Source organism: Saccoglossus kowalevskii, chromosome 17 (genome assembly GCF_978046115.1).
Source record: "Saccoglossus kowalevskii chromosome 17, keSacKowa6.1, whole genome shotgun sequence".
Taxonomy (NCBI): Eukaryota; Metazoa; Hemichordata; class Enteropneusta; family Harrimaniidae; genus Saccoglossus; species Saccoglossus kowalevskii.
Genome location: NC_140657.1, coordinates 3,253,912 through 3,326,000, shown reverse-complemented (window position 1 = coordinate 3,326,000; position 72,089 = coordinate 3,253,912). Strand labels below are relative to the sequence as shown.

General features: G+C 34.9%; 3 protein-coding genes and 1 long non-coding RNA gene across 6 annotated transcripts in view; all 4 read left to right on the top strand.

Moving 5' to 3' along the window:
• Window positions 1-10,795, top strand: part of LOC144353296 (uncharacterized) — a 17,992-nt gene extending 7,197 nt beyond the window's left edge. Inside the window, exons 1-3 of one of the 3 annotated variants that reach the window (XR_013420774.1) lie at window positions 9,954-10,042; window positions 10,420-10,455; window positions 10,595-10,795. This is a non-coding gene — a long non-coding RNA (uncharacterized LOC144353296). Of the gene's footprint in view, window positions 1-9,953; window positions 10,043-10,419; window positions 10,493-10,594 lie in introns of those variants that run through there. The other 2 variants (XR_013420773.2, XR_014926836.1) reach the window with 2 other exon arrangements.
• Window positions 10,796-18,024: 7,229 nt separating this feature from the next.
• On the top strand, window positions 18,025-21,144 carry LOC100372576 (uncharacterized). Its single transcript, XM_002735399.3, has 6 exons — window positions 18,025-18,095; window positions 18,678-18,749; window positions 19,492-19,605; window positions 20,256-20,353; window positions 20,493-20,564; window positions 20,916-21,144. Exons 2-6 carry the CDS (start codon window positions 18,686-18,688, stop codon window positions 21,027-21,029), a joined length of 462 nt encoding a protein of 153 aa, XP_002735445.1. The 5' UTR covers window positions 18,025-18,095; window positions 18,678-18,685; the 3' UTR covers window positions 21,030-21,144.
• Window positions 21,145-27,274: 6,130 nt separating this feature from the next.
• On the top strand, window positions 27,275-32,225 carry LOC102806229 (uncharacterized). Its single transcript, XM_085492371.1, has 3 exons — window positions 27,275-27,279; window positions 27,648-31,474; window positions 31,573-32,225. The coding sequence occupies exons 1-3, from the start codon at window positions 27,275-27,277 to the stop codon at window positions 32,223-32,225; spliced, it is 4,485 nt and encodes a 1,494-aa protein (XP_085348497.1).
• Window positions 32,226-48,641: 16,416 nt separating this feature from the next.
• LOC102802271 (uncharacterized) lies at window positions 48,642-52,316 on the top strand. The gene is made up of 6 exons (XM_006817323.2): window positions 48,642-48,729; window positions 50,391-50,467; window positions 50,903-51,013; window positions 51,331-51,428; window positions 51,625-51,696; window positions 52,097-52,316. The coding sequence occupies exons 2-6, from the start codon at window positions 50,404-50,406 to the stop codon at window positions 52,211-52,213; spliced, it is 462 nt and encodes a 153-aa protein (XP_006817386.1). The 5' UTR covers window positions 48,642-48,729; window positions 50,391-50,403; the 3' UTR covers window positions 52,214-52,316.
• The last annotated feature ends 19,773 nt before the right edge of the window (window positions 52,317-72,089 follow it).

Genomic DNA, 72,089 nt, shown 5'->3' with positions numbered 1-72,089 from the left:
ACCAGTTAAATGACGAAAATAAATGTGAACCAAGTTCTAAAAAGCGTAACGATGAAAATGCAATCGAAATTGTTGAACAAAATTGTCCGATTGATGAAGAGAGGGTACGAACCCCTCCTTCCCCTTCCATTGCACCACCATCGCCTCCCCCCACCCTTCCACCCTACAAACCCTTTCCCCACGTATATGCCAATGTAACAGTGTGCACTCCAAAGCCACAGCCCGAGCTTACGGAGTCGGCCCCATTTCCATCATCTCCCTCACTTGAGTTCACAGTTGAATCCCCGCGCGATTCGCCGCTATCCGAACTCCCCATTGATTTAAGTGGTTTAACTGATCAATCACAAGACCTTTTCAGCACACCTATGTCACAAAATAAAACCGCTGATGATATAGAGGAAACTGCCAGCGAATGTAGTGAGAATGAGGGGTCTATCATTTCAAATGTTTCAACATATACTGATAACAGCGAATCAACAATATCAAACGCTAATATCAAAACCTTTTTAGTGTCTACACGTCACTCACGTAGATTTATAGACAAGTGTTTTGAATGTTGCCCCAATCTTAAAATATTGGTTCGACATCTGATAAACTACCGCAATACCACGCAGTTGAACACATCTGATAAATCTCGCATGCACAGACTCATTAAAAAAATTAAACAGCAAATCAAAACGGGTAACTTTATCGCTGATTTTTAATTTCCCTTGTTATGATGGCAAACACAATTACATGCGCAACTTACAATGTCAATGGTTGCCGGGACGCCCTCAAACGGTACAGTGTTTTCAATTATCTCAAGCGTGACCATCCCTGTAATATTTATATGCTACAAGAAACACACTCTCTTGTCTCCGATGAAAATATTTGGAAACTTGTGTGGCGTGGCCTTGGTATTTTTTCTCATAGCACTGTGGCAAACACTTCGAAATAATTATGTAAATATACAGACATGGTGGAATATTGGCAAAAATAAAATAAAGTTACTCACACAACAGTATTGCACACTCAAACAAAATAAATACAAAACCGAAAAACAAGCATTGGAAATGGAAATTAAAACCATCGAACGTTGTACTGCACACGATGCACCGCTCTTAAACAGTTACACTGAAAAGAAAAAACTTCTCGCACGCCTTGTTCAACGTGAACACAAAGGCAGTGCTACGCGTGCGCGACATCAGTTTTTAAATGAAAGTGATGTTTGCAATTCCTTCTTTTTCCAGTTAGAGAAAAAGAAGGGAACCAAAAAGGCGATCTTTCAGTTGAGGCACCAGGATAACACTCTTACTGAAAATCAAACTGAAATACGGAAAATCATACACACCTTTTACAATAACCTGTATACACCTGATAACATTGACATTGAAGCTCAAAATAGCCTCCTTGAAAGGCTACCTCAACTAAATGAAACAGATCGTGATGACCTTGACAAACCAATCACGTTTGACGAACTGAGTGCCACGTCAAACTACTTCCCCATGGGCGTACTCCCGGTATCGACGGAATACCAAACGAATTTTACCAAACTTTTTGGCATATCATTGGAAGTGATCTGTGCGATGTATTTACTGCTGCCACAAACGAAAATGTGCTCCCCCTATCCTGCACAAGGGCCGTGGTCACTCGTCTCCCTAAAAAAGGTGACGTTACCAACGTAAAACACTGGCGACCCGTGAGTCTGTTATGTAGCGATTACAAAATGTTCACTAAATCGCTTGCATTGCGTTTGCGCGGTGTTTTAGGCAGCATTATTCATCCAGACCAAACTTGCAGCATACCAAACAGGCATATTCACGACAATATAAATCTACTTCGTGACAGTATTGACTATGCCAACTTAACTAACTCGCCCCTGGCTATTGTTGCCACTGACCAGGAAAAGACATTTGATAGGATACATCACGGATACCTCTTTAATACGCTTCGTGCCTTTGGTTTTGGTGACCGTTTCCTTTCTTACATTCGCCTCATGTATACCAATGTCCAGTCCTTGGTCCGCGTTAACTGCGCCCTTACTACACCCATCACAGTGGCCCGTGGCATTAGGCAATAGTGTTTAATGTCCACTGCCCTCTACGTCATTGCCATTGAACCACTACTTCATAAAATTAGGAATGATGAAAACATTGAAGGGTTGGTTATACCTCACAGCAAAAACCAACGTTCTAAACTCACCGCTTACGCTGACGACGTGGAATTTTTTATAACTCGCAAGCAGGATTTCAACTTACTAAGTCGCTGGTTACATGTCTACGAGCTTGCGTCAAACTCTAAAATCAATCTCCAAAAATCAGAAGGGTTATGGGTAGGTAGCTGGCGCAACATCACCTACTCCCCTCTCAATATAAAATGGAACAGCGAGGGGTTGAAACTGTTGGGTGTTTATCTTGGGAATAATCTAACTTATACGAATCAGAACTGGGCTGAACTTGTTGCAAAAGTAAATAATAAGATCAACTTCTGGAATCATTTTGTTTACAGCATGTCTTACAGAACGCGCGCTCTTATCATTAATAATCTGATTTCATCGCAGTTAATGTATCGCTTTAATAGCCTTGTGCCGCCATCGGACGTAGTTCTGAAGGTACAGAAAATACTGCTCGACTTCTTTTGGCAAGGGGTATCTGCCGCAACACTGTACCTCCCCTTGGAAAGAGGTGGACAAAATGTTACACATCTTCCAACACGCATAAGTACTATGCGACTTTCCTATATTCAAAGATATCTATATAATAATCATGACCACCCCTGTTTTAAGTTCACAGACTACTTTTTTATGCAAGCGAGCAATATGTCATATGCAAGTCAACTTCTATGCACCACTATCAAAGCACCTTTACAAAGATTGCCATTATTTTATTGTGAGCTCCTCCAGTGTTGGAAATATGTAGAGAAAGTGCGTAAGTTCAATGATAATAACGTAACTGATATTCTTAATGAGCCACTGTTTAACAACCCACTCATCATACATCCCATACGAAATGAGCCTTTTGCGCTCAGACATTTTGTTGACGCGGGAATAACCAAAGTATGTGATTTGGTATCAGAAACGAATAAAACTTGGTTGGAGGCCGCTGATATGTCGGATAAAATTAAAATCCATTCCGAGCGTATTCTCCATCTCAGTATCAAGGTCATTCACGATTCTATTCCTACCAAATGGAAAGATACTATCAACACCTACTTCAAAGGGAACGGGAAGTGTAATCAACCTCTTTCACATTATAGCTTTGAACTGCACTTTTCTGATGAACTAAATTTGCTACTATATGAGTTTGAAAAAGGCGCAATCTATAAATATCTAATACGTGTCCAGTCAATAACACAACACTTACAAAAACTTGACACTGTTTGGCGGGACATCCTTAATCTGCCTGAAAGTGCTAAACCCAACTTCAAGGATTGCTATGAAACACCAGTCATTAACTGTTACAAATATGGGGATCTGCAGTGGCGTATTGTCCATGGTGCCTTTCCAACGGGGAGATTTCTGTTCAAAGCTCGTTTGAACAATTCAGATAAATGTCCCTTTTGTGATGAAGTTGACACACTTCAACACATTTTTTATGATTGTCCATCAAATAGCGCCTTACTCCATTATTTTAATAACATCGCGTCGCGACTGCTTCAACCAGATTTTCGCATTCCGATTTGGTGGTTCACTATTTTACCACCCCATCGCTCAAAACACTTTATGTCGAGCAAGGCACAAGGTATATTTTGTTTCTTAGCGTGCATGGCTAAGGTTTCGATTCATGTCAGCCGTCGTAATAAAAGGCAAAACAAAGGATCGAGTGAGCCTCTGGACATTTTTATTCAAAGTATTAAGTCGAGGCTTGTAGCAGAATATGAATGTTCCCGGATCATGAACCAACTGCCTGAATTTGAGATTATGTGGACGGTAGAGGATGCACTATGTAAAATCGAGGATAACACACTTCGCATTCTACTGTAAATATGGCAGGTACGATCTATTTAAAGCAGGAAGTTGCTTTGTCTTGTTGTTAAACATCGATACAAACGAACATCATTGTATTTACAAACTTAGCACACGCACAGGAGCAGAGGGTTTTGTCCTCTTGGTGGGCTATCATTGCACACACTTACAGCAGCGCATATATGTTTTATGTTACTTGTTCTGTGGCAGGGGGGTTGGTACCCCCTTAAGTGCGAACCGGTGTCACCGGCCTGCCTACGGGGTTCCAAGGTGTTTTTGTACTGTTACGTGATCGTCTTTTATTTTATTTTACCCGTGAACCAAAAAGCATAATATAATATAATATAATATAATATAGTATGAGGTTACTACGAGGATACCTGAAAGTAATAACCTTATTATTATACATCTTTCCCTTCCCTGGATACACCATGGGAATGCCGAATCATCGCTATTTATTTATTTATTAATTATTTATTTTTTGTTGTTGCTTGCATTTTTATTTGTCTTCATAATGTCAAACCATTGCAAAGGAATTGCACTTTTTATTTCACTGTATTGTGTAATCCATTCCTTTTTATTTGCAAGTTTATTTAATAGAGAATCCACTTGTATAAAATGAAATACTTCATTAATACAAATGAGTCCAGATCTTTTCCACTTTTCATAAAATGACGATTTCCACTACTTTTAATGTATTTATTACCCCCCAGTATTTATTTGCTAATCGTTTCAAAGCTTTGCTCTAAATGTTAATTTAATTCATACCAACTATTCAATATTTCCCGATAAAATTCTGGTAGATTGTAATTCAAATCCACGTTGTTGTATTTGAAAATTAGATTACAGCCCTCAAAATAATGGAAGTAGCAATCAGCTATAGTAGCCCACGTTTCGTTTCTACTTTTACTAAACCTATATATCCAGGTGCAATGCACTGCCTCGACTCCCACCATTCGTAGTCCCCCGTTTTCAAAATTGTTGATTAATATTTGCTTTTTTACTTTTCCTCTTTTTCCAACCCACAACAATTTATAACATAAATGTTGAACTTCATTTAAAATGTGACCGGGCGTAACTATCACTGATGCAGTATATGTAAGTAATGGCATTATGATACTTTTTAGCACTGTAATTTTACCAAAGACTGACAAAAAAACGTTTTTTTCTAACAGCTCATTTTTTCTCTACTTTTTCTAAATCTTATTCCCAATTCAGTTTTTCTGTTTCTATGTCTTGTTCAAAATTAAAGCTTTAATAGCATTTGTTTGGTCATGAAATGAATCCCAAGAATTCTAAAATAGCACTTTTCACCAAAAATGAAAAAAATAATTATCAAAATTAGAGAATAGAAGATATCATTATGAAATCTGAATCAGGTCTACGTGTGTAGTACCTATATGTATAATATCAAAGCAATAGGATTATCCGTTTTTAACAAGAAGTCGAAAATATCACTTTTTACTAAAAATAACAAAGATATTCATCAATAGAGAATTGATGATATCATCACGAAAAAATGAACAAATTTGAGAGAGAACTGCCCTCAATAGTCTATGTCGCAAATACAAAAGCAAGAAGAAGAATACAAAAATGTAAAAAGTTGACTACAGACTACATACTACAGACGATGACGGACAATCACTCATATGATAAGCTACGCTCGACAAAGTCGAGAGCGGAGCTAAAAAGAGGACGTTTTTTATTATTTGTGAAAGGCCCTCAACAGCAAATAAAAATAATAATGCTGAAAGTGGACAGCCTTGCCAAATTCCTCTTTTTATATCAAAATGTGTTGAGACCAAATAAATAATAAATAATATACTGCTCTTAGTTAGTATAAATTGACCTTATCAAACTTACAAAGGACTCTCTCAACCAAAATTCTTCTTCTTATTATTTTTCTAATGTAAATTGCATCCCGGTGTGTAATTTATATAACCTTTGTTAATGGTCTCTGATTATTTTCTTATTAGTTATAAAATTTGTATCATTTGTTTGTCATACTCTGGTGGTGTGCCTTTGTTTGACATTCAGTATTGCGTACTGAAGTGCGGAGATATTGACGTACATGTTTTTAAAAAAATCATGTGATATATAAGTGGTTTTTACCAGTTATTTGTACACTTCCCCATACGAATGACCTTATCGTAATATTAATATCATTATATCTACTATGCAGACTTTAAAAACATCATGTGATATATAAAATTTAAGACACTCAATGTAAAATTCGAATCTGAAATAAAATCATGGATCAGTTGAACATTGTGTGAGATGCCGTAGTGTTAGTTATAAATAGTATTTAGAAGCTTACACTTGCATTGTTACGACATAAGCACAAATATATTTGTAATTATGTTTATATTCTACTACGCTGAATTTCATTGTGACGTGATTTGTCCTGAGGCTAGACCTATCTGCATTTGCAGGAGAAGATGATTTAAGGCTAACCTATAGCAAATCCACAATATGCATATTGCTTTAACAATAGTATACGTACAGTAAATCCTATACTAAATATGACCAACATTTGACCAATGAAATCAATCAAATATATCAAATATGACCAATACTTGGGCAACTGGACAAATACAATTATCAATTATAATATAATGTTGTTGACGGCTGAAGTTCATAGCCAAATTTACATTGGGATATTACAACCATAGTGCTCATTTATATGATTTATTCGGTTAGTTTATCTTATGATACAATATTTACGCAGATTAAATACACAAATAATTAAAGTTAAATGTTATGTAATTATCTTATAGAGCAGTTTCCACAGAATGCATTGGCCAGGTACGAAACATTACATGTCTAACTCGGCTGAAAAAAAATCTTAAGAAACAAATGTCCGACAGTTTATGAAACGTAGCGTTTGACAATGTTATTGATCTATGTGTTTCGATTCCTCTCTCTTTCTGTTGGTGGTGACGATGTTTTCAGTTCGAGGTATTCGCCATGACACAGATTCTAACCGATATTTAACCCTCTTGATTGCACGCATCATTTCGCGAGATTTAACTGACTTGTGTTCTTTGTATATAAAGAAGGTGTGAATTTACAATGTTTGTATTTTGTACTAATACTTGTATTTTCACATTAGATAGGAGATTCAATCTATATTTAAAACCTAAATGCAGCCTCGCATTGCTAGCATGACTAGTATAATAACATATGACGTCACACATTTCCGATCAGGATGCAGCGTTTCAGAAAGTATGCGCCCTCAATAGGTCAAAGCAAAACATAACGCTGTTTGCCCTTTTTTTTATTCATACACGTGTAAACCATGTTATTCAAAACTGTAAATCATTCAGTGATGCAAACATTTTGTTGTTGACACCGTTAGGCTCGTATCATTTTCGTAGGTGAGCTGTAGATTTGTTTTTAAATAATTTTATTTTTGTTTTGTTTAAAAAGTATAACATTTGTTTTCCATCTAGTACCTCACCTTTCGTCATGTAAGCATATACAATATTACAAATATTTCTCGTAAAACGTTTATTCTGACGCTTAGTTTATTGTTTTCTGTTATTAGATACCATCAAAAAATATAACGTACACACGAATAAATATTTAAGGAAAGGTTTTTAATAATGGGATATGTAAAAAACGCCATTTGCTACAATCTATTAGAAATTGTATTTAATTATACCAAACAGTAACATGTGTGCAATGCCTCTAATTAATTTGGTGATGAAAATAGTCTTATAGAATAATGTGTGATTAATAGGGAGGGATATAACCTGGCGAGATTTAACTGACTTGCGTTTTTTGTATAAAAAGATGTCGTGAATTGACATTGTTTATTGTATTTTATACTGATATATTTTAACAATAGATAGAAGATTAAATCTATAGCTATAACATAGATTCAGCTTCGCATAGGTAGCATGACTAGTATAATAATATATGACGTCACCCATTTCATATTTGGATGCAGCGTTTCAGAAAGTATGCGCCCTCAATAGTACAAAGCAACAAATTAACGCTCTTTGGTCTTTTTTATTCATTGATATGCAAACAACATTATACAAAACTGTAATTTTTTCAATGACGCAGTCACTTCCTTGTTGACACCATTAGGCTAGTGATAATTAATGCGAATAATAAAGAGGCATGAAACATGAACCTTGTCACACTGTACATGTATTTGAAGTAATAAAATAACGCATAATTGACATAATATTCTTCTTTTTGTGTTTTAGTTATTTGCTGAAATGAATTCAAAATTATGTGTGGTTTTACTCATCACAATTAGTGTGTTGCGATGTGGCGCATTTTGTAAGTCAAAAGCATTATAAATATTACATGTATTAGTATATTATGCAAGACATGCATAATACGACTGATAACATTACACCTTTTGAATATAACTCTGATATAATGTATGATTGAAAACAATTTCCGTATTGCAATTAAAATATAACGTTATTCATAAATGAAATGAAAATATAACAATTAATGTAATATATTATTTAAGAACGTGGTACAGCACAATATATGAAATGATGACAACGTGGCAGACGAGAATGATATTCGCAATCGCAATACATTACTTCTGTTGTGAATCACACGGAAATTAATTTCTAGAACAAATCCATGAAATTAATATTTCAACATATCAGCGGTACTTAATACGTCTGTTTTGTTTAATCACTTCATTTTCCAAATCGATGATGTTCCTAAATAATTAATTATCGCAATCGCAATACATTACTTCTGTTGTGAATCACACGGAAATTAATTTCTAGAACAAATCCATTAAATTAATATTTCAACATATCAGCGGTACTTAATACGTCTGTTTTGTTTAATCACTTCATTTTCCAAATCGATGATGTTCCTAAATAATTAATTAACATGATGCAATTATTATATATATTATTATTCGACTTACAGTACCATGCCACATGATTAAGCATGCATATGAATGTGGTGATGGTACGTGCATTTTTGATGACTGGCGATGTGTTGGCACACAAGACTGCAACGACAATTCGGACGAAGACGATTGTGGCAAGTTTAAGTTGTTGACGTACAATTTGATTTCTGCTGGTACGATATGTGGGAGTTTAGTTTCACATTGATGATTGATGTTAATTATACATATCTTAAAAAGAAATAGAAAGGAATGTATACATGTAAATTTAAATATTTAAAATTACTTGGTCTATTTTAATAACTTTTTTTTTCTCCAGAAAACCAACAACTAATATTTACCATCTGCAGTGGTTTACCTGTGTTTTCGAAAGATTTAATAAATTCAAACGCAATCGAGCGTTCAGCGCTAATCTGCATCCGTGTTTTTTAATGTTGAATCGTCGGTGACCCTAACACAAACACATCTCTCAACACCGAAGTACGGGTACAAATTCGCGCCACTTCTGTACGATTCAAGACCTGTTTTCTTAACCACAACTGCAAATAGACCATTTTACATGCCTTGTCACATTTTAACGTGTATGAAATAACCTCTGAAATGAAGTTTGTGTAATATATTAACCTTTTGCTCTTGTGTGAATGTCAGGAAATTGGTCAAAATCGCGTCGTATACTCGTCTCTGGGACTGACTCTTTGTAACAAAGTACGGTTATATACTTATTATCATTTGATACTTGTTTTATTGTTCCACAGGTCAAACCTGTCATGAATTTACCTATATGTGTGACAATAAACACCTGGAGAGTATGCGCCTCAATAGTTCGAAGCAAAATATGAACGCTCTTTGGCGATCAAAACAAGCATCAACACTATTGCTTCAAAGTCGTAGGAATAGTAAACCTTAGTATGTGTGCATGTCATGAAACTATTCAAAATTACATGGTTTACTCGTCTCTGGGACTGACTATTTATCAAATAATTTACGGTTATATACCATGTAGTTGTGTATAATATACGAAGCTCCAAACGTCTCTGGCTTCAAACAATGCTTTATTTTATAACGTTTCAGGGAGATGGAAACCAACAAAAAACTAAAATGAATAAAGAACAAATAAATGTCAGGGTTGCTGTTCTATAAATGACACAATGCATAAATACGGTGCAGTAAAAGCAAATAGATCAAAAAAGTGATAAGGATGAAGCGAGGTAAAGTAATAAAAACTAAGAAAATTATCTGCTACTGGTGTGTACAAAGTATGTCACTAAAGTATATATTATATATTATATACTAAAGGTTATATACTTAATTATCAACGGATATTATTATTAATATTCAACAGATCAAATCTGCTACGATTGGTCCGATATGTATAAACTTGATTACCATAACTACTTTGTTTGTACGCATAACAAATACCCAAACCAATGCTTCAAAGATGTAATACCAAACGTTTGTTTTACCATTAACTAAGTAGTTCGAAAATGAGTGTCATTTAATATATCGTGTCAAAATGAGTTTTGTTTTGCACGTACAATTTAAGAAAATGATAAAACATTAACGTTGCGTTTGTGTTCATTTACAGGAAATATGTTCTATTGAGTACAATAAGACAGAAAAGGTAATTATTGTTTTTTCATGGATGCATTAATAAACTGGTAAGTTGGATTTTCTTTTATTTATTCAGAACACCAGTGTAGTTAACCCAAGCTATTGTGAATAATAACTCATTAACTCAATCCTTCAATCTTTTCTATTAGGAATGCTCTGCAAAAATCTCGGAGAATGGTCATAGTTGTGATCAAGATGACGCTGGTGCAACAGAAACCATCTGTACATTTTGCTGCGATGCCGAGGAATGCAATATGGGCTGTATATGAAACTATACCATTTACTTACAATTAAATAATGCAATTTTTAATGAATTGTACAAAACTGTCACATTGTGAATCCCGCTAATTAATGTAAATAAATTCTTGTGATATACATTTATTCTTGTGATAAGTAGAGATAACACCGTTACACATGAGCGATATCGCATTATACATGTGTTTGAAGAAGTATAATTACGCATAATTGACAGAATATTCTTGTGTCAAAATTATATATGGCTTTACTCGTGTCATTGAGCATATTGCGGAATGACGCATCTGGTGAGTCAAAAATATTATGAGTATTACACGAATTAGTTTACTATGTAAGACACGTGTCATACGCTTCACAACATTACATTATGTGCGATAGAAAACAATTCTCACGTTGCAAATAACGTTTTTCAAGGTAACACTACTGACAGTTTCATTAGTTGTCGGATAAGAATATGAAGTTGAAATACCGTTTACGTCATCAATATTGACCAGTACTAAATGTGTATATTCAGCTTGGAAATACACGAGACTATGACTTTTGTTTGAATTCACGCATAACAGGGGATAGCGCACTGTTGTAAAACCCATGGAAGTTTATTGGCTGAACAAAGTAATTGAATATTTTTTTCAACATCCCAACAATACTTAAAACATATGTTTTGTTTAATATTTTTTGTCCGTATCGATGGATTTCATGACTAATAATTCACATAACGGAATGCTTAGATTCATTATTGGAGACAAACGCTTGATTCGTCCGTCTTTGTCATTCAAAACATAATAAAATAATTTAGTACACTCGTAAAATATTTTGTAGCATATACCATGGATCTCCTATTCAGTCATTAATTGTATTCGGCTTACAGCACAATGCAATCCAAGGTACCAATATGAATGTGATGATGGCCCTTGCATTATCCGTTGTTGGCGATGTGATGGCGTTCACGACTGCAACGATAATTCGGACGACATTAATTGTGGTACGTTTCTGTTGTTGCATATTTTACGTATGATTTATTTTCTGCTCGTCCGATATTTAAGTGTCTAGTTTCACAATGGTGATTAATGTTAATTATACATATTATGAAAATGAAAGGTGTGCATACAAGTAAATAAATATTATAGTGCGTGATTAAACGGACACATATCATTCTCTAATAATAATTCTCCAGTAATATAATGTTGGTTGACGGCTGATATTCATAGCCACATTCACATTGGGATGGCCAAACACATTTTCCAACCACACTGTTCATTCATATGATTTAGTTTATCTTATGATACAATATTTACGCAGACAAAATACAAAAATTAAACTACAATTAAAGTTTTGTAAATAACACGTAGAGTAGTTTCCACAGAATGCATTCGCCAGATACAAATCATTACATATGAATGGTCACGTGTTTACTCTACGTCAGACTGGTGGGATGTTTTGTTTAATCAGAAAATACTTATTCTTCGACATGTCGAACTTGGCTGGAAAAAAATCTTTAGAAACAAATGTCTTACAATTGTTTGTCTAACGAAACTCAACAAGAGATGTAGGAGTGGAGTTTGAAAATGTATTTGAACTATGTATTTCGAGTTCTTTTTTCTTTTTCTGATGGTGGTAATTATTACTGCTGGTCGAGGTATTCGCCAAGACACAGATTCGACCGATTCTAAACCCGTTTGATTACGTGCATCATCTCGCAAGATTTGACTGACTTGCGTTCTTTTTATAAAAAAGATGTCGTGAATTTACATTGTTTGTTGTATTTTATACTAACATATTTTCACATTAGATAGAAGATTGAGACTGTATAGCTGAAAACTAGATTCAGCCTCGCATTGCTAGCATGACTAGTATAATAATACATGACGTCACACATTTCCGAATAGCGTTTCAGAAAGCATGCGCCCTTAATAGGTCAAAGCAAAACATGAACGCTCTTTGGCTTTTTTATTTATTAACATGCAAAACTGTAAATCATTCAGTGACGCTGTCACTTTGTTGCTGGCACCATTAAGCGAATACCAATTTTAGAGGTGAGCAGATGATTTTTTTTCAATAATTTTATTTCTGTTTTGTTCAGTTTTATGTAAGGTTTTTAAAAATCACTAACTATACTGCTATAAACACACCAACCCGCGTTATTCTGTTGTGTATTTAATTAAAGTATAAAATCTACTTTGCAATTAGTACATCACCTCTCGTCACGTAAGCATATACAATATTACAACTATTTCTCTTAAAAACGTTTATTCTGACGCATAGTTTATTGTTTTCTGTTATTATATGCCATCAAAAAATAGATCGTATGCACGAATATATATTTAAGGAAAGGTTTTTATTGATCGGATAACTATAAAACTCCATTTCTCACAATGTGTCAGGAGTTACATGTGTGTAATTCATTTAATTAACATGGTGTTGGCAATAGTCTTATGGAATACTGTGCGATTAATAAGGAGGGATTTCAGTTATATGTTAAACATATCGGTTTCACGGTGTACATGTATTTGAAGAAATATAATAACGCATAATTGACATGGTATTCTTTTTGTGTTTTAGCAATTTGCTGAAATTAATTCAAAATTATTTGTGGTTTTACATGTATTAGTATACTATGAAAGACGTGCATAGTACGACTGATAACATTACACCTTTTAATATAACTCTGATATAATGTACGATAGAAAACATTTTCCATATTGCAATTAAAGTGTTTCAGCAAGACAACTGATACTGTTTCACGTACTGTTATTCCACGCCTTAACGAGTTACACCTACATAAGTGTTAATTTTGAACACCAAAATAACGTTATTCATAAATCGTATAATAGTTAATACAGTGTTGGTACGATGAATTACTAAAAATATAACAATAAATGTAATATGTTAGTAAAGAACGTGGTACAGCAAAATAGATGAAATAATGACAATGTGGCAGACGATAGAGATATTCGCAATCCCACTTACATTACTTCTGTTGTGAATTACACAAAAAATTATTATTAGGACAGGACCATTGAATAAATATTTCAATATCTCAGCGGTACTTAATACGTCTGTTTCGTTTAATCACTTGATTGTCCGAATCGACTACCTTCTTGAATAATTATTTAACATGACGCAAATATTAGATACATTATTTGAAAACAAACGCTTGATTCATCCTCCTCTCTCGATCAAATCACAACAAAATAAGTTTTTACACTCGTTAAAATTATCTATTGCATATACCGTAACTATCCTAATTATATCTTATTGACAGTCGTGTTTCTTATTCAACTTACAGTACCATGATGTAACATTGTAATGCATGCATATGAATGAATGTAGTGATGGTAAGTGCCTTTTTTATGACTGGCGATGTGATGGCGTCCAAGACTGCGACGACAATTCGGACGAAGACGATTGTGGTAAGTTTAAGTTGTTGACGTACAATTTGATTTCCGGTGGTACGATATTTGGGAGTCTAGTTAGAAAGAAAAATAAAACATCTTCAGTGAGAGGGCATTGAAAATAGGGTTTCTCAGAGGGGAATTCCAGTAGGAGAAGGTTTTTATTCAGAGGGCAGGCAAGTTCTATTTTTAGATTGAGCGGGTAAGGGCAAAATGCAGAATTTTCCGTGGGCATCAAGAACCAAATTGCCAAAGGGGAGGGATATTTAGACTGGCCAAAAGAGAGTAGAACAATGGCGCAAACTGCATTGTCCATTTGTGGCACTCAGCACGTGATCAATTTGATTGAACGCCACCACCGATGGCAATCTTCGCAAACAATGCCTGTATTTTGCAGTCCAGTGCACGTTAGTTTTTTGCAAAAGGGCAATCTGATTAAATTAATCCTTCCTGGGTTATACCCTTTTTAGCAAGTTGTTAGCACTGTTACTGGCGTCACGGTTCGTATATGAAAAACAAGCAGCGCCTATTGTGGGAGGGGTTTTACGCACTTCTGTTGTAACAATTAATTAAAATAATCGCGACTTTAACTTCTTCTCTTGGAAATGATAGAGAGAAGGTAACAGAAACTGTTGAGAGGGGAAAATTAGGACAATATGAACTGGGTGGGAGAGAGTTGATAACAACTGCGCGTCCAGAGGGGAGGCAAAATAAATGAGCGGGGAGAGAGCAGTGGATAGCAAAATTGAGTGGGGAGAAGGCTGCAAGGGACAACAACTGAGTGGGCAGAGGGCAGTGGGAGCAAAACCGAGTGGGGAAATGGCAGTGCGGAACACAAACGCTGTGGGGAGAAGGCAGTGGGAGCAAAAAATAGTGGGAGGGCAATTTAATTTGGTTGAGAGGGAGGAGGGTTGCGAAGAGATTAACCTCTCCCCTCCAAATTAAATTAAGCCTTAATAATGTTCATAAATTAGATTACTGTTGATCATTTTTGCAAATTTACTCGTTGACTGCACTTGAAAAATGAGTGTTGTAGAAAATAATATTAATCTCCAATATATTTAAAATCACAATTTCATGCAGCACATTGATGTGGATAATGCTGATTTGAATGGCTCATTTTAATTACATGTATGTGTAATTATATATCCTCTATCATTTTTCAGTGCATTATTTCGCACGTTGACCCAGGGGTGCCATGTTCCCGAATATTGGTGGTAGAGCAACAAGTATGACTAATTATGTAATGAAAGCCAATGATGTCATTATTTACTGTGGTTCTAATCTGTATACTGTATATAACGTCAACGCGTTCATGCAACGATTCCCGATCACATACACAAGCACAATACAGTGTGCATCGGTCAATTCAAGGTAACACGTATACATTCAACAAATATACAAACTTGGAACTCCCTATTCTACATGATGTTAATTTTGCTATGATCGGGAGGACCAGGGATGTGTCGATGGATTGAAGCTCGTAAACCAGACAGCGACGGCTTGCTGTGTTGCACCCCATCTTAAAGGTTTTAAAATTTGGTGGCGCATGCCCCTTGTATTCAATCCAATCTAGAAAGAAAACACGTACTCCCCATTTAACTGGGATTCGTCGACAACGATAAAACGGACCATCGTGTTTGCTTTTGGTGAGCTACGTTTATTTACGCGTTGGACGTCGGTACCGGGCGTTTCTCGCGAAGTTGGAATTGGCCAGACGACGATTTGTGTTTGTCGTTATGGCGGGAATGACATTTTTCATGTAAACTTAGAACAAATAATTATTTTTCATATAGCTCAGATTTATTCATTTTCAGTTATGATTTTAATCGTTTTCATCCCATAACTTCCCTTATTATGAAATGCCCGTCTCTTTATTTGTTTTCCGAACTCAACATTCTAGTCCTACGCATGGCACTGGGCCTTGATGCTCAATAATGCAATACATTATCGCGAATAATCTGTTGCAAGACGTCATAAAATTCGCTGGTATTGACAATGTTATAATAATTATTTACCACTATGACCGTAATATGAATGAAACAATCTACAACCGCCCTCTCTGCAAGAAATAATTTCAATTATTAAAACATTCATATATAACGCCCTCGACGTTGGTGATGAATTGATCGTTTGTTTTATACGTGACATTTGGTCTATTTAGTAGTTTTATAGTTGCTTATAAAGAAGCATAATAACATTTTCAAACTGTTTTAAAATATGTACACAAACATTTTTATAAGTTTACCTATGAATGTAGAAAGCCTAGGATCCCTGCATGTGCATGACGTTGATAATAACTAGCCTTGGAGATCGGACGAGGGAATATACATATAACAAAGGAACACTCACATAACAATACGTAACATGGGATTGAATATTTGGTTCAGAGTTCAGTGTAAAGTATTTAATAATGTTCTTTATTGAAATATTAAGTATTATATAAGTCAGATTTATTTGCCTGCTCAGTTGGGCATTGTTATGTTTTTAATAGACTCAGTAGATTAAAGAATGCACTGCTACCATGCATAATAACTATTTATACTAAAGTTAATAACCTTTACTTTCTGTACTTTTAATTATGCAATTAGCATTCATGTCACCTGCATTGTGTACTTGTGAGCTAGTATTGTGTATGTCAGTTGTCGTTTTTCATTGGTTATGTCTCGTTGGTGCTTGTTCGTTGCACTTTCATGAACAATGGACTTTAACACCCAATACTTGGCAAATTTGAATGCTTAGACTTGAACATTTGAACATTTGCTGAACTAAATTGTGCACTACATTGAAGTATTTTGTCATTTCGTGCAATGGTAATGGCCACAAGGGAACAGGTTTACACTGGTAGTATTATGTGATACTGTTATCGGCTGCACTCAAAATACCGTGTCGTCTGAGACTGCAGTTCTTGATTGGAAAGAGACTTCTATATATGTTTATGAACGCCGCTGTTTTAACCAATGAACTCAGGTGTAAATGGACTTATACTCAAACTAATGCTATATGTTTTTACCATTTATTTGATTACTTTACCCAAAAGACTGACCTTATCCTTATATTGATATCAATATGTATATTTACTATTCAGACTTTAAAGACAGCATATGGTTTATAAAATTAAAGACACTCAATGTAGAAATCATGGATCAGTTAAACATTTTGTGAGATGTCGTGTTGGCTATACAAATTGTTGCTTGTATTCTAACTATTGACACTCGCTTTGAGACGACAGCAGCGCAAATACGTACTAGAATAGTACACAGCAAATAGTATAAGTAGCGGTAAATTTGAATTCTGATTTGATTTGTACAATATTCACATTGGGAAAGATGTACTCAGATGTACTACATCTGTGATCGGCTGGAGAAGATGACCTAATGCTAACCTATAGTGATTCCACACGACGCATATTGCTTTTAAAAAGGTTAAATTATACATACAGTAAATTCTAGATTAGATGTTTCCAATATTTGACCAACGAAATCAATCATTTATCAAATACGACCAATACTGGGGCAAGTGTGGCCAATAATAGATTCACTGTTACCAATCATAAACCATATATTGTTAATTGAATTATAAGTGTGTAAACGAAACAATTCTTTCTTTGGTTAACTTTTTCGTTAAGTTTAGGATAATGGGCAAATATAATTCCCCAATATATGATACTGCATAAATGCTGGCGTTGATAGCCATATTTACATTGGTTTCTATGAGGGCAAGGGCAAATTGATGTTACAACCGTGATTACGGGTGCCATCTCACAAGTCTTGACTGATTAGCGGTTGTGAATTTACAATTTGTTTTTACTTGTACTAATACTTACGAGTAGGATGCAGTGTATAAAAAGTATGCGCCCTCAATAGTTCACAGCAAAAATAAACGCCCTTTGACATTGTATAATATATATTTATTGCACATGCATACCATATTATACAAAACTGTTAGTCAGGAACGCAGCCACTTTGCTGTTGACACCATTAGGCTAGTACCATATTCAGAGGTGAGCTGATGATATTTTCTGTTACAACTAAATGTATTTTTGTTTTGTTTACCTTGATGTAGAGTTTTTAAAGTCATCAACTATCCTACAATTCTTAAACACCCACTATCCGCGTAATTCTGTTGTGCATTTCATTCAAGTATAAACTCTACTTTCCAACATATGTACTTTTTAGTACATTTCATTTCGTCACGTAGGCATATGCAATACAAAACTATTTCTCATATTTCCTTTTTATTTAAACCCATAGTTTGTTTTCTGTTATTATATGCCCTCTAGAAATAGAACATGTTACTTACTTTTTAATGCAGGTTGAATATATAAATATATGGGATATGTATAAAACACCATTTGCTACAATTTATTAGAAATTGTATTATTTAATTGTACAAAAATGTGTACACATGTGTGAATTCCCTTAATTAATTTAGTGTTGATAACATTCTTAATGAATACTGAGCGACTGATTGATAAGTAGAGATATCAGTGTTAAATTCAACATGCGCGGTGTCAGAGTACAGGTGTATTTGAAGAAATATAATTATGCATAGTTAACATAATATTCTTGTTTTTGTGTTTTAGTTACTGAAATGAATTCAAAATTATGTGTTGTTTTACTCGTCTTAATGAGTGTGTTGCGAAGTGGTGCATCTGGTAAGTCAAACACATTATGAATATTACACGAATTAGTTTACTATGTAAGACACGTATAGTACGTTTCATAACATTACACGTTTTGGAGGTTGACCTGATATAATGCGCGATAGAAAACAATTCTTACGCTGCAAATGACGTTTTTGAAGGTAACACTACTGATAGTTTAATTAGTTGTTTCTTGCGGCAACACATTAACGAATCACACCCTGCAAAAGCGTTAACTTTAAACACCAAAATAGCGTTGCTCATAAATCTTGTAGCTGATACAGTGTTAGCACGATTAACGAGACCTTACTAAAAATATAACATATTTAAAGAACGTGGTACCTTACATTAGATAGATGAAATGATGACGTGGATCGAAAGTCAATAAATCAATAAATGTTTATATTCAGCTCTCCATTAGATTTTTAACATGGGATCTCGCAAAGAAAATGGTTTATTGCATTAGTTTTGTTGTGAATCCTGTGGAATTTTGTATTAGCTGAACAAAACCACTGAATAAATATTTCCACATCACAACATCATGTAATACGTTTACTTTACTCATTTTGTGTCCGAATTGATGTTTTCATGAATAATTATTCACATAACGGAGTGCTTAGATACATTATTCGAAACAAACGCTTGATTCATCCACCTTACTCAATCAAAACACAAGAAAATAAGTCAGTACACTCTAGCATACATAACCTATTCACAGCTTATTCACAGTCATTTTTTTGTATTCGGCTTACAGCACAATGCAATCCAAGGTACGAATATGAATGTGGTGATGGCACTTGCATTATCCGTTATTGGCGATGTGATGGCGTTCACGACTGCAAAGATAATTCTGATGAAACTAATTGTGGTACGTTTCTGTTGTTGTATATTTCGCGTACAATTTGATTTCAGGTCATCCGATATGTAGGTGTCTAGTTTCGCATTGGTGATTAATGTTAATTGTAAATATCATAAGAATGTATATGTATACCAGTAAATAAAGCTTATTTAGTGTATTTTTATATCATTTTCGTAAAATACATAGCGCGCAATTAATGAAAATGCGTCTGTTGGTTAGTTTGAAATTTACTTGCTCTTGTTTCCGGAAGGTTTCCGGAAGGTTTTGTATATTTAAACGGAATAGAGCGTACGGCGCTAATCAGCATCTGTTTTTTCCCCTTTTTTGAAATGTTGATTCCATCGGTGACACTAACACAAGTACACTGCGTAACACCGAGATACGGGCAAATGTTTGCGCCACACCTGTATGATATAATACATATTTTCATAACAATGACTGCTAATTCCAGATACTGGATTTGAACTTGCCTCAAATAACGTTTAAAATGAGGTTTATATAATATAATATAATAGGAATATTCAACCTAACTTATACTCATGTGTGTATGTCGTGAAACTGGAAAAATCGCGTGGTTTAATCGTCTCTGGGAGTGACTATTTATCGAATAATTTACGGTTATACACCTAATATCAATGGATATTTCTATTATTCAACAGGTCAAGTCTGTTACGATTGTTCCTATAAGTATGACCCTGATTACCCAGACTACTTTGGATGTATGCCTGACAAATATCCAAACTATTGCTTTAAAGATGTAAGTACCAAACATTTGTTTTATCATTAACTAAACGGTTCTATGATGCCTTTAATATATCATGTTGAATCAAAATGATTTGTGTTTTGCACGTACAAGGCAATGATTAAACTGTTGTCTACGTTGTGTTTATATGCAGGAAATCTGTTCTACTGAGTACACCAAGACAGAAAATGGTATTATTATTTCTCTCGGATGCATGAATCAACTTGTAAGTAGTATCGTCACTATCAACAAAAACTTGGCTATGGGTGTGAATTCACTCAAATCCAATCAAATAATTAAGATATCGATTATAGTTGAAATATAAAAACAGATCTTCATTGTTTTGTCATGGTAGCGTAATAATGCCAAAATTAATTTTCTGGGTCAAGTATCAAATACGTTATTTCTTATAGATAATTTTTTTTGATTATGTTTCGAAACAGACTTCTCTGAATTTAGTGCATTTCTTTTTAGTATCAATCACTTGTGTAGTCATACAATGCTTCTATGTCAACCCAAGTAAACTAAGCTACGCGAAATAAAGAATAAAGCAAATCCATGTCATTTCTATTTCTAGGAATGCTCTGTAAACAATTCGAAGAATGATGATAGTTGTAACAAAGATGACCCTGGTGCTACGGAAACAAGCTGTACATTTTGCTGCGACAGCGAGTACTGCAATGACGCATAAAGATAAATGTTTCGTCTTTTTGCGTATCGCGATTAGTTATTTTCACTAAAATGGTGATCATGTGGTATAGTTATGTGTATTAAGTAATACTTGAATAAATATAGAACAACTGTAATGTCCGTTGGTTTCTGTGAATGTTTGTTGTAATATTATTTGGTCTGCTATAGTAATATATATATCGTGTCTGGCACGCCATTCCACGTGTTTGGATAAGAAATGGATCTCATGTTTCATTAATTGATTTTATAAGTTATTCGAACATTGATTGCAAAAACAAATGTCTATTAAATGCAACAAATGCCTTAGCGAGTTTTTATTATTATTTGTTTATTCATATTGTTATTTGTCTGAAATTCACTTTGCACATATTCGACTTGGCACACGTCTCTGCAAGAATTAGGCACTACAACAGTAGTAAAGCATTTTATTCAAAACACGTTGTAATGTTTTAGTCAAGAAGTACTAAAATATGTTACTGATGTTTGTGTGTGGGGTCTGTGGGCGAGCGCATGACAGAACTTCGATATATTCAAACTGTGACCCACAATGTACAAATGATGGTTTCAAGAGATATTCACAATCTCGAAAAACACAATTTAAGATCAAAATTGAATGCAATATATTGACGTGGCGATTTGACCAAAAACCCCAAATTTAGCACTTGCCTCTGTTTAATTGCATGCATATGGTAAAATCTGTATCCTGTATCATATTATATAATTCCGGACTCAAACCACATTGTGAATCATCATTGAAGTTATTGTTATCAGTGATGTCATATTCCCGGGTATCGGTGTAACAGCAACAGTTTGAGCACGTTTTACTGTAATTCCAATGATGATTTGCATCAAAGCCATAGTTAGAGATTGTCAAGCTTTTGACATCTACACCAGTAAAATTGTGAAAACATGTGATTATTGTACTATGTTATGTGCTACTCATGTACATACACCTTTGGTAGACATTCTGATATTATACAGTAGTTATATTTATGGATATTATCATAGAGGAAAGGGTAGGTACTGGCATTTATGGATTGTGAGGGCAAGAATCTATATATAATTAATCAGTATAGTTAAAGTGTCATGTCTAGAGGATTGCGCTAATTGGATGTGCATAATACCCCACAGACAAGGTGATGATTTGCAAGCTACATGCGAAATATGTGGATTGAAACAATACAAGATTAGCCTATAACTGGACTAAAATAAAGAAAGTATAGTAGCGATTGCAAATTACATATCAAATAATTTAATATTTCAGAAAAAGAGATTATATTGATAATCTGGTACCCGACCCAACCACACAACTTTGTGCTTGTATGTCACCTACTTTACTCTTTGAGTAATCTGAAACAAAAATTCTCAGTAGAAGCAATATCAACAGTACAATTCACACTGAATGTTGTGGTATGCACTGTCATCATGGTGATTAGCATACGTAAGAATGAATAACATCTAACACATTGAACCTAGCTGGTTACGATGTGATTGCCCGCAAGTTTCAATCCTTTCCATTATGTTAACTATATTCCATCCCTTTTCACAGATACATACAATTCGTCACAAAAATTAAACATTTGTAAATCAATGTTGCAAAACAAAAAGTCACAGCTGTACATGCCTCGGTGGAATGAGCTGGAAACCTGGGAACTTATATAAAAAGTAATTTTAATTGGATACTCATTCTTGACATTCGTACTCACGTAACATGTCTACATTATATTAGAGGAGATGATGAAAGTTGCATAAGGTCACACGCGTCATTGCATATACATGTGCATTTGTTAAAATGACATACAGAATACACTACAGTGGCATATATATATGTATTTGTTTAAATGAGATACCGGATAAACTACAGTTGCATATATTTGTGTATTTGTTTAAATGACATACTAAATACACAACAGTTGCATCTATATGTGTATGTGTTAAATGACACACCGAATACACTACAGTTGCATCTATATGTGTATGTGTTAAAATTATACACCGAATACACTACAGTTGCATCTATATGTGTATTTGTTTAAGTGACATACTAAATACACAACAGTTGCATCTATATGTGTATGTGTTAAAATGACATACCGAATACACTACAGTTGCATCTATATGTGTATTTGTTAAAGTGACATACCGAATACACTTCAGTTGCATCTATATGTGTATGTGTTAAAATGACATACCGAATACACTACAGTTCCATCTATATGTGTATGTGTTAAAATTATACACCGAATACATTACAGTTGCATCTATATGTGTGTGTGTTAAAATGACATACCGAATACACAACAGTTGCATCTATATGTGAATTGGTAAAATGACATACCGAATACACTACAGTTGCATCTATATGAGTGTGTGTTAAAATGACATACCGAATACACTACAGTTGCATCTATATGTGTATGTGTTAAAATGACATACCGAATACACTACAGTTGTATCTATATGTGTATGTGTTAAAATTATACACCGAATACACTACAGTTGCATCTATATGTGTATGTGTTAAACTGACATACCGAATACACTACAGTTGCATCCATATGTGTTTTTTAAAATGACATACCGAATACACTACAGTTGCATCTATATGTGTATTTGTCAAAATAACATACCGAATACACTACATTTTCATCTATATGTGTATGTGTTAAAATGACATACCGAATACACTACAGTTGCATCTATATGTGTATGTGTTAAAATGACATACCGAATACACCACAGTTGCATCTATATGTGTATGTGTTAAAATGATATACCGAATACACTACAGTTGCATATATATGTGTATGTGTTAAAATGATATACCAAATACACTACAGTTGCATCTATATGTGTATGTGTTAAAATGATATACCGAATACACTACAGTTGCATATATATGTGTATGTGTTAAAATGATATACCAAATACACTACAGTTGCATCTATATGTGAATTGGTAAAATGACATACCGAATGCACTACAGTTGCATCTATATGTGTTAAAATGATATACCGAATACACTACAGTTGCATCTATATGTGTATGTGTTAAAATGACATACCGAATACACCACAGTTGCATCTATATGTGTATGTGTTAAAATGACATACCGAATACACTACAGTTGCATCTATATGTGTATGTGTTAAAATGATATACCGAATACACTACAGTTGCATATATATGTGTATGTGTTAAAATGATATACCAAATACACTACAGTTGCATCTATATGTGAATTGGTAAAATGACATACCGAATACACTACAGTTGCATCTCTATGTGAATTGGTAAAATGACATACCGAATACACTACAGTTGCATCTATATGTGAATTGGTAAAATGACATACCGAATACACTACAGTTGCATCTATATGTGAATTGGTAAAATGACATACCGAATACACTACAGTTGCATCTCTATGTGAATTGGTAAAATGACATACCGAATACACTACAGTTGCATCTATATGTGAATTGGTAAAATGACATACCGAATACACTACAGTTGCATCTATATGTGTATTGCTAAAATGACATACCGAATACACTACAGTTGCATCTATAAGTGTATATGTTGAAATGACATACCGAATACAATAAAGTTGCATATATATGTGTATGTGTTAAAATGACATACCGAATACACTACAGTTGCATCTATATGTGAATCGGTAAAATGACATAACGAATACACTACAGTTGCATCAATATGTGAATTGGTAAAATGACATACACGATACACTACAGTTGCATCTATATGTGAATTGGTAAAATGACATACCGAATACACTACAGTTGCATCTATATGTGAATTGGTAAAATTACATACCGAATACACTACAGTTGCATCTATATGTGAATTGGTAAAATGACATACCAAATTCACTACAGTTGCATATATATGCGTATGTGTTAAAATGATATATCGAATACACTACAGTTGCATCTATATGTGAATTGGTAAAATGACATACCGAATACACTACAGTTGCATCTATATGTGAATTGGTAAAATGACATAGCGAATACACTACAGTTGCATCTATATGTGAATTGGTAAAATGACATACCGAATACACTACAGTTGCATCTATATGTGTATTGTTAAAATGACATACCGAATACACTACAGTTGCATCTATATGTGTATTGTTAAAATGACATACCGAATACACTACAGTTGCATCTATATGTGTATGTGTTAAAATGACACACCGAATACACTACAGTTGCATCTATATGTGTATTGTTAAAATGACATACCGAATACACTACAGTTGCATCTATCGTGAAAGACGGTATTACAAATCTGTCAAACTAATTGTGTAACATGATGAATGGCGAAGTGAACAAACATGATCGCGGTTTTGAATCCCATGTTTGTTGCTGTAATACATGTTTATTCGTTTTTCTAAAATTAAATTTGGCTCACGCAATATATGCATGTACGTGGTACATGATGTATTCCTATGATACTACAGCGTTTCATATTGCAAAGTTTGAATCGGGTAGTTTTAGCTTGACTATTATTACTATTGTGTTTAGTGTTATACCATACATTATCTAAATAAAAGTAGATACCTCTGAGACTCGTATAAGCCACACATGGAGCCGCCTAATTATTCAACTGATAACCAGTGACAAGAGTATTTCGGAAAATAGGATTGAGCAGCCATAATCATTGTGTGAACTATAATGTCATCTCACCAGTTCCTGGCAAACTGTCACCATGCAGTATCCACTGTGTAGTGGATTCATTCATCCATCCAAGCAATAGATAACTTAGAACGAGCCTCTTCATTTTTTTTTTCTTTTTTAAAAATTATAAAATATATGTATTTTTTATTTAACTGGATACAGTCGTTGATTACCGCACTGCCAATCGACATCAAGAACTACTAATTTCTGACAACAAAAAACTCATACGCTCATTGTGTATAAAATTAAGCGTGACAACCTGGTGATCATATAAAACCTCCATTCACAATTCACTTACAATAATATCAACGATCAAAACAAAACTGAAATCGAAAGCAGTGGTCGCAGCAGACCTAATATAACAAAAGCCAAAAGTGGATAGCATCATGTTATGGTAATTTCAAGTTTACAAGTTTTCTGTAATGACGTCGAGTGCACACGATACATTTACGTGATATGTATCGATATTCCCATGACCCATTACAGTCATAGACCACAGTCCATTTGATGAGGGCGCTGTAACGGCAAGCAAGCGAATGTCGCAGCACATTACATATCTGTCATTCATTCATTCATTCATTCACAAATGTTCTTGTGTTGATAACATATTTTTCAGCAGATCAATAAAACATGATAATATATCCTTACCACACAATATAAATGCTCCGGGCATGTGGTAAGAACAACGTAATTTGCTTTAGAAAAAATACACTGGTAATGACCACGAATACAGTTATCATAAGCACCATATTGCTGGAAGATCAATTTTGATTTTGATATTATGTGTCATTTTGCCTTGAATAATGTATTATACAAATTCACGACTTTATTGCACAATTCTGTATCATATTTATTCAGAAAGTAATCAAAGGACTCAAGATGCTTATTGCCCACAAATACAGTAACTTTTATTTCCTGTCAGTGGGTTCGTTCAGAAATGAGAGACAACAACTTTAGCATATGTGTATATTTATTGAGAGAAATGCGACAGTTGACTCGCGTTGACTTTTGAGCAACTAAGTCGGTTACATGTTCTGATAACATGGGCCGACAGCTTTACATCGATCCGGTCCCAAGTACGAAGGATTTACATATTTTGCACTACTGGGCGTGAAGTCGATTCCTGATATATTACATGATATGCTAACTATTATTCCACACATCCACGAGACACATAATGTAATATTACAACCGGGCTTTATTAAATACAAAATTCCCTTTGATTGTAAAATGAATAGGACTATGATATATGATATATGTGACTATGATATATTTTTGAATAATAATTTACAGATGATACCACTATCTGAAACTGCCTTCTAAGTACTAAAGTTAACTTTTAATTTCTGTTATTTTAACCATGTACTTAGCATTTTTGTCAGGCGCATTTTTTTGAGCTGGAAGTAACTGCCAATCGTTGTCATTCATTGTGTGTTCATGGACTTGTACGTTTCGTACTATCTTGGTTACATTTACCACACCACCAATATTCATGTTTTGTGCACAATATGTGCACAACATTCCAATGCACTGGTACATAATGTCGTACGTTTTTAGTTCGGCACTTTTGTAAATACCAAATTGAACGCTAACGTGTCCTTGCACTTTCATGTAATTTCGTATAAATATGGTGTTCTGAACACTCTCAGGGTTGATCATTAGAAACTCAACGATATGACAGTATGACGGACTCGAATAAATAACTCTACACGACGACGTTACTAAATGTATAGATATAATAAATACCTGTCGGAGAAAGTTACTCCGAGTTATATGAAATTCAAGGACAAGCGACTCCACACCCGTTTCATGTAGTACCAGCTGTGATACTAATAGTTTATATATCAGCCTTTTATATTAGCCAGCCGGATTCTAAAAGTAAATCCTCTTGTTAATTACGTGTGTTTAATTAGTCTTCAAGCCGGATGTTCACTGGAAGAACTATCTATAGTGAATGCGCCGAATCCACCAGAGATCACAGCCGCTTTTCACACTCACGTCTCAACGGGCCAAACATCGAAATCACAACAAGAGCCACGACATACACGAAAAGTTTGCCCATTCTGCAAAGGTGCACATCACGCCGCTGAATGTCGAGTCATCAACGATACGCGTCAACGCTTGGACATTATTCGCAAAAACAGACAATGTTTTAACTGTTTTGGAAAACACAGGGTAGCTGACTGCAAATCTCGATACACTTGTCGAATTTGCAAAAGAAAACACCACACGAGTCTTCATTTTGAAGAATCCGCGTCAACTTCGAGTCCCGCTCCGAGTCAAACAAAGAAATCACAAACCGCGGATGCCACCACGGAAGTTATTACTGTGAATTTTACCAAAGTGTCGCCACTTCCGGATAAGAACTATTTCAATAATGACCGTTGCCAAGACCAATATCCGGACACTTTAGCAACTAAACCTAAGAATGCGGGGCCGGTTTTATTGAAAACTACCATAGTTCCTATTTCTGTGAGGAACGACCAACCCATTAATGCTGTCGTAATGTTCGACGAGGGAGCCAATGCTACGTTCATTTCTGCGAAATTCGCTCGTGAACTTTCTGTCACAGTTACTAAGAAGGAAAATATTAACCTTGCGACATTTGGTGACAATGCTACTGAACAAAGAGAAGTAGAATACACGGACATTATCGCCCACGAATTGGATGGTAATATGTCTACTATCAATGCCATGATTGCTCCTGTCATCACAACCAGAGTCGCGGATCAAATATCTGCGAAAGTACGCAATGCTGAACACTTGCAGGGTTTAAAGTTAGCCCACCCGATGACAACCACACGTCGTATGGATATCGACTTACTCATTGGAGCCGACCAATACTGGAATTACGTAGGGGATCACACCGTGCGTGGTCAACTTGGACCTATAGCCGTCTCATCGAAATTCGGATATTTGCTCTCTGGAGCAATCGGACAATATAGAAACAACCCCGATTTCAAAGTCAACATGATGCACGCCGAGGCGACACCAACCGAAACGGAACCTCCGATCCATAACCTATGGGATTTAGAAGCCATTGGAATCACTAATCCAGAAATCGACGAAACGCAGTTGACATTCGAGTCTTACTGTAAAACACATTTAAAAGTCGAAAATGGAAAATATACCGCAAAGTTACCGTGGAAGGAAGACCACGAACCTTTACCCACTAACTTGAATATTACTGTTAAGCGGACACGTGCTATGATCCGCCGACTCGCGCCGGATGTTATTAAGAAATACGATGACATTTTAACAGAGCAAAGACGTCGTGATTTCATCGAAGAGGTCGATGAAGATGACCCGCTAATCGGACATTATATACCTCACCATGGTGTGAAGAAAGATTCCGTGACAACACCGATACGAGTTGTTTACGACTGTTCATGTAAACAAGGTGCAGACTACCCCAGTTTGAATGAATGTCTTCAAGCTGGACCATCGCTCATTAACGACTTGCCGGCCATTTTATTGAGGTTTCGTGGCAACCGGATTGCTTTAACAAGTGACATTGAAAAGGCCTTCTTAAACGTGAGGCTCGATATAGACGACAGGAAATTTACTAAGTTTTTATGGTTAACCGACGTTAATGACCCGAATTCCGATTTCAAAGTATATCGCTTCAAGACTGTACTATTTGGAGCCGTTTGCTCGCCTTTTATTCTTAATTCGGTAATTAAGACACATCTCGAGAACAATAACAATATACCTACCGCGCTGAACATGAGTAATAATATTTATGTTGATGATGTTATTGATGGCACTGACACAGAAGAAAGCGAAGCCAATAAGTTAATGGATTCCGGCGGTTTTAAATTACGTGCATGGTCCTCAAACAGTCAACAAGTTATGGATCTCGCCGAAAAGGATAACATACATGAGCCATCTAAGAATGTATCTATTCTAGGAATACGGTGGAAAATCGACGGAGATGTGCTGACATACAATAAGGCGGTTAAACCAATATTAACAGAACTCGCCACAAAACGAGATGTGGTGAGCTACGCATCGTCACTATATGATCCAATAGGATATTTATCACCTGTGCTCATCAAAGCTAGGCTTTTTATACAGCTTTTATGGAAATTAGGTTTCTCCTGGGATGAGCCACTTACCACCGAACTTACCACACAATGGATCAAAATAGCAGAGAATATGAGAGAAACACGGAACATTACTGTGAAACGTCAATATTTCACAGAAAATGATCCACAATCTAAAGTTGATGTTCACGCCTTTGCCGACGCGAGCTCTGTGGGATATGGAGCGATTGTTTACATAACAAACCAGCGTGAAACTGCCTTTGTGACGGCGAAGACCCGCGTCGCCCCCATGACTGAAATCGCACTTCCAAGATTGGAATTAATGGCCGCTTTAATTGCATCCAGACTTACTAAGTTTGTCATCACAGCACTGTCAGGCAAATTCAACATTAACAATTGTTACTTGTGGTCTGACAGCCAAATTGTACTTCATTGGTTAAACAGTGATAAGAAGTTACCTATATTCGTACGAAATCGTGTTAAGGAGATCAACGAAATCTACAAATATGTGCCGACATTGGATAACCCTGCTGACTTACTAACACGGGGAATTACATGTGCTGAATTGATCAACTCCAATATATGGTGGAATGGACCATTATGGTTGAACACTCCTAATGAGTGGCCCACTTGTGAAATGTTCGATATCACAATATTACATGCAGTGCTCGAGAGAGAAAACCGTGACTTACTGAGTGATTCTGCGTTCACTGAAACCGAAACTAACATTTCCCGCCAACGAGAAATAGTTATGGATAATGACTATAATAAGGAAATCGAATCTCAAGAAATCGGTTTACACACAGTTATTGACATTTCCAGGTACAACTCAATCGACAAATTACTACTTGTAACCGCATACGTAATGCGATTCATTTCCTGCGTAAAGAAGGCTGACACAATTAACACTGGATTAATAACCGCCGATGAGTTAAAACGAGCCGAACACGTGTGGATTTTAAACGTTCAACAACAGGAATTCAGAGATACAATTCATGAATTGAAAACAAAACACACCAAACTAGGACCTATTGTACAACAACTCGGTCTATTTATAGACGAAGAAGACGTCCTTCGATGCGGAAGTCGGATCCATAACGCACCCATTGAATTTGTAACGAAATTTCCGACATTACTACCTTCTAATCACGAACTGACTAAGTTAATCGTTTTGAAGGCGCATTCATTGATTTTGCACGGAGGAGTCCAATCCACTGTGACTCAAATTCGCCAACAATACTGGATTCCGCGAATTCGACAAATTGTACGCAGTATTCTTCGTGGTTGTGTAACATGCCGACGAGTTGAAGGGAAAGCATACGCCAATCCTGTACAAGCTCCACTGCCAAGCTATCGTGTGAATAAATTGCCTGCTTTCACAATCACCGGCGTGGACTTTACTGGTTTTTTACTGACCAAGGCTCCTGATGGGACACGTGGCAAAGCTTACGTCTGCCTCTTCACTTGTGCGGTGACACGCGCCATACACCTCGAGCTGGTGCCCGATTTGTCGACCCGTACATTACTACATGCTTTTCGCCGATTCGCCGCGAGACGGTCTCTACCAAGCCGGATGCTTTCAGACAACACATCGACCTACCTGTCCGCTGCCGAGGAGATTCGTGCTCTCGTCGATACACCGGAAATACGCGAATACTTGGCCACACATCGAGTACAGTGGACATTTATACCCGGTTTGGCGGATTTTGGGAGAGACTCATCGGACTGACCAAAAACGCAATTAAAAAGACGTTAGGTCGCTCTCTAATTAGTTTTGACGAACTTTCCACAGTTGTAACGGAAATTGAAACCGTACTAAATGACCGCCCATTAACGTATGTATCGTCAAACTTGGATGACAATGTTGGTCTGACACCGAACCATTTACTACACGGACGACAAGTCACAGCACTACCGTATATAAACGTGTCTGATGAAGAAATCTACGACCCGTCCTACACTCAACACGAGGAAATTAACGACCGTTACAAACACTTGTCTCGCCTCCATGTACAGTTCTGGACACGCTGGTCAACAGAATATTTGACGGCACTCCGTGAAAGACACACGACGTCTGGAAGTAAACACAACACTATACGAGTTGGCGAGGTTGTAATAATTCACAGTGACATTGAAAAGAGACTCAATTGGCAACTTGGCACAGTTACCAAACTTATATACGGGAACGATAAACTTGTTCGTTCAGCAGAAGTTGCTACAGCCAGGGGATCAACGAATCGTCCCATTCATAAGCTATATCCTTTGGAGGTTATATCCAAAGAATTCGAAGAAAACACAACGCAATCAACAGATGATCAGATGGCGGAAGTCCAACAAACTACCCCTCCGACGATAGATGTCCCTCCCCACAATGAGGAAATTATTAAACGTCCAGCGAGGGATGCAGCGGTAGCCGCCAGACTACGTATCTCAAATTTGATATAACATTTGAACTATATATTTTACATTTCATATTGTTCGAATGCAGAACAGAATATATATAGGAACTGAGTAATGCTACCCCATTGACTTTTAACAATTATTATTGACTTTAACTACTATTATTTCGGTTTCAAGATAGAAACCCATGATTCTTTATTTTGAGTACTTACTCTGTGGTCTATTGACACGAATTTATTTTTTTTGATTTTGAAATGAATTTCAGTTTTTCAGTAAACACCTTTTGTGGCGCGGAGAATGTCGGAGAAAGTTACTCCGAGTTATATGAAATTCAAGGACAAGCGACTCCACACCCGTTTCATGTAGTACCAGCTGTGATACTAATAGTTTATATATCAGCCTTTTATATTAGCCAGCCGGATTCTAAAAGTAAATCCTCTTGTTAATTACGTGTGTTTAATTAGTCTTGTTACCATGGTATTTATAGAGCCAATCACGACATAGTATTTTCATAGACATGGCCAATCACTGATCGTAAGTTTGTCCTTCAAGCTTTCCCGCCTTTTTTCACTCTGTTTTTGTGGGCTATGTTTCCTATGACGTTCGATTTAAGGGTATATAAGAATGAAACACACGCTTCTCGATATGTATTTCTTCAGTTTGTAACTCGTTACTATGTTCCAGCATTCGCTGTTGAATAAACCATTAGTTTATTAGTTTCTTAGACGAATTGCTGTCTCCGTGTCTGACATTTGTATACCCCCGCTCAAGGAGTCCGGTTTTTAACTGCATTCCCCCACAATACCTAGCGGACAAGTAGTCCTGACAAGAAGACAAATGTATAACTCATAATCGTTCAATAACGGTTCGATTACAATATGCGGGGGGCATGGATATCAGGAAGAAAATATTAAGTTGAAATGTCTTGACCAAAGTAGACATTGTGTTCAATATTCATTTTCTAAAAAGCCGACCAATCGGATTATATCTAAAATGAAATCTAACAATGCAATGTCGAGTGAGATATTGATGATTACGCAAAACAAGTAATTTATAGCAGCACATACGCTGAATGCATTTTATTTTTAGAAACGAACGCACACCGTTGCATACATTGGCGTTTTTAATTAAATGGCAACATGCATTGCTACATATTGTAAATGTATTTATTTTACAAATGAATAAATTAGTGTTGTCATAGCAATGCACAGTGTCAAATAACCTGCCTTGCTGGTGAAATGTGAGTAACAATTATATGAATTTTGTTATGCCATCTACATAGCTAGTACAACCTGTTTATATCGTTTCTTTTAATTCTGGCTGCATAACCAGTTTGGGGAAGAATTGTTTTTTTATTGTATCAACAATAAGTGTTGTATGCCTTCAATGTTGGTAGCTGCATTGCTGTGCATTTTCGTTTATTTTGTTAAACCTGCCACACATAATCAATACAGCAAATTATGGGTGAAACGGAATCGGTATCATCTACCCTTAACTGTTCAATGTTTAATGGACAGTATGATAGTTGATAGACTAATATTAGTGTCTCTTATCAACTCAGTCTGTATTTTGCCAGCTGCAATTTACAGTATTGCTCATTTTGTTTCAAAACACATTGAAATAATTATCACTTTGGAAGTGTGGTACATGTTTAGCGTAATTCTACATGAATAACAAGAAATTTGATTTACATTTTTTGTGTGTGTAAATGAAATAATGGTTTGTTTCAATATTTACAAAAGAATAGTCCACACATCGCCATATTGAATTACTAGTATTATTTAATGTGGTAAATGTGGTAAACATGGTAACTTGGTAAATGTGTATGATTCCACCACATATGTGCGTCACCACTCAGCAGTTCGTGAGTATATAGATTACCGCAACTCAAAGTCCAAGAAACCAATATAATACTGCATCCACTACTCTTGACGGTATATATATATATAATCTAATCATTGTTATTTATGAAGAAGAGCCTTCTAGAGAAAAGAGGAGAAGGAATGGATGCATATTTGACAGTCACTTGAACCGTTCTGATCACTGAAAATGAACAAATGACCACACAATACATTAAAATATATGTTGGCGCTTGTCGTGGTACAGGTTTGAATCTCGTGTTTCATGTTAAATTACTGTGTTCAATTCAATTGAGGTGCTTGATTGGCTGATAGTGCTAGTCGCATTATCTAACTAATGAAGACATGGGCTTATTAGTGTGTTATCATGTGGTGAACACTTACCAGGTAAGGAATATACATTTTTTATGTATGTTTTTTATTATTAATATAACTTCAATGGAACACATATTGGTACATTTTTCAAAACAGCTGGTCAGTTGTAAACGCGATGTAAACTGACATTCGAAGCAAATTTGGTAGATGACACAGAAAAACACGCTAAAGACGAAACAATGTGTAATTTAAGCAAGATGTGAATCGAGATGTTATCATCCGTAAATTTTGAAACATCGAATATCAATCCTGGTCTGCGTAAAAACTTGATTGCACTGCATTTGTTTGTCATTGGGTGAATCACAGTATACCTCTCAGTTTATGTAAATCACGCTAACATTCGTCTGCAAGTAGGTCGAACCAAGCGCACACGCCAAGCTTGATGCCAAATTTGGATATTTCAAAGCAAATTATTGAAAGTCCAAGTACAGGCTCGACAAACTCAATCACTGCGACAATCAAAACAATATTGTCCATAAAGATGCTGAAAACCTCAATTATATTTTATTTGTGCCTCGCGAGAAGCTGACAAGATTCGTTCACCCTGAACGCAGTGGCGGCGGGGGGGGGGGGGTCACCCAAAAATAAAATAGTTGAGGTGGGGGTGGGCGCGACGTCCCCCGTATCAAGCTAAAACCCTTTGTGTCAGCAAAATTTGCTCCTCAAAATGCAGGGGTAATAGCTTTTCAGAGGGTTTAGATTACAGATCTTGCCCCCTTATGCAAAATTTCGTGCCGTCGCCATCTGAAACGTATAAAATAACACAAAAAACGCACAATTTGAATACGTAAACAAACGCAATCAGGTCGTCAGCATTGTATGCAGATGACTATATGTCATCCAAAATATAATTGACAATAAATAGGATAAATGTCTACCTGCTAAGTTTTTGATGCGCTGCAGTTCGTGCCGCTGACTCCATGGGCATAATTAAATTCAACGCATGATTTTGAAGTAAACTTTCACACCTTCTGCACCTCGGTGAATAATTTTCCCATCGAGAAGAGAAATATTCATATACTCCCCGGTAGCACTTAACAATTGCTTAATATTACTCCCCCCTGAATGGCAAAGCTGAGTGCCCACGGTAGTTTAGCACTTGCTTGTTATTGAAAGTTCAAAAAAACATGACATGTAATTATCGATAATTCACACAACACAGTGATGCCACTGCGTTTTTTTATTCCTATTTATAAATGTATATGCTGCAACGATTAAAAATGGACTGTGGCATTAAACCTTCAAAGCAAACACGTGCTCCAAGGCTCAAATTACAAACCTTGAGATAAAAAAATATGCTCATTCTAGACAACTAACAAATTTACCAACTCTTGCATTAATATGACAGCCACCAGACTGGTCAACAGCTAATACAGCGCGACCTTCAGCTAAAACATATGCTTGCTCTTCAAAGCAAACACGCACTCAAAAGCTCAAATTACAAACCTTGAGCAAAAACATATGCTTGTTCATTCGAAAAATTTACAAACTTTTGCATTATTATGACGGTCACCAGACTGACCGACAGCTAATACAACAAAGCCATTTTAGCGTGACAACAATTTGTCTGTACCAGCAGTGTTAGTAAGGGGCCATATTAAATCGGTATTCTGTCATTACATCTTTGAAATTGCGTTTACGCTGAGTTACTTAAATTGGCCTTATGAAATCTGTCTGCAGTATACCAAATTCACTAACAGCTCACGGCATTGTGGATTTGTAAAAAAAACAGGCAAACACACGACAACGCCTGTAAACTCTCAAAAACAAATATATATAAATGTCATTGCACATAACAATAATTATTTCCTGCTTGTATCTAGAAAGACCTACTCTAGTTAAATTGAGCAATGAACAATGCGAGTTTATTACTGGCAGTAACAAGATTATATATTGAGAATTACACAATACTGTTGTTATTTTCATAACATCGCTGTATGTACGTAATTCCGAGCAAACGAACTGTAAGAATATGTTTAATTTAGGATAGGAGTTTACACCTGCCATGTCAGAAATTGTTTGCAAAAATGACGAGCTAAGTTTATAACGCCAATGACATACGCAATTAACCAGTGATTTCGACTACACTGCGCCCTCACTAGTTCACAGGAGAGACATATAGCACACCCATTTACTTTACACAATTTACATACATCGCAAACCATATCATATAAAATGCACCTAAAATCTGTGACGCAGTCAGTTTGCTCCTGGCACCAATTGGATCGTATGAATTGCAGAGGTAAGCTGATCATGTTTTTTCATACTTTTTATTTATATAGAGAGTAATGTTTAACACCGTAAGAAAAGCCCATACACACACAACTGTAGACGTCGAGCCTTAGAAACCACAACGCTATCAGTAACCGTTTGAATTACTAATACGCACTCGAAAAACCTATCCGCACATATATCTATGTGTTGTTGAATTTGATAGCTGCTTGTTGTGTTGTTTTGTATCCCTCAAAAACGTTACATTTTAACTATTTTACACGACAATGTATAGTCTCGAGCATTTAAAGGAGTACAATGCTTTCATTAATTGAATCAATAAATATAAAAAATACTAAATTTCTACACAACGAATTGTCTCGCTACTTTAAACGTCAGCTTGTTGTGGAGCAGATTATGTCCACGCTTGTCAGTGTTGCTTATTTACTATACTAATTTGTGTGGAAGCGGTACAGGACAAGAATTATTTATACAGGTTTTTATTTTTTTAGTTACTTGCTAAATATGAATCCAAAAATATATATCAGTTTATTTGTCGTAATGAGTGTGTTGCTGAGTAAAGCAGTTGGTAAGTCGAATATATTATTGTGTATGTAATTTAAATAATATCACGTGACTGGTAATGTTGAACTCATTAGATTATTATGAAGTTATTACGAGGATACCTCAAAGTACGCTCGAAGACAGTACAGCGGAGTATCTACCTCCGCGCAGCGGAGGTCGATGCGACGGCGTACTGTCTGAGTTTAACTTATTATTATACTTCTTTTCCTTCTAAGGATACGCCATTGGAAAGCCGAAATCTAAAAGGTTTAGAGCAGAATCAGTGAATGTCTTTGTCTGGAGTTTTTATTATTAGAGGACCCTTACGGGCGTAATCATTCCATATTTAGAATTCGCATTTTCTAATATGGTATCATGAAAATACCCTGTAAATTACAGCTAAATTAACGCACGCTGTAACTTATGGCGTTACGGTGACAGATGTATAATAATGTTTAATATGAAATGAATCTCAATAGTTGACCTTGTTTCAAACAATTTCTTGGGACATATGATTTCTAATATTGTTTTATAGTTGGGATTTATGGTAGTGCCTCAACAAATTTCATTCTAGAAAAGTTTACGGCCAGAACCCCTTTCAGGTATGACCGACAATATTGTTCAATTATCAAAACCTGATATTATCCACCAGCAGTTGATTACTAAAGGCGCCATCATTGATCACATTCCAAATAAAACTGTCTTCTCCGGGTCATGACATAATGATGCGTGTGCATTTATTTAAACAATAATGGAAAAAGCTGATGCTGGACACTGATTAGTCATAGTCACGAATTTTATTTTAACTTACAGGATTTTGTAATCCGAGGTACCATTACCAGTGTGGTGATGGTAGTTGTATTTCGGATTATCTACGATGTAATGGATCTCCTCAATGCTCCGATAATTCTGATGAAACTGACTGTGGTATGATATATACTTTGCTATTTTTCACTAAGCATTTAGTCCTTGCCTTCTACGTGATATGTCTGTTCGGTCTCAGATCAATGAATTGTATGTGTCATACCTATGATAGGTGCGCTTTATTATCTGTGTTTTCCTGTTTCGTAAAATTTTGTAGAATTAATATTTGAATAAGTAGATATGTGTAGAAAGAAAAAGGCAATTATGACAAATATCAATATATATATACTTGACAACGAGTAATACTATTTTTAACAGGTCAAATCTGTTACCACTGTACCTATACGTATGACGCTGAATACCCAGACTACTTTGGATGTAATGCTGGCAAATACCCGAACCATTGCTACAAAGATGTACGTAACAAACGTTAATTGTAGTACCATTGAATAAGCACATTATTCAATATAACAGTATTCTGTACATTATTTCCGCCTGTGATGTGTTGTGATAATGTGATATTGTCGTTGTGTAATATATAAACATGATTTGTGTTTGATGAGTTCCGAAAATGAATCAAATCATACAGCTTCTATATGTTATGTTTATACACAGGAAATCTGTTCTACTAAATACACACAGTCATCTGATAGAACTACTATCTCACTCGGATGCATGAATAAATTGGTACGTATATATGTTAATAAATACCTGAATGTTCTGATATTATGTGAAGCTATTGCAATCCAATACTTGAGAAGATCGAATATACATGCCAGCATAACACTAACGCACCACCAATGGCGCATTTAGAACGTAATAATGTCAACATTCATAAAAACGAACATTCATTTTTAACCTTCTTGACTTATAAACTTTCATTTATGAGTAACGGTGTTGTTGTTGTTGTTCTTGTGAAGGGTTGCTTAATTCGATATAGACTTTTCAATAAGAAAAGTTTTCAATAATGTCTGTCAAAGCAACGCTGCCATGTTAAATTTTGATTTTACGGAATATAGATTAATGCAAACACTGTCGTCATTTATTCTAGGATTGCGAGACAGAAAATGCGTTGAATGGCCAAAGTTGCAACGAAGACGAACCTGATGCTAGTGAGACAAGCTGTACATTTTGCTGCGATGACGTGTATTGCAACATGCAATGAATGGCAAACATGAAAGCATGTTGCATGTCGTGATGGTGGTGTTTTATACGTGACAATATGTAGACAATGTTATTTTTGGCCATGGATCAGAATTGAATGGCGAGATGATTCTTTTAGGCATTATTAGAGAGACAAACTTTGATGTAATCTGATCTGAATATGTGACCAAATGATGTTGATCTTGGTTTTGAACTGTATGCTCTTTCTAATTTATGTCGCCGGAATCTGAGGTGTTTTGCGGTGTAAAGGAATCCACGTGGACAGCTCTCCTTCCACGAGTTGCGAATATTGGACAGACACTCACTGCAGTTGATTGGTAGTGTGTTCGACTGAGTGTACAGCGTGTATTACAATTTCACTACTGACTGCGTTCCACATTACTGTCGTCACCATCGTTACCGGAGACTCGTTGGAACACTGTCGTCAATAAAAGATTTGTTTTCATTAAGTTTGAAGAATAATATAACATAAACCACTACCATTGTAACGTGTTAGGAACTCCCTGCCATCCCCGCACACCTGTGGAATAAAGTACGTTGTTTAAACTATAATTGTGTAACATATTCTTGTTGCATTTATTAAGTTTATTGGGACGGTATGGTGAGTATAGTGTCCCATCTAAATGAGCACAGAAGCGCATATAATGTTCATCATAGCGGGTGGGGTTGTCTGCATAAAATCATCTCGTTTGCATAAATTAATATCCATGAGCAACGAAAAACTCATTTTAAGTAACATAGTTGAACTCTTGCAACCTTGCCCTTAGTTATATAATATTATTCTCTTTATAATAGTTTGTTTCAATATGAATATGCATTGTCATAATTAATTAACTAGTCTTGGGGTTGAAACAACAGTCTACCGAATGTCCTTGATATATGTCAATATCTTGCAAAAACATTGGTGCCAAATATGTTTAATTATTTTAAGGGATATAATTTCCAAGTGCGTTTTTAAATTAGTATTATGAAAGCTCTATCATTCTGTTCTAATAGCTGAAACAAATCCCTGTGAATTTTCATTTGTCGAATGAACAGAATACACATTTTTTAGTACATTTTTTTTAAAAATGTGGATGCAACGTTTTGCTTTTTATGTATTTTTTTATGTACTGATTTTGATTTGATAACTTTGAACTAAACATATTTTCTTTTAGCTTCATATCTTGATCAAAGTTTGGCACCCAGTTCATAGGAGTGCTAATCTTGTTTTCTGAACAGATTTTAGGTTTGCAAATGTGTATCAGACTGTGCAAAAACTCTCTCCATGAGTTGGTTTTGAAACCCAGTCTAGTATTCCCATGGGATTTGGGAGATACATTACCAAGGATATTATTACAAGATAAATGATTTGCTTCATTGAACACATACAACAATGCAAATTTCCACAAAGATCAGTGACCTTTGAATGTGTATGTGTATGTGAATGTGTAAATGTTTCCCTCAATATACCTTTCCCTTCCATCTTTGATGGTACGGGCAAGGTAAAAACTGTGTCAAAATGCATTCCTATTGCCAACAGTTATAAATTCACTGATTATATCATTACGAGTTGAAAAAAATAATCGCAAAGCTGATGTAAGTGTTTTATAAGACACATTTCTTTATGAGACACACCAGCGAACTGTTGAATGTAACCACATCTTTTTTTTCTTTAACGCGATCATAGCAAGTCACTGAATTCACGGAAAATGCATCAGTACATTGATTTTTCACCCTAGTACTATTGTCCAAAATTTCTTAAAATGTTTTTAATATTTTTTACCTGCGACAAGTTACCTAATTAGTAAGCATTTCGAGAAATCACAGTGTGTGTCCATGCTCACTTTGAAATGGAACAACTTTGAACTCTAAACTAATGTGTTGGAGTTGACACATTTGTACAGGGAATAATTGCTGCATCATCTGTATTTCAAATATTCATGATTTGTTTAATTTTCAATAACGGCGATTTTTGGATGAGAAGTTAACTTCAAAAAAAGTTATAAAGAATAAAATTGTGAAACTCCTGTTTCGAGCTAAATAAGTAGTGTTAATTGGTGGAGCGACATACCCAAATTACCGTTTTCCATCGCAACCAGATTCATATCTCTACCAAAACCTTGTATATTTGTCGCTGTAAAAAGGGCAACTCCCCGCTAAAAAGAATTCATCAATATTGTTTTACAGTTATACATGAAAGAATACTTAACTAAATTTATAATATACCCACAGATGATATTGTATGTTACTGATAATCAGATACGTATGGTTATATTAATGCGCACGTAATGCATGTAATATATTATCTATCGATAATCAAGACGTGAATAAAAATAATATTAGTTTGTGAGCAAAATGTTTGGTTCATAAAGATCATGTGCATTATCATCTTCAGAACAATTATGTGCAGTATACTCGGCACATTAATGCCACACTGCTTTTCTGTTTCCTATTCATAAATATAATGTTGCAATGGTTAAATATGGACTATGACATTAAAACGTTAACGCAAGCACGCGGTCAAAGGCTCAAAACTTGAGCCAGAACATATGCTTGCTCTTCAAAGCAAACACCCGCCCAAAGGGTTAAATTACAAACCTTGAGGTAAAACATAAGCTAGCTCATTTTTCGCGCTGAAAAATGACAAACTCTTGCACTATCGTGACAGTCACCAGACCGGCCGGCAGCTAATACCACAAAGCGACCTTGGCGTGACAACAATTAGTCTATGCCAGCAGTGTTAGTAAAGGGTCAAATTGAGTCGGTATTCTGTCATTACATGTTTGAAATTGGGGATTGGGTTTATGCTGATTGTACTTAAATTGGCCTTATGAAATTTGTCTGCAGTATAGCAAATTCACTTACAGTGAACAGCAATGTGGATATCCACAAAATATCAAATTTCATTACTCCCAGGACCAGTGCGTTTAAAAAAAACGCCGGGTATAGCATTGTTATTTACATATTGTTAACAATAGCGTGATGTGGAACAGACAAAAAAAAACACGACAACGCCTGAGTACTTCCCATTGTCTCGAAAGTGCACAAATATATACAAATGCATAATTATTATTAGCTTGAATCTACAGAAACCTACTCCAGTAAAATTGAGCAATGAACAATGTGAGCGCATAACTGACAGTAACAAGAATGTATCTCGAGAATTACACATCATAACATCGCTGTATGTAAGTAATTCCGAGCAACTGTAAGAATATCTTTCATGTAGGATAAGAGTTTACACCTGCCATGTCGAAGAGATATTTTGCAACCACGACGAGCCAAGTTTATAACCGATGACATACGCAATTAACCAGTGATTTCCACTAGAGAGCGCCCTCACTAGTTCACAGGAGAGACATATGGCACACCCATTTACTTTACACAATTTACATACATTGCAAACCATATCATATAAAATGCAACAAAATCTGAGACGCAGTCCGTTTTTTTTTTCATACAAACACTTTTTATATACAGAGTAATGTTTAACACCATATGAACGTCCAGGCACGCACAATTGTAGACGTCAAACCTTTCCGGTGTTCATTGGCGTTCAACCTAAAGTAGAATGTGGACTTTGATGTAGAAACCACAGCGCTATCAGTGACTCGTTTGAATTACTAATACGCACTCGAAAAAAATATCCGCAAACATATATATGTGTTGTTGAATTTGAAAGCTGCTTGTTTTGTATCCCTCAAAAACGTTACATTTTAATTATTTTACACTACAATGTGTATAGTCTCGAGCATTTAAAGGAGTACAATTCTTAAAAAGTCAGCTTGGTGTGAAGCAGATTATGCCCACGCCTGTCAGTGTTGCTTATTTACTATACTAATTTGTGTGGAAGCGGTACAGAACAAGAATTATTTATACAAGTCCATATAACTATATAATATCGCTGTTTTTATTTTTGTTTTAGTTACTTGCTAAATATGAATCCAAAAATATATATCAGTTTATTTGTCGTAATGAGTGTGGTGCCGAGTAAAGCATTTGGTAAGTCGAATATATTGTTGTGTATGTAAATAATATCACGTGTCTTGTAATGTTAAACTCATTAGATTATTATGAGATTATTACGAGGATACCTCAAAGTATGCTCGAAGACAGTACAGCGGGAGTATCGACCCACGCGCAGCGGTGGTCGATGCGACGGGCGTACTGTCTGAGTTATTATTATACATATTTTCCTTCCAAGGATACACCATGAGAATGGTGAAATCCAAAAGGTTTAGGGCAGAATCAGTGAACGTTCTTGTGTGGAGTGCGGTCAAACCCTGATGGCATTCATCTTTGTTTTTATTATTGGAGGACGCTCACTGCGCGCAATCATTCCATATTTGGAATTGTAATTTTCTAATATGGTAGGATGAAAATACCACCGTTAATTACCGCACAATTGACGCACGCTGTAACTTATGGCGTTACGGTGACAGATGTATAAGTATAGTTAATCGCACGAGTTGGAGTGCGTTTATAACTATAAAGGCCACAGTTTTTGTCAGCATCTTGTAAATGCACGAGGCCGATATTATTTAATACATTAGTTGTATTACCGTTGAATAAGCTCATTCTTCAATATAGCAGTATTCTGTACATTATTTCCGCCTGTGATGTGTTGTGATAATGTGATATTGTCGTTGTGTAATATATAAACACGATTTGTGTTTGATGAGTTCCGAAAATGAATCAAATCATACAGCTTCTATATGTTATGTTTATACACAGGAAATCTGTTCTACTAAATACACACAGTCATCTGATAGAACTACTATCTCACTCGGATGCATGAATAAATTGGTACGTATATATGTTAATAAATACCTGAATGTTCTGATATTATGTGAAACTATTGCAATCCAATACTTGAGAAGATAGAATATACACTTACGCACCACCAATGGCGCATTTAGAACGTAATAATGTCAACATTCATAAAAACGAACATTCATTTTTAACCTTCTTGACTTATAAACTTTCATTTATGAGTAACGGTGTTGTTGTTGTTGTTCTTGTGAAGGGTTGCTTAATTCGATATAGACTTTATAATAAGAAACGTGTTCAATAATGTTTGTCAAAGCAACGCTGCCATGTTAAATTTTGACTTTACGGAATACAGATTAATGCAAACACTGTCGTCATTTATTATAGGATTGCGAGACAGAAAAAGCGGTGAATGGCCAAAGTTGCAACGAAGATGAACCTGATGCTAGTGAGACAAACTGTACATTTTGCTGCGATGCCAAACATGAAATCATGTCGTGATGGTGGTGATATTGAATGGCTAGATGAATCTTTTAGGCATTATTAGAGAAACGAACTTTGATATAACCTAATCTGAATATGTGACCAATTGATGTTGATCTTGGTTAAAAATCTATGTTTCACAGAAAGTAGTGCCTTTACCCGTCTATAACTCCATAGTGTACGACACATTGAACATATTTCAAGAAGATAGTTCCTACAATCAAATACAAAACTTGTTTTCCTCAGTTCTTCACAATATGCGTTATATTTTGCAGAACTGTGAATTAAACACGAATTGCACACATTGCTTTGATTTTATTGTACTAGTTGTTATGTGTCTTTAGTTTCTACAAATATTACAACTGAAACCTAAAATAGGACCATAGGCGAAGGAACCTAACTGTGGGTTACTATTTTACTGAAGTACATGTAGAAACAACGACACGGGTCTCAATTATCCGCATTGTATTATGTGTCTCTTAACATAGTGAGGTACATTTATTATGCTTTTTGACATGCAAAAATTACCATCGTACATATTTATGTACATTTCATAATGATAAAATAATTAATACCCTTTTCACTGTTAGTTGAATTCGCTGACCTTTCAAAATGAATTACTAACCCTAATATTAAATAAATATATTACTTGGGAAATCATAGAAAGTACGTATGCGTATTTGTGAAAACATAACAACAAGATTTGTGCTTCACATTTTATTCAAAATTGTTCTCTTGGCCCGAAAATAACTTTTTGCAAATATGACTCTTCAAACGAGGTGACTTTCATATAATCTCAGTAATAAACACTTAGCATCTGCACTTTACAAGTTAGCAAAGTTAAAATCATTGTCCACGCTTATTAATGGCGATGACACACAGCCATGGGGAGAGCATTGAAGAACGTTGACCACCTCAGTGATGTGCAACCTGACTAGGATTGTACCTTCATCCAGTTTTTGGAATTACCAGCTTTTTTGATACGGAGCACATCGGTCTGGTACAGCGGACCTGGATAAACTAATCTATGACAAACGCGGAAATAACAAAGTTGTTTAATTTTGGACTGTTAATAGATTTTTGTTTTAGATAAAGACTGTCAACACTGGCAGCCAGTGTAGTTTGTGATCCGTAAAAAAATGGTGACGCGGAGGCGGCGGCACGAAATTGTGCACGGAGGGATCTGCTCGCCAACCCTGCGCGACCTTACGAGGGGGCAGAGGGGCATGCTCCCGTTAAACAAATTAAATATAGACTCTCTGAAACGCTAATTCACGCACTTTGTGGGACATATTTTGTTGACACAAAGGGTTCCAGATAGATTTTGAAGGGGCGACGCCCCCAATATTTTTTTGAGGGGCGACCGCTCCCTCTGCTCCCCCATGACGCATTCACTGACACGTGTAAATTACATTAGCATGTAAAGAAAGCTGGCCACAAACATCTCAATACGATAACTGTGTCAGCAACAAGGAGAAGTTACTCATTTGTGTCACGACATTTGACAAGTTAATATATTCAGAAGGATTTAATTTTCAAATGGGTTAGTCACACAAAAATACAAACTATCAAATACAGACAGCGCCATCTCTGGCCAAAATGAATAAACTTAATTAACAAACTGGCAAAATATACACTAAAACAGTTCAAGTAAAGTTATCACCAAATGACTTTTTGACACAACGCACGAATACATACTAGCCAATCTTATACCTATGGTGAAACAAATAAACCATATTTTATTAGAAAAAACAGCATTTATGCTTGTTATGTGTCTTGTCATCTGCAGTATCACCAACGCCTGCAAGAGTTCAGAGATAAACTAGGCATTCATCACAACATCGCCGATAATCGATTAGTAAGAGATGAAGTGAAACATGCCATACATATCAAACTAATGTAAAATGTCACATAAATAAACCGGCGATGGTTTCAATGGTTTGATCATCAAAATATACTTTCACAACTGTATCACTAAGGTTTCTTTCCTGTTTAAATTCATCATTCGACGATATGCTATGCCAGTACATGGAACCACTCACCCTAATTCAGAATTACCCAATGCATGAGCTGCCGTCTGGAGCAACAACATTGTGGAAATACGCCGTTGAACATGAAACAAACACTTCCACATTCATCACCAAGATCGTCATCCAGCGAAGATAAGTAGATTATTTGTACGTGTAGTGTTAATAGCCTAACTCTGGACATTAAACCTTATTTCTGAGTGTGAGCTGTCCTCGGTTAATACTATGATAATAATTAAAAACATAATTTAAATAATATTAAATACATAATTAAACACATAATTATTATTTTTTAATAATAATAAATAATATAATAATGAATATCGTTTCGATAAATATTTATCTTATGATTATAATCCTGACACTCAGTGACAATCACTCTGGCCTGATTAAACTAATGTGTTCTAATTGAGACAATTGGACAATGACTAATTGCTGCATCCTCAGTATTTCAAATATTCATAATTTATTTAATTTTCAATAATCGTTCAATCTTGGAATGTGAATTCATCCATAATCTTCTTGAGTTATAAATGCAGCAATTCGGAAAATGCTGTTTCTAACAGAATGAGCTGTGTTAGTGTGGAGACCAACCTTGTTTGTAAATTTCATGAGAAAACCATACAAAAAAAATCGAGTTATACATAAAAACATCGTACTTGAAATGCATGTTTCAATTGCCACGGATACACATATATGCAATAACCTTATCAACCGGTTCCTGTGTTATGGACAACTGCCTTTTAAAAAAATGTCACATGAATTCATAATTAACTGTTATAACTTATACATAACAAATCCTTATCTGCATTAATATATATATGCGCATATGATATTTGAATTAACCATATACTAATGGTTATATTAATGCCTATGTAATTTATTATTTATCGATTTTCACGACGTGAATAAGAATAATATTGATTAACGAGTGTTTCAATGAAGAAGATTAGTGAATATGACAGTATTTTACGAAAAAAACATAGCGTCATATAACGGCTGTGACTTACTATCCATTGTTAGAATAATTGAGTGAATTGGTGAGGTGTGACGTAATGTGCAACAGCCCCCACCCGCCCCCATATATCGAAACGATAGCTGTATATTAGCCATGGTATTTTGAATGAATGTGATCTAGGGGTTTTCAGCTGCACGAGTCAAATGGTTATGGTAGTTAAATTTCTGCATATTTTTGTAGTTACAATTGAAAGTAGAAAAAAACATAATAAAATGACATGCAATTATGGATACTATACACTGCACAGTGATACCACTTTGCTTTTCTGTTTTCCATATTTAAATATATATGTTATAATGGTTAAAATGGAGTATGGCATCAAGACTTAAGGCTTGTAAGCTAACACATATGCTTGCATAAATAACTGAAAATGATAAACTCTTGCATTATTATGGCAGTCACCGGACTAGCCGACAGCTAATACCGCAAAGCTTCTTTGGCGTGACAACAATAGGTCTATGGCAACAGCGTCAGTAGGAATCGGTATTCTGCCATTACATGTTTGAAATTCGGGCTTGTGTTCAGGCTGATCGTACATAGATTACCTTTATGGCATAGCTCAGTAACAAATACCACATAGTGACTGCTCCGCCATGATATCAAACTGTGAGCCACAAAGTATTTGGTTATTTTAATGGTGCATATTACACCAGACAGCTGTCAATGGACTTTAACTGAATACATCGAATAGGGCAATCAATAACCATGACTTTCGCAATAGCGTCCCGGGCGCCAAAAAACGAAACAGATATTAGGGAACTATGAAGAGCTTCAATCACAATAGAGAAATGTATTTCTAAGATTATGGTTTGATATATTAATTAAATATATAGACTATGGTCAACCGGAAGGATTAATGTCTGCTTGAATATAGAAAGACCTACTCCAGCTAATGTGAGCATATCATTAACGGTAACGAGGCTATATCCTGTTAGTGCTTTCTGTATATAATTAATTCAGAACACATTACGTGTAAGAATATATTTAATGTAGAATAACAGTGCACACTTGCCATGTCAAGGACATTCTCTGCATTCACGAGGAAACCAGTTTATAAAGCCAGTGATTTCGACTATACTGCGCCCTCACTAGTTCACATGGGATACATATGACGCAACCATTTACTTTGCACAATTTACATACATGGCAAACCATATCATATAAAATGCAACAAAAATCTGTGACGCAGTCAGTTTTCTCTTGGTACCTATTGGATCGTGTGAATTGCAGAGGTAAGCTGATCATGTTTTCTCAAACACTTATAATATATATTTACAGAGATTGTAATTTTTAACACCTCATATAAGCGCGTACGTGCATAATTGTGCTGTGTATTTCAACAATATCTATGTAGTTATTCTGAATACTGCAATAAGCGCTGACGTTTTTTTCTCTCGAAGACTATATTGAAATAACAGTTCAAAGTGGCGAGAGTATGATTTACATAATTTTTAATCTTTATCTTGTGAAATTTTGTTATGCTTTTTAAAAATGTGTTTGCCAAATATTACTTATCTGTAAACAGCGTTGAGAAGTTGTTTTCGCTTTGTTCCCCAGCTCAGTAGTCTACTAATTATACTCGGTAATTGTATTCACGCGCCGCGTTTTTAAAATAAGCCAAACCATCGAATGTTGAGATATTTTGCCAGGAAGCAATTAGATTTCTCCCATTGTTACTACACTACGCGCACAATTTGTGCTAATTTGACGTCACTAAATACGCGTTATTTTTTGCTGAATATCTTGTGTTCTGAAATATATGAATCGATAGAAAATGTCGATGAAGGTACAGAAAATTATCCAAGCCTGTTCATCGAAGCATTCGCCAGCATAAATGCGTAATTATTTTTTTACAGAAAAAGTAATTTTTCACCTTTGGTTGAGTAACGCGTCGTAGAATGCAGATACGGGCATGCAAAATACACTTGTGAAAAGCATGAAGTCTGGCGATTCTAAAAATATATACTTTCTATTTGTAGTCATTTAGTCACAATTAGAGGATGAAAACAAGTATGCAAATAATAGTCCCGCTACCTTAAGGTTAACATGACCCTGTGTCTGTTGCATTGATACGCAAATGACTAATCTATGAAAAAAAACATTGTTTTTGAGCGCTCATTACTTGTGAGACAGCGACTGAAACATGAGGGAAAAAAAAGAAAATACCCAGTACAAACGAGGAACGGCTAATTTTAAAATATTGGAATAAAAACGTTAATTATATTTTGATTGATCCAATCTGTTCTTCGTAAAATCGGTTATATGATTTATGAAGCTAAAATGCTTAATTGATTGTTGTTCATTTTTTGGTAAATTTCAGATCTCGCTCTCATACAAAATGTCGTGCCGCCGCCCCTGCATTCGTTGGTGATTGATTATCTAATTGGCCTTTAATTCGTGGCATAATCATCCAATGATTGACGTATCTCCTTTTCAGTGTGCATTGGTGTTCAACCTAAATTAGGATTTGAATTCAGGTCTATCTATTTTGAATCTGAGGCAACGGCCACTACGCTATCAGTGATCGTTTGAATTCTTAGCACTCACTCGAATAACCTATAAGCACATATATCTATGTGATGTTGAATTTGGTAGTTGTTTGTTAGGCTGCCTTGCTTCCCTCAAAATAGTTAAAATTTAACGATTTTACACTACAATCTATGCGTGTAATCCCGAGCTTTTAAAGGAGTATAGTTCTTTCATTAACTAAAAAAAGAAATATAAAAAAATCGTCAACGCAAGGAATTGTCTCACTACCTTAAAATAATCTGGGTATGAAGCAGGATATGCGCATACTTTTCAATGCTGCTAATTTATTATATACATTTCAGATGTATTTAAACAAATATTGGCTCCACATAGCTATCATAATGTACTTGTTTTTGTGTTTTAGTTACTTGCTGAATATGATTCCTAAAATATATATTAGTTTATTTGTCGCAATGAGTGTGTTGCTGAGTAAAGTTTATGGTAAGTCAAATATAATCACGTGTCTGGTATTATTGAAATTATTAAATTATCGTCGAGTATGAAATATAAACATTTATCGACCTTGTTGCAAACAATGTATTTGGACATAAGCTTCCTAGTATTGTTTTATGGTAGGAATTTGTGGTTGTGCCCTAACATATTCCTGCAATAGTTTCCGCCTGGACCTATTTAGGAATGACTAAACACCAAATTAACATTGCCCATGACCTGAGCTTACCCAGTAGGACTTCATTTACAATGACGCCACCATTGATCAAATAACATTCTAAAAGAGAAATACATTCTTAACGCCAAGAAATGTTTTCTCCAAATCATAATGTGAGTGCATTTCTTTAAAAAATAATATGACAATGAAAACAAAATTGATACTGGACACTGATTATTCATAGTCACGAATTTTATTTAAACTTACAGGATCTTGTCAATATTACGAGTACCAGTGTGGTGATGGTAGTTGTATTTCGGATTATCTACGATGTAATGGATCTCCTCAATGCTCCGATAATTCCGATGAAACTGACTGTGGTATAATATTTACTTTGCTATTTTTCACAAAGAATTTAGTCCTTGCCTTCTACGTGATATGGCTGATACGTCTCAGATCAATGATTTGATTTGATTTAATAATACCTATAATAATAAGCGCACTGTAATTTTCACGTTTCCTGAAATATCTGGAATTTTGTGGAATTTAAATATACATCACTGGTACTTAGAGATTGTCATATAGAGAAGCGCGAGGCAATCATCGTTCAATTTAGTCGATAGAAAGCAAATATGAAAACGCAAATAATATACTATTTTATACTAGATAACGAGTAATGTATAATATTTTTCAACAGGTCAAATCTGTTACGATTGTAACTATATGTATGATGTTGATTACCCAGACTACTTTGGCTGTATTGCTGGCAGATATCCGAATAATTGCTACCAAGATGTAAGTAACAAACGTTAATTGTAGTACCATTGAATAATCGGATTTCATTTGTCATTATAGCATCATTCTCTACATTAATTCTGCTTGTTATGTGTTCTGAACATAATTTCGTAGTATAGCATGTACACGATTTGTTTGTCACATATATGAACAGGAGTCAGAACGCACCGCGTTAATATGTTATGTTTATATGCAGGAAATCTGTTTTACAAAATACACGCAGTCTGGTAATAAAACTTCTATCTCACTTGGATGCATGAATAATGTGGTACGTATTGCGCATGCTCATGATTACCATATTTTTTGGATATTGTATCAATACCTAATAAGATCGAATATACATACATGCCTAACACTAACGCACCATTAATGTTGCAATGAGAGCGTACTAATGTCAAAGTGTTAAAAAACGAAGAATCATTTTAAGCCTTGTTGACTTATAAAATATTTTTTTTTAGTTTACCAGTAAATGTATTGTTTTTGTTTATGTCTATGTTTCACAGACTAAAGGCGAAGGATTTCTTCATCCAATATAAAATTTGTCAATAAATAAAGTTCCAATTAATGCCCAATGCCAATTAGGCCAATAATTCATGTGAAAGCAATGCTGCTGTTAAAATTTTATTTTACGGAATACAAAATAATGCAATTACTGTCTTTTATTTTAGGATTGCGAGACAGAAAAAGCACTGAATGACCAAAGTTGCAACGAAGATGAACCTGATGCTAGTGAGACAGACTGTACATTTTGCTGCAATGACGACGTGTATTGCAACGGTAGATAGCTGAAAAGGAGTCCGTCATTCCGCGTGTCACACTTCTATATAATTATGTTATTATTAAGACATCATAAAGATTGGAGTGTAATAAACCCCTAAATAAATACAACAGCGTATATTATGTTCATTGGTTTGAGTGAATATTGTTGTAATATTATTTGTTTGTTCTGTCACGGTATGTCATATTTCATCAGTGTTAATAATCCGTGTATAGTTTGCGAGCACGCTATAGTTTACGCAATATGTACGACTGCAACTGAGGGCTGATGGGTAGAATTTAATATATCGGTTTCATGTAACTGTACTTTGAATGGTTGTTCTGGAGTATAATATAATTATATACTATAGTATAATTCGATTAATATAGTATATAATTCTCATCTAGAATCTACGTTTCCCCGTAATCCATGTTTCCCCGTCTGTATGCTTTCTCCAGTCTATAGCATCATAGTGTTTTCTACATAATAGTCATATAACAAGGAACACTACCAACATTATCACGTTGGTCACTTTAGGCAGCTTGTGTTGCAAATAATTTGTATTGTATCGTAACTTACAATCAAATACAATTTTTTATTTTTATTGATATTCTGTGATCTATTTTAGCAGCATATACTGTAGACTTGATGAATTGTAACGATGAATTAGGGCAATCAAACAAATTAAGGTAGATACCTGATCCATTTTCCTTCCAGGTGAGACTCGTCTGGAGCACGTTTACTACCTTTAACGTACAACCCAACTCGCGGCAGATCTCCGCCTCGTGCGGTCAAAACATTTCATTGCTCCATTTAACTACAATATCTATAATAGTGAAGCACACATTGTGTCTGGAAACTAGTCGGTTAATTATGTATGTATTTAATACAAATGAAAATAGATGATGTGTCATAAATAATCACGAGGACTAGGTCAGTTATATTTCGCAGTTGGTGTGAAATAAACTTGCCAGTGTAAAAAAATAATAACTCAAAGGTAGCATTTCACTTTACACATTGTTACATGCATTTAGCTTATATATATATATTACAGCTTATTGCAACTTAACATAAGACCATTGGAGAGGGAACGTAACTGTGTATTGCTACGTTACGGAAGTGGCAGTGACATTACGACGCATGTCTAAATTATCCGCGGTTTATTATGTGGTTGTTAACAAAGTTACCTTTATTAGGTTAGAAAATATGCTACTTGACATGCATTTTTTACACTCGTATATACAATAGAATAATTAATACGCACACATAAATTATAAAAATATATTACTTGTACGATCCACAGCATCACAACGTCAAAATAAACATGTTAGAGTGTTTGCCATAGACTATTAATGCACAAAGAGAGCACAGTCATGGGAAGAACGTATTGCAAGACAGTGACTGTAATGACAGACTAACCGATGCGAAACCAGAGTAAGAATAATTGCCTGACAATATAAAAAAAATATCAGCGTCATAATTCACACAAGAATCAACGTTATTATTCATATATTCATATTCGTTTAATTCATAACAGAAATTTACATTAGCAGGGAATATCGTAAAAATCTTTAAATTGACAGAAAAACACTTTTAATTTGCAGAACAAAACGTTATGTTTCCTCTTGGCGGAAGTCATGCTCACTTAGTTTGTGGGTAAATTCGTAACAAACAGTGGTTGCATCCTTCTTCAGTTGTCTGAGCTTTTCCCTAGGGATAGTACATTGACCTGGTGTAGCGAACCAGGAGTGTCTAATCTAAGAGATACACAGAAATGAACGTTACAACATGTTTAATTTTGTGTTGTAACAGACTCGTGACATTCGTTTAAGCAACACTAACACCTTATTGACTATCATCGTCAGTTTGACCGAGAAACGTGTCCTAAAAAATGTGACAATCAATTAAACACCCAAGATTAACAACAACAACAAAACGTTTGATTATAATTTTGATTACCAACAAAATGATGTAAGCGCATGAATAGAAGTATTTAGATTCAATCAAAAATGTGAAAGCCCTTACATACACAATAAATGACACAGAATGCGTTCGTGAATACCGGACCGATAACTTTTACTCCTTGTGTCCCAAAGAAATCTGCTACAACACTAAAAGACAACAAGTTTTTTAACAGCTTTGGTGGGATGTGCTGATTTCTGCTGTTCATCATACTGCTAAAACTTGTTGGACAACAATAAAAAACACTTTGTGTCACCAACGTTTCATAATCGTCAACCTCAGTTTTGTACAATTAATTAATTAATTCCTTGAATCGTTTTGCTTTTAATATTATAAAATTGTCACGAAATCACGCCAAAAAATAACCCCGAACCACAGAATATTATTCACTATTTTTACCACCTCATGTATGGGTTCTTAGCCAGTTTGAAATCACACAATTTGTGTAACACAGGGATAATTCAGAGCAGTATAGTTATAATACTTATATTTAAGATACTATTACATACCAGTTAATCTTACACATGCGGCGCCACGTATCAAACCTGGTTTATTAGGTACAGCAGTATTCATGCTTGGTGTGTGTCCCATCTATTGCAATATCGCGAGCCTCTGAAATACTTCAGTGCTAACTCGGCCTTCACCACGCATCAACGCCAGTAATCGATTAGTAAGAGGTGTAGGTGAAGATATGCCTTATACACCAATTCAAGGTTGATAACAATCAGTCGACAAATACGATAAAAAGCTTTTAATATTCTTCATATATATATTTGTAAAATATCACATAAATATACAAGCGACTAGACTGTTCACAAGTAGATCGTCAAAAACTACTTTCACAACTAAATGACTTGATTTCCTCTCAAGTTTGACTTCAGTCTTCGATGATATGCTATGTTAGAATGCTCGCCATAATTCTGGATCATCCAAACCGTTTCCTTGAGCAGCACCCTTGTAGAAACATACCGTCGAACGTTAAACATCATTCATCACGGCTACAACACTTCAACATTCATCACCTAGTGAAGTTACGTCAGCAATTTGCACGTACAGTGTTAATTGTATACCTCTGAACTATGAACTCTATTTCTGAGTGTGGGCTGTTCGCAGTTAATACTACGATAATAATAAAATATATATAAATTTATCGCTAATAATAAACAATATTATAATAAATCTCGTTATAATGAATAAATACACAGTTACATATTGCATGTACAACATTAATTCGTTTTTATAACTACAAACAATACAGACAATGCAATGTAATTGTAAACGGGTCGTAACAATCGAGACTTATGTTGTTATCGAGTCGCCTGGCCATGTGCTGGAACAATCTGATTTTTTTTATTTTTATGTATATTTTTATTATTATTATTATTAGAGGATCTTTTGATTTTAATTTCCAATACTAAGTTTTCTATATCGTATTTAAGTAGCCTAAACTACATCTAACTGTAGACATGAGAATCTCGTAAAAAAATCGTGTAAGAGTCAACCAATCAGAAATAAAGCAACAAATAACCTAAGGATGAAACGGTTACCCAGATTCGTTGTCTATGATAACATGTAAGTAATTTGTGTTGACCAATTTTGACCTCACCTAGAGTTGATTTATATTTGACAATATGTTAAATGTCTGGATCATTGTGTTCAGAACCCCAGTTTTACTTAACGTTTCGTCATTGGTTACCCTAACACATTGTTATCAACGTGCACAAAATTGTTTTTTGCAAACTATTTTGTTTTGCTCCAAACTCAAAAGTAATGAGGCACACAATTGTGGTTTCATATTCGTAAAATATTGTTTGAATAATAACTACTTTTCTCTATTTTTAGCGTTCAAAAAAACGACACAAAGTTTAAGCAATGAACTACTAAAATCTAATCAAAAGAAAAAAATATTTATTAAAATTCATTGTGATGAAACATGTGTTTTCCGTATTTACATCTTGATGTGTCCCGAACAGTTTTAATATGTAGGTCTGCATTCGTTCGTCAGTTATTACCATTAATCCCAAGACCTTATTTTTGAACTTCTCGCTATTTTTCACTTGATGCAAGTGCCTATAAACAAATTCTAAGGGTGATTTTAGATATTATATTTGACAAATTATCAACGAACAAAATAAAGGTAAAATAGGTAATAAAATGTTGTCTGTCAATAAAAGTAGAATTCGCAATCAGGAATAATCAGTTTATTTCAAATAAGTATAAAAAATATTCTCTACACGCATTTTGTGTCTGTTTACTGTTAACTGTTTGTTTTTTGTTCTAAGTAAAGATCACATACACATGTAATTAATTAAAGTCAGTAAACTAAAGATATGCAGGCTTGAATGAAAGAAAAAAAATTAAAAAGGGACATTCTGAGCTATGCATAGAAAGACTCGAAAGACAATTTGTATTAACAGGTGGTTTGAATGCTGCATCAAATTAGATACCATTTTTGATTTGTACGAATGCCAACACAACATCTTGCAATAATTATGGTGTTTTAAAGGGAAGTCAGACACGCTGATCAAAGCCAGCTTGTAAGTTAGCAAGAACTTTACTTATGGTAGACTAGACAGCGACGCCATCTTCAAAGTGCGTCAATATATCAAATCGCAATTAACTCGAACAGATATGTTCTCCAATCGTAATTAAACTTAACCAAGTCAACATCTGCGATAGCATTTTTATTTGGATAACTTCACAGTTTGTCATTTTTGAATCACGCACGCAGACAGCATTTTTGTAAGGCGCACTGTGATTGGTCGACAAAACTTGGCGAAATGAGAATGCAATATGCAGGGAGACAAATGCATTTAAAGCGACCGATATGCAATTAAAAAATCCTAATAACAGTGCGTAGATTTTGTATTCAATAAAGAAATGTTAAAAATGTATATAAAAATACAAAAAAACAAATAAAATTGAGTCTAGAAGCTATACCTACATCGGATTTTAATCGCATTGTGTGCTGGTAGAGCAGAATAACCAATATTCGAAATCTTTTTTAAAATGATACTTAATATAATATAGGATTTGTATGAAAGTGTGCATCTTACCATTGGTTAGAAATTTCAGTAACAGTTATTGTTTTTTACAACTAAAAAAATGGGTTACAAGAACAACTATAAATGAACAGACAGTGTGTATTGTAAAGAATCGGAACGAAGCTGATATTTATAATTCAGGTCACATGGATTTCCATTTCTAATGCATACCAAAAATATAGGTGTGTGTATGATTTTGTTCTTGGTTTTTATTTTATGTTTAATGTGATTTTATTTGTTTCAGTTTGATTTGAAATGACAAAAAAAATTCAACGGAGTGTCTGCTCGAGTCGCGAGTGAATAACAAATATGAAGGCAAACAATGTTATAGTGTACAATAGTTGATATTTGTTCACATTAGAAATTAACCCAACTCGTAAAAACAGCTGCTACAATTATTTACTTTGGTGTTGTGACACATTGTTATTGATGGAGATAAGGCCCATTTTAATAACACTGCCTTATGAGGATTGTCAACATACTGGCAGCCATCGCAGTGTATACATACTGGTTTGCGCCCTGTCATAATATGGGGAACAGCAGGCTTTTAGATATCGGGTGAAAACATTGTTTTCCCATCGAGAGTACAGTGTGTTTTCATACTTACGATAAAATTAATATTGCTGTTTGTACTTTATGAAATAGAAGGTAAAAAATGTTTAAAAAATCCTTTGTCAAGTGAACATGAAAACCCTAGCAGTTTGTTGCAGAACCTACTTAAAACTATCTAATACTACAGCAAATCCATGCATTCCCTATATTTGGTGACCTCAAGTCATGCACTGTAATACAATTATAAAAAATTTCCACAGCAAATCTCCATCATGTTTATTAAATTACGTTTATCACCGGGTTTATCGTCGTCTCGCCGTACATTGTGCTTTTCTCGTAGCCCCTGTAATTACAGCGGGGATCGTACTGTGACTAGAACTTAATTTTATTACTCATGATATAAACATAACTGCATGCATAAGACAATGCATATAGATGTACACCGATATAAACAAACGGATGATGTCACCTCGATTTTACATTGTTTGCGATAGATTAATCTTGAGCTCATCGGCACCGACTATGAACCCATAAATGACCTGATATGTAAATTCACGTCATGAATAAATGCTTTAATTCGTGGTTTTATTATATTATCAAAGCTATCGCATTGCATAATCTAACATTTTTGATTGTCCATAATTAACGCAATGTAACCTTATATTTCCATCGCTATTTTTGTGGTCTTCTTTTTGTTATTTTTGGGCATGAATTTAGTTATGATCAATGTGCCCATGCTACATACTTCCAATGTGCATAGGTTGTGGTAAACTTACTCGTTATCTCAAGAAAAGAAATATATAGTACAACACAAAAAGTCAAGAATACATACATACATATATATATATATATATTGTAGCCCTCCTTTTAACGCTTTCTAGTCGGAAAAAATAAATACTTAGTATTTGTAACCTGAAAGTGTGACAGATAATAAAATACTAGCAACATAGGTTATCTATAATTTACCTTTAATTTGAGTGAAACAGTTGTTACCACATGTTCGTGAGTTCAATTAGTCCTAACATACGATTCACTTTGTAAACACATTGTGTTGGTATGAACATCGAGAATACATTATACAAACCATATTATGAGGTTACTGATATTGCCCACGTGTTCAAAGAGTAAACCATCAATCAAATAGTCATAAGCGATATTGTTACGTCGTCTAGGCATACTGCGACGTCTGTACGCTTATCCGCTCTCATTTTAATGCACGAGATTGTAGATGTATTTTTTTAATCCTATCAATCAACCTCCCTAATACATTTTAAATTATCCGCACATCATGTAACTGTATCCGAAAAGGTGCAATCCGGTATACTATTGATGCATAACACAGACAAAGAAGGTACTGGGATACTGGAATAAAATTGTTTGTCTGTCATTCACGCGTATAGGAAAAATACAACTATTGGAGCTTTGTTTAAATAAAATAATGACTTTGAACATGGAACTACTAATAGCATCTCATTCGTGGGTACTTGTGATAGTTATGTGACAAGTAACACCCAAACATTTTGTGTGCATGGTTAACATAGTGTCACAATTCAGTTACTTGGTGAAATTGGACATGTAATTAGATAACAAACAACAAACGTTCTAAAATCGACCTTTGTGGTACACCTGACATTAAATATGTCCAATTTGAGAGACGCCTTTTAACAATAACTCATTGTTTTCGGTTAGCTACATGTAATGATACGCATCTTGAAAGATTGCAATAGACTTCATTTTAAGAAGACGTACTGAATATGACAGAGAATTAAATGCTTTGGGAAAATCCAAAAATATGATATAAACATGACCAGAACGATTCATTTATTTAAAAAAAACTTAGTCGTCCATGTTGTAAATAGTGCAGAAGGTCTATAAACAGATGAGTGGATTTAAAAATACATCTTTCAACCTTAGTACAAATCCATAGCATAGATAATGACATGTGATTATTATAACAATTGAAGCTTCAAACAGTTTGACAGAATTCAATCCAAAACACATTATTGTGTACTGCAGAATACAGCTCTTCGACTCTGCTACAGTATTATCGATTTGTCTATTACGATAGATTGCGACCTAACCTTCTGATAAAGAATGTCAAAAAAAACGGCAGCGTATACATTTAGGATTGTACAACCCACATCATGTATTCTTAAGAATAACAAGCTCAGTGTCGTGTAACAAACTGCACTGTACTATTATGTAGTTTTGATATGTTATGCCTATATACTTACTTAGGACAACGATTACCAAATAGTATCTACTATGCATCAAAATAACGACTGGACAACAATCAAAGACATAAATTAGATCCGTAATTGGTGCAGATAAACTTAATTTTAACATTTAGCACACAACATGGCGCCTCTTGATTTATTTTACAGACAGAATGTGAATATTCAATATAGAAAAATCACAACGCATCAAAATGACAAAAGTTTTCCCAATTGTTTGCCGTGAACGTCTAGGCATGCTGTGACCTTATGGAATTAGATATATACAGACTGCATTTGCTGATAGTTTGTTGATAATAATCTCCAAAAAAGTCAATCTGCAACAACATTAAAAGTCAACAAGTGTAACTGATTTGACAAGCTGTGCTGATTTCAACTGGACATCGTATCAGCTTTGGTTGCAGTGTTTATGCCATAACATGTATACAATTTTAGTTATGCACTTTCATCTACATTTTCTTGACGAATAAATCAATGAGTTACATGAACAATTTCTGATCAAGATCGCGAGTTTCTTATTTCTAAGAATTTCTGTGAATGTTTACTTTTAATGCATATCGCTTAAAGTGAATCAACTCTTAACAAGCAAGAACAACTAAACACATACTTTATTCAGACAATGCGAAACGACATGGTTAATTATATACCTTGTATATATTTGTTTACAGCCGAAACTAGCTCAATTAGTTGTTTTTATAGCGATAAATGCAGTCAACGCAGTCATCGTCTTAACTGACAATCTAGGGGGGAAAGCCGGTTTTAGTATACTTTGTAAAAACGTTCTTTTCAATCGAAAACTATCTTATTACTATATTTATAGGTGCTATTTAAACTGCTATGATCAGCAAAAACAAATAAAACAAATGAAAATAACTGGCAATTTGTTGAACAACGCACTTCAGACTACCTAAAATCACAGTGAATTCATCTAAGCTACCTATAATTTTGGACCTCATGAATTTTAAGTGAATTATGAACAAATTGAGTCTGGCAATTCATTAAATTACATTTACCACCAGGTTTTGACTCGTCGTAAATTGTTCTTCTCTGATAACCCTGGTAAATAATAGCTGGGATCCTACAAGTAACCAACAAGTAAACTACATTCTTCATGACATAAACATGCATTTAAAATATTTCTTTTTTTTAGTGAAAGAAAGAAACATCAGGTTTTCACATTTGTTACCTCGAGGTCTCGCGTTCATCGGCACCAAATATGACCACCATAAATTACCTGATACGTGAATTTACATATTAGATAACGTCTACACTTGCATTCATCGAATTCTGTTTGCAGTTTAATTATGACTACAAATTAATAAATAACTATATCTAAGCTAGGAGTCGAGATAATGTACACGTGCCCAGATGACTGTTAATGTTCCGTTACTAGCGATTGAAATGCAAATTGTCTGGCATAGGTGACAGGGTGAGCTAAATGCCTTGCACCATCCGGAATTTTAAAATTACTTTATGTAGCAGTCGGTTGCCAAGCAGTATGATTGATATGCATCACATCCTTATCACAACACAAATTTAAACAAATTTGTGAATACTTTGGTGAGCTGTGCTCATTCCTGCTGTATTTTGAATGATGAAGATGATAATGCACTGATTTGTATTCACTGTCAAACACGATTTACATAGGATCCAATATTCGTTGATTTTAATGTCCTAGGTGACTAGGAATCTGAATTGACCTCATATGTATCATATATAGTAACATATGTTTATTTTACATCGCATTGTTCACACGCCAGACAAATAATATTATGCTACAGTATGTACCACAAATTAAACAGACTTACGTCAACGTAACAATATTTGATCTCCAATGGCAGTGTTTTTATTACATACCATATTGCCAAGCTATCCTTGTCACTGCTTGTTTGGAGGTGGGGATGACAAGAGTGTCGATTTATTAATATCCATTGCCAAATAAATGGCTTCACTACTCCAACTACTACTCACTACTACCACCTCCATTATCTGTTATGATTGCAGACCCAACAAAAACGAAGTGTAAAATCGCGGACAACATAATCACATAGACATGGACAACTGACAACTAACATATAACACTTTGAATTTAATTGAAATCCCGAATTGGACGTTCCACAGAGAGTCTGGTCTGAGGCATATGCAGAATCAAATTCCCGAATTTAGAGAAAAGATACTAAACTTGTGTACGGGTTCATGTAAATAAAGTTGTTTTGATGAACATTATAATGTAATCAATGTCAATGTCATATATCCAGGTCCAAACTATGCACGAATATATAAATTGTATACATATAAAAGCATAGTACACCACCATGCAAAAAATACTCTTGACTACAAGCATGACCAGCGCAATATATAACACTAGTCACATACATGAAGCAACTAGTGATTTAAATTATACTTCGCCAGATTTTGGACGTCACCTAGTCAAAACAAAACACAAAACATGTATAAAAACTGCCAAACATTATATTCCACAGTCACTTTGCTTTTGACAATTTGAAATATAGGGGTGAGCTGATTATGTTTCTTATATTTTTATTTACATGTGGATTTTTAGTGAGCAACACTCTTTCACACGCTATTGTTCTGTATTTTTTTCATTCATTAATTCATTCATTGTCCACTTCTGTAATTCATTCATTCGTTTAACTATGACACAAAGTCCCGATGGGTCAACTGACTAGCACCAAACTCACTTTTCCGTAAAATAAAATTAAATATAACATACACTTCACTTGAGTGAAACAGTTGCTACCACACGTGTGTTCAATTAGTCCAAACATACGATTTTTTTGTATAAACACATGTGGGTATGAATTAGACAAAGCGTCTATTCCTAGGTGATTGATACTCACCACGTGTTCGAAATTCATTTTTCCATCAAGTAAACTTATACAATAATGTTAGAAGTCTATCAGTCATTTACCTATATCTCACTCCAATTCACCGGATTGGAAATTTCGTTTCGTAATTGGATTCAATCTGACATGTTAGTTCAATCTGAAATATATTCGAGTTAAAATAAAAAACAAAAAAGTTCATAAAATTGTCCTTCTTTTACATCTTACATTACATCTTTCCAACCACACATTGTTTTCGATTGGAAACCTATAAGGATACTCATCTCAAAAGAATACCATGGAAACCAAGATAAAAACAAACTTAGTCCTTGTTGAATAAAAAACAATATCGTAAAATACACAGCAGATACATTTGTATGTGCTTATTTTCTTGTGGGAAAGAACGTTGCTAATCAAGTCAATTACAATATTCGAATTGAAATTTGTGTTGTGTCCTTTATTTTTTGTTGACCCTACCACATCCTCCGATAAAATTACAACTCACATCACGCACCGTCACAAATGTCGTAAAATCGGAAAATCAGTAGTGGTTTGTAACAAAGTACAGTAACGTACTATTTTGCGTTTGAGGTTTATTTTTTAATTTAAGAATTAACTATATCGCGACTATTGAGCATGTCTGCAACTTCACGTGTACATTGAAAATATGTAGCATCGACAGATTAAAAAAGAAACTGACTTTATTAATTCGGCAGAGTAACAGTGGTTGGCGATGTAAACCTGCATAAAAATGACGTGACAACAATAATAGACATAAATTAGGTAATTTATAGTTCCATATTTGGTACAGATAAACTGAAATGAAAAAAATAGCAAACAACGTAGCGCTCCGTGATAACTGTGAAGAAATCTTCATATTTATTCACGTCCACCGAAGTAATATTAATATTTTCACCCAAGACATCCTTTCCCAAATTATTCTGCACTTTTTTCTTATATTTTATCAATATTTTTGAAAATGAGCACTAATTTTGAAGCCAACTGACAAAACTTGAGTAAATTTTCATTTTTTACTCAAACTATTTGACAATTTTTGCCTCAATCTTCTGAGAAAATATAAACCGGAGGTGAAAAGGTTAAAATCTACTTTTCGACAGGTAACAACGTTTTCAACACGTATGCATAAGCATGTTGTTTTGCGGATTATTTACCGTGAATGACCGACCAGACAGGCTGTTGTTGTATACATACTGCATTGGCTGATTTGTCTGCAGACAGTTTTCGTTAGCCGCCGTAATTTAAGTAGGATTTATCTCCATAAAGTCAATTTGCCACAACACTAAAAATCAACAATCGTTGTAATTGCTTAGCTGTGCTGATTTAAAATGGGCGCCGCATTACGCAATATCACTACACAAAAATGAAAACACATGTGTCACAAATATAAAACTATCTCAAGTTGTATTATTGTTTTACGCCGATAACAGGTACATAAAGTTCAGTTATACACTTAATCCACTGTTGCTTGACAACTGAACCAATGGGTTACAGGAACTACCGATATACAGTGCCTCCTATTTATGTCTGAACAGGTTGGCGAGTTACTAATTTTTACCTTGGCAGAATTTGTAAGAGTGCGTTCGGCTTAAAATAAATCAACTCTTAACAGAAGAATACAACAAATTCAAACATGGTTACTTGTACACCATGTAGATATCTGTTTATATTGAGAATTAACTCAACTCGCACAAGCATTTATGAAAAATTTATCTTTGTGTAGGAACAGATTAATTTTATGGAGATGAGACCCATTCTAATCATAATGCAAGCAGTCATTGCAGTGTGGGCATGTCGCTTTGCACACAGTTACAACATGCATTGTCGTTTTCACTATTAGGTTATTGCATGTTGAAAACATTGATTTCCTATCGAAAAATGTTTCTTCTTACTTACTATAAAGTTGATATTTGTACTGCTATGATCAGCGAGAAAAAAACAAAAACCTTTATCGACATGAAAGCCTGGATCATTTGTTGAAACAGCAAATTCGTACAAACTCCCTATATTTAGCGACTTGAATCCATGAACTGCAAGGGAATCACGAACAAATTAAAGACTTTAGTAAATCTGATAAGGTTAATTAAATTACGTTTACCGTCAGGTTTATCATCGTCTGAATGTACATTGTGCTTCTTTGACAGCCCAGGAAATGACAGCTGGGGTCGTGCCAACCTGACTGAAAAGTAACTTCATTCTTTTATGATTTAAACATTTGACATTTTATTAGTTAACACTAACAGCGTCACTTTATTTGCGAGATTTTAAACTAAACTTGAATTCATTGGCAGCAAATATGACTCCATAAACAATCTAGCACGTGGGTTCACATTATGGATAACAGGAAATAGTGGTGGCGACTTTTTTCGGGTCCCTCATACCCCGATATCTGCATTCACCAATTGTATTTGCAATCTAATTATAACTAAAAAATAACAAATGAATGCATGCAAGCTACGAGTCAAAATAATGCACACATGCACTGATGGATATTAATTTTCCGTTACAAGCGATTAAAGTGGTCCGTCCAATTGTCTGACAGACAGACAGGGCATGCTATAATGCGTTGCACCATCCGGAATATTCACACTACATTGGATATCAGTCTGCCTTACTGGGAAGTATGAGAAATGCTCGATCGAAAAATATAACCTCACATATCATACCGTTGTAACTGCTTCGATGCACTTCGTCCATTTTTGCAGTACTTTTAATGACGAGGATGTTCACGTACTGGTTTTATTTACTCACTTTTTGAGTCGAAGACGATTCATATAAGATAAAGTATTCATTGATTTGTAGGTCATTGATGACTCGTAGAAACTAAACTCATGCATATACCGCATCATATGTATATGAATATAGAACATATTTACCTATCATAGTTTACACAGAAAACAGATAATAGTATGCTACAGTCTGTACCACTAATTGAACCGACTTACATCGACATAACCATATTTGGTCGCTGATGGCAGAGTTTAAATGTAGACATCCAGGATAACGCGTTTCTCATTCTTGTATATAAATATGTGACGGAAGGTTCAGGCCTCGTCAGAATGTAAATTATGCCATCTACCCAAAAATACAGTGAATTATTTTATTCCTATATTTAAAAGAGATAAATTCAATTATCCTTAATATGGTAGGAGTAACCCAATCTATATTGTGTAGCCGTCTTTTTAACGGGTTCTAAGATTGTAACAAATAATCTAAAAAATCTAGAAGTTGCACTTTACCCTAGTTTTTGAGAACAGTTGTTACCACACGTGCGTGCAATACACGATTTTCCTTGCTACCACATTTGTTAGTGTGAGAATTGAGGGTAACTTAGACACAGCCTCATTCTAAGGACACTAATGCTGTACACGTTTTCAAACAGCGAACCATCTACCAATTAAATAGAGACAATAATATTATGTCTGCTGTTTGACCATGTTGATTCGAAGTTTTAGAAAACTTTTGCCTACAATATTTATAACAATTACACATACATGTGTATTATACAGTAGTTACGATGAGCAATAAGACTATCGTCTAAATCACTCGTGTTTTATTATGTAGTTTTTATGAAGATGGGGTATCTTTATTATGTTAGAACAGATGCTACTTGATGTGCAAAGATTACATTGATGTGTAAGGAAAACTTACGTATATATTATCCCTAATACTTGAAATAGATAATAAGCATCCCAGTACATGTAACACACTTATCAGTTGAACGTTACTGACCACTTGAGTGAAATTTTAGAAAAGTATAACACAAATTGAAATATAGCAAAAATACATTTCGTGAAAGTAAGGTCAATGTAGTAATAGCTGGCAAGCAGGCGATTGAATTAATTATGTGCATGTCAGTGGTAGCTATAACAGTGTCATTATTTTGAATGCAGCAAATGAGAAAGAGCTACCAAACGTTAATGTTAACTAACCCATACAGTCCAAAGCAAGGTAATTTACATACACATCAGATATGTGCTAAAATCTAGCAATGACTGATAAAAACTTGATCATTGCTCGTGATCAATATACAAAACATGAACTAAAATTTAATGCATTATATAAAATATGGCATGGCAAAGGTTATGACATACTTTGCATGATTGCTAATTTACAAAGTTAAATCAGTAAAACCATTATTAGAAACAATGCCCTGTGTTAGTTAGACGTATATATGCAGTGCCATTGGCTGGTTATTTCTAGGACACGGTTGGCTGGCGGTAGTTATAAATATTGATCATACAACATATCCCAATTTGTACATTTAACATGGTAACCATCCAGCACCATGGAGAGATTGGCTTTGAATATCATGGTCGGATGTTTTTACAGTTGTCAAAAACAAACCTACATAATATATAATTTTTATGATTAGTTGGGGTTGAGATTTAGTTTTCAATAGTGATTGCGCCCTCACTGGTGGATTTAAATACAAACTAATGTTGAAAATGAATAAACTGTTGCTTACATATTTTAGCTTTCAATTTTCTGTACATTGAACATTCATTTTCAATGCTCAATACCATAACACATTCATGTACACTTTTAACCCTATTTTCTAACACACATAGCACAATAGCTCACTCTGTGTTTTGTAATAATGAATACACTATCACTATAAGTATTAGTTCAAATATCTTCTCATACAATGTTTATATCTGTATCATTTTGGTACATTTATTAACATAATTATTGTTGTTGTTGTTGTTGTTGTTAAATTATTTTTCACTGCTTCGTTTTCATATTTTTCAAAAACGTTCTGTTGGTCTGAAAATGACTCCTTGCATTTTTGAATTATGACAGTCATAGTGGTTTTGTATTTCTACACTCCTATACACCATTCTACAATGCTGAATTATATTTATAATGCCTAGAGGGCGCACTTCATTGAATTTAATTATTTTTTTCTAATATTTATGCCGTTCACCAATTTCGATATTCGTAATGTTTCCCACTGTCCATTTGATTCAGTTTAGGCGCACATGTGAAGTAAATTACCTGTATTCCATCATGATTAATTATACATATATGGTAATGGTTAAACTAAAAATACTGTGAAACCAAAATGTAAACCGATAAGCTATTGCATGGAGAAATTATACTTTTGCAGCGGTCATAAGAGTTCTGTCATCTTTAGAGAGTAGACTTGAATGATATGTTAATGATTGAAGCAAGATATGCAATAACAGAGAAAAGTGATGACAGTTTATGACATGCTGTACACATACCTGGGACGTGGTCGAGGGTGTTATACTAAAGGCATATTGGTTGAATAAAGAAGGATATTGAATTTGTCAGGCTCGTCCCACAAACACAAAACAGCAAATCAATGTATGTACTGAATCCAGCATTACTCGACAAAATTGATTGCTTAACATGTTGGATATTGTCTCACTGTGAAAGTGTTGAAGAATATTATACTCAAAGTCATGGTGAATCCGTGGCACATTTCAAGTTTAATGAGATGGCTAACACCACATAGAAACCCAAAATATGGCTTCTATTGAGCAAAATTATACTATCCAATTAACTGTCACAGATGTGCAGATGTTGGGCATAAGTGAAAAGACTGTGGTGCCGAATTTGGACAAGATGATCAACCATTAACAGCACCTAGCGGGATTAAGGTTTGAAATGTATCCTATATTTTGGATACTGCTACATCAGCGTGCATTAAACACAAATACTGGTATTCAACATCTTAATAATATTCACCTGTTTGTAGGTGATGGACGCCAACCTCCATAAACAGGTGGGTGGCAAACTAGATCTGCATACTGCTAACGAAATATTCATATATCAAACCTCTGTCAAAAAGGCCCAAATTCTGTAGGTGCAAGTGCAATGACCACTTAGTCGGCGTGGTAAACACAATTGCCCATAGGTTAGCTACTGAATTCTTCGACTATGCCAATGATCTATCAGATTATATGTGGTTTTGGAAAGAGAGCTTAGTCTTGAATCGGAGGGAAATTTCGACTGTTCACAACACACATTAATATGCTGACCCTTCACAGTTTCTATAAAGTATAACAATATGACCTAGCTTGAATGGTTAATTAGGTATGCCATCGATAAGACAGGTGGTGACTTGAAGTCGTTTTTACATTACAAATGTTTAATTCAGGGTGAGTCATCAAGCAATTGGTAGTTATTTCTACATTTTGATCGGATAATTAGTCCATGACTTGATCTTTGGAGGCCATTTAGGCATACAGAAAACACACGACAAACTCTTCACCCAAATCTACTGGCTGATGATGCATGATGACTTTAAGTGCCATTACTCAATTATGTGATTTGTGTCAACAAACTGTACCCAGGGCCGATTTGGTAAGATTTCTCTTAGTGTCATGCCTTTAATTGATCATCCATCTAAATGTGTTCACAAATCCAAGGCAATCAACTTTGCTGTGTGGGTAGTGCATTTGTTTAGCACATTCATCCCTTATTAATTGTGCTTCTACATTGGCCAAACCTTTGTAAACTGGTTATTTTCTGTTCATAGATTGCAATGTCATAGCAGGCAGAAGGAAAAACTTAGCCCGTGTTTAGAAAACGTGCATGAACGCTCAGCACGGGCCACGAAATGCCAAGTACGAATTAAATCTGGCCCGTTATAACCCACTCCATAATCTAAGCGCCCGAAACGCCATTGCATTAAATGTTCATTTGAAAGATTTATTATTACATGTATAACTATTCATTTAGGTATGCCATTTCCGACACGACAATCAGCGCGAGCACATTCTATCAAATTGTAGCACATACAAATGTCGAGATCACTAATGCTAAGTATATTTTTACATCATAAATGCTGGTTTTGTTTTTGGGAAATGTGGATACTAGAAAACATTTCAGTTTTGTTGATATTACATATCTTGTATCAATTACTTCTTGTTTTACATATATTTTTCGAAATGTGTTTTTAGTGATAATTAATGATAATTAAAAACATTGTAAACATAAAAAATACACTTTTTCAAAATTATCTAACTGAGTTTTTTACGTGGACATAAATGTGCCATTAAAGTGTCATTAAGTGTAGTTCCAATCACATCTGCGCATTCTCACGTGTGATTTGAACATTTTTCTCGTTAAAAACAATTGAAATACTTCAGAAAGCAAAATCACCGACGATGTTTCTGCATAAAGCAAACTTGTGTTCATACGAGTAACTTAAACAGTTTTATTCCAAATAACTTTACCTTGAACTACTTCAAAAAACAAACGCATATGTAATGTTTCAAAATAATACTATATACAGTGTAAGTGTTCATATACACGACACATTTGTATGCCGTCAACGGTACGCATCTATAATAACCACAATATTTATTATCGACTGTATGCAGCATATTTATTAGAAAATAATTGCTCACACACGTCCCCATTGTCAGTAGACAAACTGTGCATTTATCAATAAATTTCTTGATTTAATATTTTCAATAATAAACAACTTTATTTTATTTTTTGCGCGTATGCCTACCATGTACCTGTCATGCGTTTAGTACATGTAACTGACGAAATTAAATATTCACGGTGTTGCTATCAATGTCCCAATTAGTTCAAAAAAAATCATCGTGCTTGCAAAGTAAGGTAAATAAATAAATAAATAAGTAAATAAATAAATAAATAAATAAATAAATAAATAAATAAATAAATAAATAAATAAATAAATAAATAAATAAATAAATAAATAAATAAATAAAATACGCCGTACATGTAACGTATAGTTATTACTATATAAATATAAATACGCTGCATTTGCAATAATGCTGCAAAGCACTGTGTACGATATATTAATAAATGAATAAAACCCTGTGCTTGCAATGTACGAGCTGTTAGTAAGAAGCTACGCCACATAACAAATGTTCCATTCATCCCCCCCCCCCCGTTAACATTATCAAAGATCAGGAATTACAAACTGCCAATAATGTATTTATAGGGAAAGTAAAAAGTTTGAAGCGGGAGGGGAAAGATAAAATCCAACACAAAACGCATATCAGTGCGGGAGACATGAGTAAGATGTTTACCAGCTGGACACTGTCCGACCGTAGAGTTTTTCTTTTGCTGAAGGGGACGGGAGGGTCTTCGGGATTTACACAAAGAGAGTTTTGTTTTAATGAAAGATGACAGGGGACAGGATTATATCACTTTGGCCTATTTGGAAGCAACCAAAAACCACCCCGGGGATTTGAAGGGTGACTTTGAATCAGAGAAACGGATGTACAAAACAGACTTCCCACTTTGTCCTGTTACGGCCATTCTAAATTATACAAGTAAGCTTCAACCAAGCAATAATGCTTATTTCCAGCGGCCTATTAGTAACTTTACAGGAAGGGGAACAACTTGGTATACACTGAACGCTCCTTTGGGTCAAAATACTTTGGGGGAAATGCTGAAAAAAACATCAGCTACCCCAGAGTTGAGCAGGCTGTACACTAACCATTGTAACCACTATAAAATCATTGAACAACGCTGGAATACCAACACGTATAATCATGAATTTAAGTGGCCATCGGAATGAAGGTAGTATCAGGAGTTACTGTCGCGACAGTTCTCGTGAACAAAAATGTCAGTGTAGTGACATTTTAATGTCAAAAGTCGGTGTTTCTAGTGGTAACAATTACCTTCCGATGGCCCCCAGTTCCAGCGTCCTTCGGCCGTCAACATCGGGCATGGCTCAAGTAGTGTCAGAGAAATATCTCCACAAGTGAAACGGTATGCTCAAGCTCAGTCGCCACAGAAAACCTGTTCAAAAACTGCAATTTCGGAGGCTCTGTATATGTATATATACTAACAATATATTATATTTCTCAAAAACCAAACCAAAATCCTAGAAAACGACAACTTGAAAAATTTAAAACCGCCATGTTCAAATTTACCACTCCTAACAGATGTTAATGTATTAATCCGCCATATTTATAATGTCGATTCATGTGTATATTTTTCCTGTTTTATATTTGTATAAACCTTTTTTATTTATTGACGATGTATTTTAAGAAATAAACTTGAACATTTGCAATTTTATAATAATATGTTATATCGTTTTCACTTGGAATTGCATGGTTGTGCGAACGTGTCTCGGAGTGATTTCTATTGAAAGAGTGTACGGCAAGGCCCCAGAACGTGGTTATTCATCCCTCCCCACACTTTGTTTCGGAAAGATGCCGTATTTCCAATAAATATTCAACGTTGTTGTATTATAATGAGGTTATAAAAGGTACACTCGGGTATTTGGTTGC

Bases quoted from the DNA above. Each gene is read 5' to 3' on its own strand.
- LOC100372576 (XM_002735399.3), top strand. From the start codon at position 18,686: ATGAATTCAAAATTATGTGTTGTTTTACTCGTCTTAATGAGTGTGTTG. The intron at 20,354-20,492 runs GTAAGTACCAAA...GTTTATATGCAG, and splicing joins CAAACTATTGCTTTAAAGAT to GAAATCTGTTCTACTGAGTA. The intron at 20,565-20,915 runs GTAAGTAGTATC...TTCTATTTCTAG, and splicing joins TCGGATGCATGAATCAACTT to GAATGCTCTGTAAACAATTC.
- LOC102806229 (XM_085492371.1), top strand. The intron at 31,475-31,572 runs GTTTGGCGGATT...AACTTTCCACAG, and splicing joins ACAGTGGACATTTATACCCG to TTGTAACGGAAATTGAAACC.
- LOC102802271 (XM_006817323.2), top strand. From the start codon at position 50,404: ATGATTCCTAAAATATATATTAGTTTATTTGTCGCAATGAGTGTGTTG. The intron at 51,014-51,330 runs GTATAATATTTA...ATTTTTCAACAG, and splicing joins TTCCGATGAAACTGACTGTG to GTCAAATCTGTTACGATTGT. The intron at 51,429-51,624 runs GTAAGTAACAAA...GTTTATATGCAG, and splicing joins CGAATAATTGCTACCAAGAT to GAAATCTGTTTTACAAAATA.